Source organism: Cibotium barometz, chromosome 33, assembly GCF_041138505.1.
Source record: "Cibotium barometz isolate CiBa-2024 chromosome 33, ASM4113850v1, whole genome shotgun sequence".
Classification (NCBI taxonomy): Eukaryota; Viridiplantae; Streptophyta; class Polypodiopsida; order Cyatheales; family Cibotiaceae; genus Cibotium; species Cibotium barometz.
The window spans coordinates 15,552,261-15,624,349 of NC_141078.1; the positions used below are offsets into that span (position 1 = coordinate 15,552,261).

General features: G+C 42.5%; 2 protein-coding genes across 2 annotated transcripts; both read left to right on the forward strand.

Annotated features, from left to right (window-relative positions):
• Window positions 1–18,747: 18,747 nt before the first annotated feature.
• LOC147619339 (putative galacturonosyltransferase 10) lies at window positions 18,748–52,420 on the forward strand. The gene is made up of 4 exons (XM_086772965.1): window positions 18,748–19,188; window positions 20,528–20,717; window positions 21,182–21,255; window positions 50,903–52,420. Exons 2-4 carry the CDS (start codon window positions 20,642–20,644, stop codon window positions 52,358–52,360), a joined length of 1,608 nt encoding a protein of 535 aa, XP_086629091.1. The 5' UTR covers window positions 18,748–19,188; window positions 20,528–20,641; the 3' UTR covers window positions 52,361–52,420.
• On the forward strand, window positions 40,849–41,922 carry LOC147619340 (uncharacterized). The gene is made up of 3 exons (XM_086772966.1): window positions 40,849–40,989; window positions 41,095–41,256; window positions 41,362–41,922. The coding sequence occupies exons 1-3, from the start codon at window positions 40,879–40,881 to the stop codon at window positions 41,782–41,784; spliced, it is 696 nt and encodes a 231-aa protein (XP_086629092.1). The 5' UTR covers window positions 40,849–40,878; the 3' UTR covers window positions 41,785–41,922.
• Window positions 52,421–72,089: the final 19,669 nt, after the last annotated feature.

Sequence of the window (72,089 nt, forward strand, 5' to 3'; positions counted from 1 at the left end):
GCATGCTAGTGAGTGTGTGTAAGTGAAGTGAGGTGAGAGGAGGGACGAGGGACCGTAGTGCAACATGGCGGTGTGATAACGCTCGCGAGGGGAGACGCAGTGGAATTGCTTCTCAAGGAGTTGTAGGGCTTGGAGTCCTCAAGGGTTATGAACTCGGCCATTGGAAAGATCCTCACGCAGTTGCGGTTCACCAGCAGGTAATCTCTTTTTGGATGTGTTTCAAGGAGGGTTAGGGTGAGCCATAACACACACACACACACACACAAGAAAAAGAAAGAAAAAGAAAAAAGAAGGACCACGAGCTCCTACCAGTCATTATGACTGACACTCTTTTCAATGTTACAAAAAGCCTCCTCCGCTACATCAAACCCAAAAGTAGACGGGAATCCAACTGTCACTCATGCTAGTACCACAAGGTTACCACTGGAAAGAAATAAGAGCATCATGCAGCACTAAGCTTAGCTATCTTGGGCCATATGCACACAAGTTCCAAGGCTGCATGATCAGTAAACAAAATACAAACAGCTCACGGAAAGATTATGCTCCAGTACCACAGCCGAGAGTGCTTGCAAATATTAGAGGATAGAGAGGTCAAAAACAAGATGGAGAAAGTGGGCCCTTGGACGAATGGCAAAGATCCTCCCTCGCACTATCAACACAAACTTATATGCGGAGTATTTGAAATCATATGACAAAGCCACCAAGAGAGGTACAGTAAACAAAGTCAGATGGCACCACTAAGCATGTCCTCATCATAGAGGAGCTGATACTCAAGCTTTAAATGAGGTGATCCAAGTAAGAACTATGGAGATTGATCAAATGTTGGCTAGCCCACCAGCAGGTGCTTGAACATGTACATTAACAGCTAAGCAATAGCCTGAGCTTGGTAGTGGAGGGGCTGAAGCAGATTGCTAATGCACAGGCCACCACTGCAACAAGAAGGGCACAAGAAGAGGCTACAAGAAGATATGAGGAGCTGGCTGCTGCTAGAGAGGTACGAGAGGCTGCTATCTCTGACCTCCTTTCCACCAAAACGACTCAAGGATACAAGAACTGAAATGCCAGCTTGTCATGCAACAAAGGCCTCAAAGGATGGAAACAACTGATGAATTACGACTCCTCATCAAACATGCCTCGGAGATAGGTTCATTGTTGCAAGTAACTCCTCAGGCCCCTCCTCAAATACTAACATTATTTTTATCCACACTAATCCTCTCTCTCCTTCAATATGAGATTAACCTCATAGAAGACCTCAGTTTAGGAGACCTCACACTCATTCGTCAGAATACAAAAAGGGATGCCGACCCATCATCATAATGGGAATCCTTCGGGGGGATATAGTACTAACTGACCTAGCTAATATCTTTTTATATCCCTTACATCTCATAGTGCTCAACCTTCATAGTTGGTTTCAGGTGCTACAACAATACAGCTTAGATGACAGTGTTGATAAACTCGACCTGTTTATGTCTGATGATATCCAAATAACATTGGCCAACTATGAAGTTGTTGCAAGAAGCTATCAATGGGTCATTAGCCATGGGTGGATATCAATGGGTCATTAGCCACACGGGCGGATAGAGGTTTATAATACCCATCAACATCTAAATCTTTCATAATCCACCTTATATCATCCTTTTGTTATTATAAACTTTATAAAAATATCCATAAGCATTTGGAGTATATGCTCACTATTGTGGTTTATAATTTTGATAAACAACATATTGAATATCCTAATACAGCCACACAAAAGATATAACTAAACTCCAAGAATTCATGAAAACTAACAAGTCCACCCACCCGCCCCCAAGTTCAAGCAAGAGTCAAAAAGAGACACAAGGCTCCTCTATTTCAGCTACTTATCCCATGTTTTCTTCAATCGCAAGGAAATCACTAAACCCCTTTCCGAGTGTAGCTCCTACTAATAAATCTGAGGAGGCAAATTGCACATTCTCTTGCTTACCTTTTATCCCTGTTGATATTACCACTAAGGAGATGCCGGCACCCAACTTGTCTCCACCACGGTTGCTTGATGAGGTACGTAATATCTAACCTCAAGATGACATTAAAGCTTTTACTGACATAAATATCCTTGAGTCCTTGACAGCTAGTAGAAGAAGAGGGGTTTATCAGAGCAAGAAACCCACTTTTAAAGCCAAAACTCATGTTCAAGGTGTTGATGCAAATCACACCATTTGAACCCACTCAAAGTATAATGCCTGATGCTTGTTCTACGATGGAATCATGAAGGCAACCTTATGTGCCTTACCCTCTCCGTGCACCAATGCCAGATTTAGAAGAGCTGTTACCCATCGGGGGAGAAGGCACACTGTGGGAGACCGCCCGTGGCTAAGCACACAAAGCCGAAAAACCCCCACTTAGCCGACGTGTTGGAAATCCAGATTGCCACTTTCATGATTGGCTACTGTTTCCACAGGCGGCGCAAGGCACACCCAGTTCATACAAGGGGAGGCTATACATCCATCACCACAGATGATACCAATCCTCACATCAAGGATTTTGGTATACAACCGGATTGGCGAAAGGAATATCTGATGATCCCCGAATATAGTCATCAGTGCCAGTGCTCCCCCCGCAAACCCAATGAGAGGATCCACTCTACATGCCCATCAAGAGAAGGCTCACTCCACTCCAATTCCACGATGCAAAAAAGTGAAGAGATTCTCATGTCTGCAAAAAAGTGAAGAGATTCTCATGTCTGCTACAACTTTTCACACTTCTCGCCATCTACCTTCCCAGATATTACAAGCCAAAGACAGCAAATGCTATCGTGGATATGATCATGGTGCAAAATTCTTGATCCAGACATCATGGGCTGTTGTCAGATTCCTAAAGGTGATCATAGTCCTTATCGATCAACCAAGAGAAATGTATGATGGATTTGACATGAACAGAGGCCCCAATGAAAGAGGTATGATGTTGTATTATCATTGCCTACTAAGGTGTATGGCTATATGCACATCACATTTGAAGACATGGTGGACACCGGGTTCTGGACTTCACACTCAACATTTAGAAGAACCCTGCAAAAGCTTCAATCACGCCAGAATTTCTACAGACACGAGTTTGACGACCAGGTCTTTTGACCTCGATAAAAGGTTGTGAGAGGACAAAACCTACATCAGGTAGGGGGGTGTTAATCCTATTTTGGATTAACAAAGATGCTCCTCCAATTGAGGACATTAATAAGTGTCATGTAAAGGCACTATAAAAGTTGTATTGAGATACTGGCCACCCTAAGCCTTAGTTAGTAAGTTTTGGGCACCCAAGCGTGAATAAAGGCCAGTTGTATAAAAGGAAATTCTCATAATGAAATGATATAATCCCCCTTTGTGCTATGAGAACTCTTGTGCTTTGTAGAGAGAGAGAGGTAGCCCATAACACAAGCATTCCACAAAACACCCAATAGCAAGTATACATATAGTGTAAGTAGGAGTCCCACCTTCTACATGAGCCCATTAAATAATCTTCCTCACCACATAACCAAGTTTCAATTCAGTTCTCTCTTTTTAAATGAGAAACAAGGACCAAGGGAGGTATTCATATAATCAATCCCATGGGGCAAAAAATCCCAAACCTTGGAAACACAAGGATTTGTGTACTTATTCACTTATGTTCCTTGCCACGTGAATATGTAGAATACATGCTTAGGATAGTATTTGAAATGGGAAAAAATGTCAGAATTGGGAAAAACCAAGTACACTTGTTTTCGTAGAGAGATATGGTTTGGTGTGCAATTTTCTACTAGAACCACACATGTATGGAGTGTCTATTTTATTGAGACCTAGAGACATTAGCAATTTTTTTCTCCATTGTCACCATCACCAGGAACCATGACACAACTCATTGTTAGTACCGAGGAAACAAAGCAAGATGGACTTTGACACCATGACAACAACAGATGCTTCCTCTATGCCAAGGCAACCGTTAGTGTTGTCAGCCCCACTAGTCACTCCTAATAATCACCATAAGCTCTAGTCCCTAATGGCTATCGAAACCCCTTACAGAGAGGTATTGTATAGACCATCATAATTTCTATATTCACCTTACTTAAATTGGCTCCTCTAAGAATTGCACCAGTCAACCACACTAGTACAATAGTACTCAATGACTACACACAAAAATAGAAACTTAGGAACATGAGAGCTACGAGTCTTACGAATAGACAACCCATATGAGCAACAACAGTATGATCTATATGGGTATCCTGATCAAGGCTTCAGCCCATAGACTATGCCTCTCTATTCAAATCCACACTGTAATAAAGAGAGAGAGACCTCAACAATACGGTATGTAGGCCATTGATGTAATGCTTCCGAATGGAAAGCCCCACATCGTATTACAAAGTTTCCTCACAAGAACCTTACACCAAATCCCCCAAGTTCTTTAAGCACTCCAATCCCCCAAGTTCTTTAAGCACTCCAATCCCATGCCAAATCCCAATGTAATTCCTTTTGGAGGCACATGTTACAAGTGTGGATTTAACCATGCTTATAAGGAATTTCAAACAGAGTAGCAAATCTCCCTAGTGATAGAAGCATTAGTTATCACGTTAATGAGCCTTAACTTATTGAGTTTATAAAGGAGGACTTATTTATATAATCCCCCTACCACCACAAAGCTCTAAGCCAAGATTAGGGTAGTAATTAGGCTATCAATAAGCAAAAATTTTAAGCTTCCACTTCGAAGTAGGTCACTAAAACCCCAAACGATGCAGTAGCCCCTAAAAAGGCTAGTAAATCATAACTAGAGGTCTAAAGAAGAATACCTTAAAGAGCACACATAAGCGGTAGAATACCTTAAAGAGCACGCATAAGCGTTATGTTTTCAAGGACAATAATGTCATGACCATTGAAAGTGGTTCTTTGGATGAGAGCTTGAAGCTTCCTCCCTCGTGGGGTGGAGACCACGAGCGATTTGCCACTCAAACCTGCTTTTCCTAAAAGAAAAGAAGCCCATGGATCACGACAACCTTCCAAAGAAACTCAAGGAGTATCCTAACCCTATGTTGAAGAAAGAGTGAATGAAGCAAGCCTAAGAGCTTAGTACATGCTATATTAGAGCCTATTCTTGAGCAAGCTATCGAATACAAACCATTGACCTTGTCTGATCATATCATTGACCCTATTCTAGAGCCAATCATGGAACTAATAAGGAAACCTCATAGCTACCAAATGCCTTGACCAAAATCATAACCATTCTCAAGTGGTCTAGTTCTAGAGCCTTTGCCTGTGGAACCAATTCACCAAGACTCTGCATCACTAGATACAATGTGAAGGAGGACTCCATGGAAGGCGAAAGTTGGCCTTCCACACCATGAGTCATCATAGTCACACCACAATATTTCTTCAAGGTGATAGGCAGTGACTTTATTTCAACCCATTATAGCACCATCTCTTAGGGAAAATTTTGTGTGCATCCCTTATATGTTGCAAGTACACAAGCCTACCGTAGAGCTAGTATAAACCAAGTGAGTGTGAATATTTCTCCTCAAGGGACTAGCATTGTCCTCGAAAGTTGATAAGTTCTATTTTACAAGGAAATTCTCAACTTTGGAGAGACGTATCCGACTAGATCAATGGGAACCTACGAGTCCATAAACCTAAACTTGAGGAGGAGGAGGATGAGTGCCACATTGAGCACTCTCCTTCTATAACCAAGATAAAAAGATAGCCAAAAGTGTCCGTGAATAAGCTCGAACAGTACTTTAAAGCAATGAAATGAACGTCGTGTTACTCGTCGCATGTAAAAAAATGAATAACACTCTTTGCAATCTTGGATGGTGGTGCTGGTGTTAGCTTAATCACCAAGGATTGACAAGAGGCTTAGAAAAGCATTCACCACCACCACTAGTAGGCACCAACCTGATGGTCAAGATTATCAATGGAAACATAGCCAAACTTGTACGCATCCTACAAAATGCAAAGATTAAGACCTTCATACTAAGATGCAAAGATTAGGACCTTCATTCTAAGTTTTCACCATGCATTCGTAGCACATTCATGGTGTTGGATTTCTTGAGAGAAGATGTTCATATGCCATGATCCTTGAAAGACCTTCTTACATAAGAGAAGCAAGGTTGGTTCGTGATTGGAAAACCAAACACATTTACATATACACAAGTAACCATTCCTTGAAAACAAACTTGAAAATAGGGAAGACTCATCCCATGGGCAAGGCATTCTTGCTAATGAGTATGACATAACTATTCAAACTACTTCAATCAACACGTAAAAATTTTACAAGAAGTTGTTGGATAGTGAGGACGAGAACCAGGACTACGATTCTCTTCTAGATCCTAACACTAAGGATTGGATTTCTATCTTGGCAAACCATGGATACTCTTCCACAAAATCTTTGAACCATGACTACTACAAGCCTCTTCTAGAACTTGATGAATTTGGGAATTGGATTCATGTCTTGGTGGAAAACATGGATACTCTTCCACAAAATCTTGGAACAAGATTTATAAGACTAGACATGATGGAAATAACCTCCATGTTCATGTGCAACATCTCTTTTGGGAGCAGCCAATGACTTTGAACTAGGAGTAGCTAATGATTCATCTAGTGAGAGGACTCCTCTATAGGAAGGCTCCAACTTCTACATCGCCCACTATCACCCATCGTCAACAAAGAAGGAGAAAACCACATAGAAAGCCTAAGAAGTATCTTCTCCCTATGGAGATAGATCTTTATTGGCTTTGTTACATTGAGATTATGGATTCACATGAGGCCTTCAGGTCAAGACATTGCCTAATAAAGGTGATGAAGAGCCCACAAGCTATCCAAGTAAGCCAAGCTCTATTAAGCCACCAGACACAAGCTCCTCAAAGTCAAGGCTAAGACAGAGAAGGAAGTAAAACTCAAAAAGCTCACCAATTCTCAAGAGGTAGATTTGAGGCAAGTGTCTTAGCACTTTAAGCCCTACAACATTGGGGACAGAGTGGTACATGGCAAGAAGGCTCAAAGAAACCCAAGTGGAGTCCCTTTGCATGATGACAACCCCACAGAGGTCAAAGAAGTAAATCTCACTGTCCCTAGTGAACCTAAGCTAGTTCTTTATTGCCAAAGACCTCAAAGTAGGAGACTTGATGCCTTTCTTTAGGAATTTCAAGATGTTTTTGCTTAGAAATACTCACAAAAGTTCCTTCAAAATTCCTTCAAAAGTGGCGAAACACACCATCCCTCTCCACGAAGGTGCAAAACATCCCAAACAAAGAGCCCTACCAGGAAGATCCTAAAGATATTCATAAATGTCCTTTGTGTGCACTCAAAGTGAAAGGAGTATCTTGCTCATATTAGGCTTGTCTTTGAGAGATGTAGACTTTACTGTACCTCATTGAGCCTACTCAAATGCCAATTTTAGGTTAAATACAGTGTCATTATTGGACACATTGTCTCCAAGAACGGCATCTCCATAGACAAGAACAAGATCCACATGATCTTGGAGCTACCACCATCCATCAACTACAAGGGCATATAAAGACTCTCATGGGACACGTAGAGTATTATAGAGGATTTGTTTTCTTGTATGCCGTATATATGCCAAACCATTTTGTAAGCTACTGATTGTTTTTGAATGGACAGATTAATGCCAATGGGCATACCAGAAACTAAAGAAGGCATTTGCAAGTGCACCTATCTTGATATCCCCTAACTTAGATCTAATTTTCCATGTGTAGCACTTGCTATTAGATGTGTGTTTGCATAGTTAGAGGACCATAACATGGATTTCCTTGTGACCTTTGCTAGTCGTCAACTCAATAAAGTTGAACATAATTACACAACCACTCATAGAGAGGGGTTAGCCATGGTAAATGGCTACCAACTTTGTTTTCTTTGTCGGCCCACCATCAAGCATTACTTTACTTGGTGAATAAGACTTGCACCATGGGGTGCATCACTAGATAGTTGCTCGTTCTTTTGGTATTTAATTCTAGTATAACCGTGGGAAAGTGTTGCACAGCAATAACTCTCTGGTCTTTTGTTAGAATATAGTGGAGTTCATACTTAAAGTTACGATCATAGTATCAGTCTACAACTCATCGTGAGCCATTTTGCTAAATTTGATTGTATGTAAAAATAGACTACTTTGGAGAGGCCCATTTTAAGAAAAGTTTACTTTTTTATCAATTAGCTTTTAAGTATACATATGTTATTATTATATTATTTTTACTTTGATAGTTTATATTATTTTAATTTGAATAAAGATAATTATAATAATAATCAACCTTAAATTATTTATAACAATCATTTTTTACATGTGTATCTATCGACATCCAATGTTGGGTCTCATAAAATATATTCTTGTGTGACCACCACCAGCTCGCTTCCATTATCACATCCAATGATTTCCACTTACATCAACTATGCCAGTCAATTAATAAATTAATTGGCTAAAAATACAAGTAACCATACAAAACTTCATATCATCAAGAACGATGCAACCAATATTCCCAAGTATGTACGGATGCACCCGCGTATGTGTAAAGTAAGCTACGATATCAATTTAGAAAGGCATCCCAATCTAAACCTGTCTAGGAGAATTCATAACATAAAAACGAGGGAATATATAAAATATCCCAGAAATTCTTTTTCAAAATCCATAAATTCACAATATGGGAATATATCAAATATTTCTTGAATTCATCCTCATAAAAGGGATCCATGCATGTACATGTCGATCACCTTTCCATAATCTCAAATAGAGAACCCCCTCTATGAGTAAAAGATGATCTTCTACACGTGCTCCATTGTTCCACATTGAGGAATGGAGAGAAGACATTGCCCACTTTTTGGACAATGGTTTTCGAATTGACTATCCCATTAAGAAGGACAGAGCCAATAGATGCTTTATCAAGATGCCACTTTTTGGACAAGGGTTTCTAAATTAACTATCCCATTAAGAAGGACATACCCAGTAGATTCTTCATCAAGAAGAAGGCACCCCTATTAATTGATAGTAAGAATGCTTTTACAAGGATGCCACACCCCCCTATGAATTGATAGTGAGAATGCTTTACAAGAATGACAACGTCATGAGAAAATGCATACATGAAGATGACTTTGTCATCGTTCTTGAGTAAGACCATTTTAGCATAGGCAGGGGACACTTTGCTAGGGATTAGGGACCACAATAGCCCACAAAAGGGACTCCATGTTGGACTATGGTGGCCTACACCTTTGGAGTTGCAACTTAATTTGTAAAACACTATGGTGTCTACCAAAGGGTTTCCATAGTCCAGAAAAAGGATCGTATACACCTAGCCCTTTTAATATTTAGCATAGGCATGGGACACTTCGCCAGGGACACCATAGCCCACAAAAGGGACTCTAAGCTAGACTATGGTTGCCTACACCTTTGGAGATGCAACTAAATTTGTCAAACAATATGGTGACAATGTCAAAGGATTTCCATGGTCCAAGAAAAGGATCGTATACATCTAGCCTCTTTAATATTGAAGCAACCATTTAAAAAATGGGGTTTAGATTTTATGGGTTTCATTAGCCTAGCCATTTAAGGCAACCCATTGTGCTTCATCATAGTCGCCACCCAACTGATTACTTTACGAGGTGGACTAAGTCCAAAGCTACGCAAAATGTTGGCACAATATCTACCGCCAAGCGTGATTACTCATTTAAGCTGTCTACCAAAAATAGTGAGTGAGTGCAGTACATATTTTATAACAAAGTGGTAGAGTTCTTTACTGAAAAAAATCATTGTGGTGTACATAAAGTCAACACCTTACTACCCACATGTGAATGGCCAAGAACTGCATGGCCATTATCACCACGGCTAGTCAAGGTGTCTTGTCATGGGTAACCCCCCCTAACAATCAACACTCAACACTCCTTAGGTAACCCCTAACACTCAACACTCCTATTACCTTTAACATGCCCCTCAGATGCATAATGAAGATCCAAAACCTTACCGATAGAGATGAAGTCCACCTTCCTTAAATGTCAACCTCAACAGATCTTTGAGAAGGTGGTAAATAAGAAAGAGTGGGTACCTATGTGTACCCTAGCTATCCAAGGTAGGTATGACGCCAAAGAAAAAGACCTGACAGCCACCATTTGGTTGAAAGCCTACCTATTTGAGCACAAATTTGCCAAGCAAGACTGTCAAGGAAAGATTGGCACAGCAACCACTATTTGGTCCGAAGCCTACCTATGAGCATAATTCTACCAAGCGGGACCCTCAAACAAAGATGTTGTGCTCTCAACCTGAGCCTTGTTGGATCCCATTAATGTGCTAGAAGCATTAAAAGCATGAGGCTTCTATGAGGGGACCCTTCTTTATTTAGGTCCCAAAAATCTCATTAACTCCTTAAGCCAAAAAGAGCCAAGCAATGGCCCTAGCACCCAATGCCAACCTAGCAAGCAGTACTTTGATGGATCCCAACAAAGTTGCTAGAAGCTCAAGAAGGAAACCCCTATATTTGGGTGCCAAGGTTAAATACACGCATGCCCACAGTCTCTATAAATACCCACATAAGGAAGACAGAGGGTAGGTGGGGAGAATACATCCGATACTTGTGTTATGTTGAATCTAGGATAGAGGCCCAAAGCTATGCTTCTGCCAATGCCACCCCTAACTCCTATGTAGGAGTGTAATGCAATTGCTGCCTTGTCTCATGTGCCTATACCACCAGTCGATTGAGCCTATGGATGTTTTACCAAGTCCATGTTTGATGACTAAATCCATGTGGACATTTTACCAATTCCATGTGTGATGACTACCAAGTCCATGGACATTTTACCAATTCCATGTGTGATGACTACCAAGTCCATGTGTGATAACTACACCCCCATAAAAAATCCAAATAAAAGAAGAGCCACCCTTGTGCCAAGGCCACAAGCGAGTCACGCACACACTTCCTTGGCACTGTTAAAGTAACCCCAAGGCTCAAAGGGATCACCCTAGGGTCCCACAACACCCCTATGCTACATCGCAAACACCAACTCACTAACTAGAAGGTTAAAGTTCAAACAAGTGCATTAGCGAGGCCGGTGTCAGTGGCATTCAAGTTTTGTCATGGATGGGTAAGCGGTTTTTAGCACTTGCTCAATGAGTTGCACGATCCCCGACCTCCATTAAGCCCACCTTGAAGTATGATATGGCCACAAAGATCCTCGCTCTTATTCCCCTATATAGCCACAAAGTGCCTTGCCCTTATTGCCATCTACAACCACAAAGGCACTGCTAGCTCAATCACCTACACTAAGTCTCATAGTTAACAGCTGTCCAGGTATATTTTTGGATGGGGGACTATTAGGTTTTGGATTAGGAGGCTTGGAGTGGATAATAATGGTGGTTAACTTTGACAGATTAACATTGCAAGTACACTATGCAAGAGAGCTTAAACTAAAGATAATGTGATTAGTGTAATGACACAAGTATTAGCATAATCAAGCACACTAAGCAAGAGAGCTTAAACTAAAGATAATGTATTAGTGTAATGACACAAATAATAGGCATAATCAAGAGTACTTCTCATTATTACAAAGGGGCTTTTATATACATGATTACATAGCTGTTGGAGGAGCATCCACAAGTTCTACAAGTCGGGAATCAATTTCAGATGCCTGCCATTATCTCCTTAATCATCTCCTTGAATCTAGGCCAAAAGGTGGCTACCCTTTGTTCTTTTCATTAGGTGAATGTAACTACTAAAACCTCGGATTCCTTGCTTTTAACCTTTGAACTTTTGTTAACCTTTGCACACTCTAGATAATCATTTGCTACTTCTAATACTTCCCCTCAAATGATTATCCAACACTTATAGACATGTGTGGATTTAACAAGTACATGACCTTGATTTTATCCACTTAGCTTTAGACATGTTTGGATTTACCAAGCTCTTTTAGCATTGGTTTCACCTAGTCTATATGAGGATTACAAGAGAGTAGAGAGTTTTATTGAGTGGATTTGGTTTATGTAGGCCTTTTTGTTAAAAAGCCCAATCATCTTGGATGAGTTTGGTCTCATATTTATTATCTGCTTCTTCTTCTTCTTTGCTCACAAGATGTGTTGGAGTGTTTTCTTAAAAATGCAATCTTTGTCTTCATGGTTCATCTTGCCACAAAAGTTACATTTCCCTTTAAAGTAGCAATCTTTTTCTTAATGATTGTTTTTACCATAGTAGTTACATTTTTAACCGTTGGCTCTATTTGATGCTCCTCTTTGACTTTTGTTGTTGGTGTAAAATGCTCTTGTGTCAATATGTCCTCCAAAGTTGAGCCTTGCTTTAATCTTCTTGTCCTCCTAGAGTAGAGAACTCTCCACTCATTCCAGAGTTGGCTCTAGAATGTTCTTCAATGTGGCTACTATGTTGTTAAACTCCTCGAGCGTACTTTTGTGAAGTATGGCAATAGCATCATCATGTTGCAGATGCTTTAATGACACAAAACTAAGCCATTAAGCTCTTCATTTTGTTCAAATGAGATGTAAAAGGTTCTTCAACTTTCATTTGTAACTCATAGAATTGAACCTTAAGGCTTATCTTGGAATTTCACCCAAGAGCTTGTCGATATCATTCCATGTATCTAGAGAGCTTGTTGCACTAGTAACATGATGGATGCAGTTATCATCTAGACCAAGTTCAATGATAGCTAAAGCCTTATCATTTTTTATCATCCATAATGCTTTACGTTCTCTAATGTCAGGATTTTTAACATCACCACCCCCATTAACTATTCTTCATAATCCCTTAGTCATGAACAAAAACTTAACCTTCACCTGCCAATTATGGCAATTGTGTCTATCAAACTTCTCAACTTGAAGATTTGAATTGGATGCCATGATGAATGCAAAGGGAAGGTCTTAACACTTGTAAGTGTCAATGTCTAATCCCATTTACAATGATGTTGAATGGGGCTTAATTTACCTCTCTATAGAGATGCATCATGTGAGTATAAAGAAATTCAGAGAAACCAAGTGTTTTAGCATATTCATAGTAATGTGGTTTTGCCCTAGTTTTGGTGATAATCCTCTTAGTTGAGAATTTTACTTTGATTTGGAGGAATGATTTGAGATATCAAATGAAAGGGAAAATTTAATGTGATTAAAAAATTTGCTTTTTCAACCCTTGAATGTGAGGTTTGAACCCTCAATGGCCCAATTAAGCAAAGCTAATTAGTGATAATCCTTTATTAATGACAAATTACCCAAAACTGAGAAAATTCTTGGATCTATTTTATGCCTAGGAGAGTGCATTGGCAAGAGGGCTACATGTTTGTTATCTAATATAGAAGAACTCAAACAAATAGATTGGAGGTGGTATTTGTGTCTATGAGAGGCTCATGTGCATTGGCAAGAGGGCTATATGGTTGTTATCCAATAGAAGAACTCAAACAATTTGGAGCTAATCAGAGCACAAAGGGGGAAAAGTGAGCTTTGTTGATGGGCTTACTGATGGCCCTAATGGCTCTAATACCACTATTAGTTTTTGGATTAGGAGGCTTAGCGTGGATAATAATGGTGGTTAACCATGATGGATTAAGATTGTAAGAACACTAAGCAAGAGAGCTTAAATTAAAGATAATGTGATTAGTGTAATGACAGAAGTAATATGCATAATCAAGAGTACTTCTCATTAAAAGGGGCCTTTATATGCATGATTACATAGCTATTGGAGGAGCATCCACGAATTATACAAGTGGAGAATCAATTTCAAATGCCCACCATTCACTCCTCCTAAGCCAAAAGGTGGCTACCCTTTATTCTTTTCATTAGGTGAATGTAGCTAGTAAAACCTTGGATTTCCTTGCTTTAACCTTTGAACTTTTGCTGACCTTTGCACACTCTAGATAATCATTTTCTACAATGATAGCAAGTGCATGCCTAGCCCATGGTATGACCCATCACTTGGACCCTCCTCAAATTAGCAAGAACCTTATGTGGCCTCTTCTTCGACCACGCCACTCATTGATCCAAATAGCCTATGTTCCCAGTGCTCGATTATACCAAATCGCCTAAGCAAGAGTGGCCACCCACTAGTGTCATTGTAACATGCATTAGCATCTCACAATCTTGACTCCCTAAGAAAAGAGATGCAAGTAAATGTTGAGGAAAGTAGTAAAAAGAGTCAAAGAAAGCAATTGAGTTGAGAAATCTTTGAGATTAGAAGAGATGTCAAATAAATGTTGAGGAAAGTAGTAAAAAGAGTCAAAGAAAGTAATTGAGTTGGAGAAATCTTTTAGATTAGAAGAGATGTCAAGTAAATGTTGAGGAAAGTAGTAAAAAGAGTCAAAGAAAGAAATTGAGTTGGATAAATCTTTGAGAGATTAGAAGAGTACACACAAGCCCATTGCCTATGCATGCCACTTGCCATGGCCTTATGCACCTACAACTAACCTCAACCACCCTAGGTACGTCACTGGGATGTGCATAAGCCTGGCCCATGGTACAACTCATCGCATGGATAACAATCAGCCTTGCAGGTATCTCCAAAGAGCTTCAATGCATGCAATAGCTTTTGCCTTTGACTCCTATTTAACACAACCACACCTCACCATGGTCAATGTATCAGCCATGTAGATTCCCAAACTCTAAGAGTCAAGCTATGAGGTTTGGACAAAATATCATGTCGTGTGCTAAGAAGGTATAGAGAGCACTATCTACCCATGCAAATCATTTATTGGTGGTCATGGTGCTCATTTCTCCAATCAAAAAGCGTGGGCTATTCCTACCAAACCGCCTGAATTTTAAAGGGCCCAAGCCACTTCCATGATAGAGGAAGGCCTTACATGAAGAACTTCTACCTCATATCTATCTTCGCCTTGACAAGATGGGCTACCCAAAGGGCCAACATGCCCTGCATATCCGACTACAAATTGGTTTGCAATATACCACTTAACCTCACATGCCAACTTTATGGCATATTCTTGACCATCCACATCTCTCCAACCAGGCAGCTAGCTTCACCACACCAACCTAGGTGATGTGAGGACACGACCACCATTAGGAAGGGGGTATGCTAACCACTTTGTTGGTTAACATGGCTTTGCCCATCGTCCTATCATGGCTAACCACTTTGTTGGTTAACATGGATTTGCCCATCATCCTATCATTTCTCCATCTTACTCGCTCCAGCGGGGCACCTATCTTTTGTAAGACGGCCCTAGAACATGTAAAATGGCATTATCTTGAACTAAATGTCAAATCGGGGAAGTTTAGTGCTTCATGTATATACTTGCTTAAGACTAGTAAGACCAGACCATTTTTTGGTTTTGGTCACCTAGTGTGAAAACTAGTCACTTGTATATAAGTCAATTTTGACACTAAGCAATACATATTTATTCCCTTGTGAGATAGAATACTTGTGAGATCTTCTCTTCTATTCTCTTGCTTGCATTTATGGTATTGAATCTTGCTTACTTTGAGTGGATGTATGCTAGATAGGCTTGTTTGTAGGTTTCCCTCTTTCATTAGCTTCTTCCCTATCCACCTTTTGTGAGAGAGAACTACAGCGAAGGCTATCGCCTTCCTGCCTCCATCTAGGCAAGGGAACCTCTACCTTCACCCCCTTAACAAAAGAGCATTCCAATGTGACAATGGAGTGAGGATGCAATGAACGAGGTAGCACACCCACATCGACGAGTTGTATCATGGCTTGAAGGCAAGACCCAATGACACATGATTCAGCAAAGCTAAGGTAAACTCTTGACTTAAACAATGATATATATAGTAAATTGAGTCTTTACATCATTGTATTTATGTACAAGCATAATGTGGTATAAGAGTACAAGTAAAGTACATATTTTTATAGTTCTTATTGTGTTTAAGCTATAGAGGCACTTTTTATCCTATCAAGAAGAAGAGGAGGAGGAGGATGAGGATGATACAAAATAGAGCACAGAGAGAGAGAGAGAGAGAGAGAGAGAGAGAGAGAGAGAGAGAGAGAGAGAGAGAGAGAGAGGAACGAACTAGTTTTGAAAAAAAACAAGAATTAAAATGAGGATGAATCAAATTGACAATGACAAAGCCCCAAGGTATTATTGGAGAAATGTATGATATCCTTTGAGAACAAGGAGAACCATTTTTTAGATGTGCCATGGTAATTCGAGAAAAACATAAATAATAGATTGTGTAAACCTCAACAACAATGATGTGAGGAGAGTATGCTTAAGGAGGCAATGAATTGATGTATCTTGCTTTGTAAAATCTATATGATCACACAATGACTTTCGAAAAAGAGAAAGTCCTTGTAATGTTTGAACAACCCTAGACCCTCAGAAGTAACTTAAAGAAAGTAGATCTTTCTTGGCTAAGAGAATTGAATTAATCACTCCTCAAACATAAGTAGTTCATGCACCATAAATAGTAGGAGATTCAAATAACAAAAATGAAGCCTCCTTAAAGTACAACAAAAGCCTCCTTAAGGTACAAAATAATAAAAATGAAGCCTCCTTAAGGTATAAGAAAAGGAAGCCTCCTTAAGGTATAAGAAAAGGAAGCTTCCTTAAGGTACAACAAAAGGAAGCCTCCTTTTATTGTACCTTAATAATATGAACAATCATGAAAGATTTTTGATGTTTAAATACTATTCATGACAATCATCGTAAATTTATCATATTAATGATTGCATTATATAGTTTAGAGATAATAATGGTTAAATTATGGTTACACATGTTTGCTTCTTAGATATGTTGAGACCTATCGTCATGATCACTTATGTGGCTTTCTATCCATGTGCTTGAAATACCCCAAGGTTTGGGAAAGAAAGGGGGAGGGGTTTCTTTTGAAATTTGAATGATTTTGACATGATGATGAATTTAGGAATCACCACTTGAATGTGATTTCAAGACTGTTTCTCATGACTAAGGTAGACATCCATCAGTTTCCAAGCAGTAATATTATCTACTCTCCACTTCTTTATGTGATTTAGTGCATTGTGTTTTGCCATGTGTCGTGAAGATTATGCAATTCAATGCTTTGTGTTGTGAAGATTATGCTTTCGTTGTTGTTTATTCTTACACACCCATGGACCACATGGGAGCAATGATTTTGGGTGATTTGCCATATAAACTTAGCATTTTGCCTCACTTAGACTATAGTAGTACATTAAAATGGGATAAATTGCCTAGCGTGGGCCTTAATTTTCACACCCTTGACTACTTCTACATCAGTTTCCCATTGATTCCTTTATTGTCTAGTTTTTCACACCCTTGACTACTACTATGGGAGTTAGTTAGTTTCCCATTGATTCTCTTATTGTCTAGTTGAAAATAGTTTGCCTTGAATACAATTGAATTTGTCCCATGCTCAAAGTGTGGGACCATACATTTCCAAACATGGGCCTTGTGTTGAGACCACACTACTAGCTATTACATCACCTTTAGGTGGGGGGAGATTTGTAGATGGACATGAAATTTTGCTGATTTAACTTCCATCTTTAGATGGCCCATCCAGGTTCGTTAGTCCCTTGCTAATTGATTTGACAAACCACAAATAACAATAAGGGTGGCTTCATACAAGTGCACAACTAGCCTTCATCATTAATGTAGATGACAAATCTAGCGATCCACCTTGTGTTTGTGCTTGTAGTGGGCTCGATTGGAGTGCCCCTCTTTGTGAAGCCACCCTAAGTTAGCTTGACTTCTTCAAAAGCATCTATTGACTTCAGCAGGGGGATGTTGAATGAGGTGAGTTGCAAAGGTTGAACGCGTCTACCACGGAAGCATCCCACTTTTGTCAAAGGATTCTGGTGGAGGATCACGCAAAAGGCTGAAATATATAGGTCTAGACCACTTTTAGAAAAAGTGACATATCCTAGTGGAAGGCTACTTTCACTAGCTAATGACAAGGGTTTGATTCTTGCTAGGCTTGTCAATGTTCACCTTTTTTACATTGTGCCCGGTCTCATGAGGTTTTCATGCTCTCCTTCTTGGAGGTGGCATCCTCACCTTGCACAACTAATTAGTGCTTAACATGCATTGGGCTCGATGTGTTCATAAGATGTTGGCGTTGACCCTAACACAAGCTAGAAAAGCTGCACATTGCCAACATGCTCACAATCAAGGACTAAAAAATTAACCAATCAAGGATCGCACTAATGCCTAGTTTCCGATTTCCATCACATATGTAAGTAACCGTCACAGTAATTTGGGTGGCTTGTTAAATTTGATGTAAAATTACTATTTTTGCTTCTGCTTGGTAGACCTCCTCTATTTTTTTTGAGGATGTTCCCATGCATCGCTAGCCAATTCATGCATTGTATATCTCTACCATTGGCTTAACCCACTTGACATCCAGAAGCCTAATCGCACATCTCGGACCAAGGTTGGTTAGATTTAACACCAGGAAAAAAATGGGAAGGTATAACCGCTGCCCAATCTTTGGCGCCTTCATTAAATAGTGCGAATTAAGTGGATGCTCTACCAATTGCAAGATTGTAAAAAAAGTGTGCCAACAAGCGAACAAAATTAGAGAAGCCTTTTGAATATGGGAACAACTCCTTTCAGCTGTGAATCCAACACAAAGCGATGGCCATGGGACCTTGCTCTTATAAACACCAAATCGGTGAGGAGACTCACATCAATGATCGGTGGGTGAGGAGGACTCACCTTGAAGAAGCTGAACACAATTAAAAGAGAAATTCGTACGTGGAAGCGTGAGAGGAACGGCGTGATTTGAAAGGGGTGGGGGCTGTGTACGTGTGTGTGTGTGTGTGTGTGTGTGTGTGTGTGTGTGAAGTAAAGCTGCTGCAATGTTCCAAAATTTACCTCGCTTTCTCTCTTTTTGATAGCACATGAAATGAAATTCCTTATATTACCGTCTCGCCATCGGGGCTTCCTTTCAAGCAACCCTGATACATGAGCTGAAAGTAGGTGTTTCCCCACGGCCTGCGCACAGTTCTGCGAGGCAGAGATCGGAACCCGAGAAAAGAACGAAAGAAAGAGTGTGTTTGGGAAGATATCGCATACAGGAAGACGGACTTTTTTGTCTGCAACACAATGTTCAGTGAGGGTTTCGAAGGAAGCAGACATGCCCCCTTTCTGTGCTTGATTTTGACTCCAAATCAGACGCATGAAGGCTGTGGTTTTTATTGTGCTTTGAAGAAGCAATGGAAGCTTTCCTTGCGGCATTAGTTTGGTCATCTGCCTGCAACATTGGAGATCAGAAGAGATTCCTTACTCCCAGATTTTGCTATTTGAACTGGTAAGAAGTTCTAGTGGCAGCCTGTGAACCTAACGTAGCCATAGCCTGAATGTGGCGGCATGTAACTTTTGTATGGCATGCAACTTAAAAAACCGGGGTAGATATCCTGCTAATCAGGTGATGATGTTCTCTTCCTCTTCAAGCTCAATCCATTGGGCCATGGTTCGCCCGTAGACAACGAAGGAGCTTGGCGTCTATTGACTAAGGCGAGTGGGATTTGGCGTTCAAATCCATACCAACTTGGCTAGCAAGCTTAGAGACATGTATGGCATGCAACTTGACCTAGCCCTAGCCACACATGGCATGCAACTAAATCTAATCTAACCATACGTTTTTTGTACCTTAGCCTAGCCTGACCATACCCTGCAAGCTTTACTTAATCAGCTTGACCGCACCCTGTAAGATTTACTTAGTCAGCCTGACTGCACCCTGCAAAATTTTCTTGATTATAGCCTTTACGTGCCTCTTGGGCTATAGCCCATAGGTAACACCCATGCCTCCCAAGAAGGAGGTACTAGGTTTGAATCAACCGTAATGGCATTTAACTTCAGTACTACTTTCACACAGTCACATGAAAACGAAACTAGACGAAACGGTTCAAAACAACGTGAAACCTCTTGGCTGAAACAGTATTTTTCACAAAAGTCATACTTTAGGGTTTTTAATTTGGAAGGTTCCGCCCCCCCCCCCCCCCCCCCTAAACCTTAGGTTTGAAGCTTGCATACATATACGTATATATACATAGATGTAGATATACATATAGAAATTTTGACTAATTTCACTTCCAATTATCCCCAATTTATTGTTTAGCTTTTCAATTTCAAGTATTGTGCACCCAATTGTTGAAATCCTTCACTAGGAGCCCAATTTCTTGAATTTCCCCAATTTTTCACCTCCATTGCAAATCCCAGTCCCTCCTCCATCATGCGTTCTTGCAAATCCCATAAAAGACAAGTTTTGGAATGAAGTTATTTTGATATTTTTAAATCTCTTAAATGACATTTGGGTCGGTTCTCATGAGCAAGTATGGGACTTCCGGCACACAGTGTATGGTTTACAAATTTTGTGGAGAATGCGACTTGAATGTTTCTCTTTCGATGTTATAGACTTAAATGTGGCTTGTATCAGTTACTAGTTTGTTTATAAAACAAGTGTCACTTCGAAACCTCTTCGTTTCATCCATAGAGATGAAATGAAATGAAAAGAAACCTTTTAAAATGTCAAATCAGATGAAACATATGTTGTGACTATGGTTTCACAGTAAAAAGAAGAAGAAGTTGTAGCCTGCACCTCAAGTCAGATATCCTTAATTTGCTAACAACGTTTGTTGAATTTGCAGGAAGCTGAGTCAGAAGTGTCGTGAATTTCAACTAAACCCGCACAGAAGGGATAGTTGTATCCTTGGCAATGTCTCACTTCTGGTGTGTTTGAGGTGATCCAGTTCACTGTAAAAATGAGGCGCCGAAATGTCGATCCTTGGCATCAGCAGCGAAGGCGCTTCTCCCGGGGTTACATTGTGCTTGCTGCAGGTTGGCTTTCAGGAAATACTTGTTGATGTTTCTTGTTTACATAATGCACTGTTATTTTGGGAAGCCAGAAAATGTGATAGAAGTGGCTCCTTCCAGCCACAACAGCAGTTTGTTTTGTCATGGGGGTGGGGGTGAACAAATCTTTACCCACGATCAGCAAGAGCTGGAGTACTGGGAAATGTCCATGGGTGGGGAATAGTTTTCCAATGGCTTGCTCTTCCTCATGGATTGCAGCTATTTTGTCTCTTGTTGCATCGTCATGTGTGTAAAGGCCCAAGGGGGACTCTGGATATTGTGCTGAAAAACATGATTTTGATGTTTCTACGGCTGTTGAATGGGCAGGGGTTGGACTTTAGAGCCCTTTTTGGCTGAAATATATTGTGGATTTGACTTAACCAATGAGTTTTTGAATGTAACTGTATAAATGACTAGCTAAGGCACCATCCTTTCAAACACTGCTGCAGGTCTTATTGCACTTATGCTTTTGGCAATCTTTGCTCACTACCACCGTCGTTGTGCGTCTCTTACAACCAAGCAGGTGCAGCACTCTATTTGCAACTCTCTTTTTATTATAGCTTGTATAATGTGTTTCTCTAAAATGGCGGAAGGTCTGCAATATTTTAATCCTAGTGGACAACTTTGCTTGGGTAATGGCAGAAAAGTTGCATTGCTCTTTTCTTTTTTCATTCTATCTATAAGGAATAAAAACTTACCCTTAGTGTATAATTCGCTTGCAAAGCAAGGGATGAGAATGATTCAACATGCTGGGTTCTTTTTGTTGCTGTGATTTATTTGGCATTAAGTGTGGGCAATGGGGCTTGAGACTGGAGCTACTGCAATAGCTGTCTGCTGTCTTTTGCCTTAAAAATTAGGTGCTTTTAATCAAGTGCCTGCCAAGGGGTAGGTGTGCTGATACTAGTATTTCCCTTGGAAAGATCTAATTACTTTTTTCTCAAAGAACTTAGTGCCAAGTCACAACTGGCATAAGTAGTTTTTGATGTAGGAGTTACACCAATCCCATGTACGGAGTATGCCACGAACTCTGCATGTGAGAGGGATTAGGAATAGAAAAGACACGGCATAAGGGATGTAGGAGTTGCACTGATCCCTATGTATGGAGTATGCCATGAATTCTGCATGTGAGAGGGATTAGGAATAGAAAAGACACGACATAAGGGACCAATGAGCAGGTAACAAAATGCAAAATGAGTTGTTTCTGCAGAAACTTATGTGTATGGATCTAGTTCATGCCTTAAAATTTTCACCTTTCTTTCTGTCCATAGCAGCTATTTGGTTTGCAACTTGTGCTCACAAGTTCTCAGTCTCTGCCTTGTACTAGCTCTGCCCAAACTCTGGCATCTATCATACGGACATGCGACGAAAGTCAAGCCTAAATATGTCTTGGATTGTGCCACAATAATCATCCATTTTTCCATTAGCTCCCTCAAAGCTACTAATGACACCGCAATCTTGTGTTTTTCTCTTTTCATCAATTCTTTGTGTTCAAAAATGCTTGCCTTCACACCATATAGCATTGAACATAGTGCACTGGACCAAAATAGAAGCAATATTTGTGTAAGCAATGTACGTAAATATTAAAAGTAAATCACTTACAACTAATGCAAAACATTAGTTCTATGTACCTTTAACATGCATCCTCGCGCATACTCCCATTCTTTTGCCATGATATGCAGCCCCTCGTCGCTCTTTGCTCTCTCCATTTCCTGATGCAACCAATCAACATGGATATCATTTTGAAGTGTTGCTAGATGCTTAGGGTACGCCTTACGAGAGCCATGTTGCCTCCGAAGAAAGAGAGCTCTTTTTGCTTGCCTTTTTGTCTTTGCATCCTCATATCTTGTAACCCATCTGCTCATCACATCACTATTAAGGATGCAAGTGAAATTGAGATCATCAATCACTGTTCTGTCAATTACTTTACTCTGTCCTTTTCCTTGAGGCACAATGTGGTATGTGTGGCCAACTTTGACAGCCTACAAGTTGGCCCTCAAAGATCTATTTGTTTGCTCAATCACCTCCCGAGGTCCTCTAAGGGGGTCTCTGATCTCTTCAATCTACCATGAAGGCCAATAGAGAAGGTGAGTAAAGCGGAGTACTCATCCACGCCATGAATTGCCAGGGGCATACTAACACTCCCAGCTGCTGCAGATGAAGAGGGTCTGGTATCGGGGCCAGCCACTCTGGAGGGATGGAGAAGTCAATGTCGAGGCTAAGTCGGTCTTTGCCCCGGACCCCAATAAGGCCTCTCTCTTGAGCCTTTGGGGGCAGTTGTCTGAATGCAAGCCAATCTCCAAGTGACCTAGTGGGGCCCGTACTCAAGGCTCCCCACGATACGTGCGGGCGAGTCCCGAGCATGTGACCACTAGGCAGACGGACCATGGGATTCTAGATTAGAGGTTGCTGGAGCCGCTCCTTGGAGACTACTGGAGCTGATTGTTGCAGGGCCAGCTTGAGATGATCCCAAGCACACAAGAGATTGGCTGGCCATGTGTTCTCATCTTTGTGAAAATCCATCTCGTGCTCAAGGGCCAAGGGTCCCCCAGGGTCGGGATGCGAGCGGAGCTCCTAGCCAAAAGGAAGTCCTTCCAAGGCTCATTGCCCGGAAGAAGACCTCAAACAGTCAGCTTGCCCAACAGGGCACGCGATGGAGGGGTCGAGGATGCCCAAGTCCCCTTGGTGTTGTGGCTGGATGATCACTCTCAAGGCCACCTTGGCGGACAAGGACCATACGGTTTGTACATGAAAAAGCACTAGTTTGGTTCAAAAAGCAAAGAAAAGCAAAAAGTTAAACTGATTTGATCGTGAGCCAAGAGCGTCATTGGTAAGGGGATCGAGCCGAACCAACAAGCAAAAAGTAGCTCTAGGGCTAAAAAGAAAGGCCCCAAAGCTAGGAAAGCAAAGCACAAGAACTTTGGTAAAAGATTGGTCTTATTTGAAAAAAAGTACTATTGTAAAAAGTAAAAAAAAAGATGAAAGGAAAGTGAAGGCAAAGCAAAAGCATGATGAGCTTTTCTGGCAAAAAGCAAGGTTTCTTTGAGTATAAAAGACGCATGAACTGTCAAAAGTGCACAACGGAAAGCGTGAGACATAGGCACAGAGAGAAAGAAAACAAATCTGCATAAAGAAGAAGCAATGATACAATCAGCCCTGTGCAAGGGGTGGTCCCCGTAAGTGCGGGCATGATGAACAACTCCCATGAGGGAGGACCCAGGCCTGGAAGCCCTTGTCAAGGTATCTCCAAGTGAATAAGAGCATGGCCTTATATAGCTCCTTGTGGAGCTGGCCGATTGGCTCTAGAAAAAGACCCACGACTGGACAAAAAGAAACATGTGATAATGGGTGGCCAACCCTACAACCAAGGGCCTGAACATGAGGAATCCCAAAGCACAATCTGATGTCAATCATCTGCTCCAAACTACTGCTCCACTGGTACCTACTTGTACCCAATGAACTTGTACACCTACCATGCATCCTGTTCCCATCCTGCAACTGAGCAAGTACCTGTGAACCTCGACAATAGCTCTCGCCACCAAGTGACCTAGCCTGCCTTTGCATGAATGCCGATATCAACCTGTGCACCAAGCTCCCAAATCAATGCTCATCCTAGGGATGAAGACTCCTATGCCTGTACCCTGTAATCCAGAAGGCCATCTGCTTGGGGAATAGGAGTGGCTCAAGTAACCACATCCCCCTCTCAAGGTGAACAGCTTGAGAACCTAATCCAAGTGTGCACCCATGAGTCTGAAAACTCTGACAAAGCAAAGATTGGCCGAGCAAGGGCTCAAGGCCATGTGGGAAGGCACTAGTCCTGAAAAGAACACCTACCTCCACTGCCTCCAGAAGCGCAGATGAGATAATGCAAAAAACACTGCTGTAAACAGCCGGCAGCACGTGTACCAAGAAGAAGAGAGGGAAGAGGAAAGCACAGCACCTCCTCTGGGGGAAAACGCAGCCATAGGTATCTCCCCTGCTTGCTGCCCCATCTTTGCAGAAAACGCAGCCATAGGTATCTCCCCTGCTTGCTGCCCCATCTCTGCAGAAAACGCAGCCAAAGGTATCTCCCCTGCTTGCTGCCCCAACTCTGCAGAAAATGCAGCTATAGGTATCTCCCCTGCTTGCTGCCCCAGACCTGCAAAACGCAGCCAGTAGGGGCTGCCCTGTACCTCCTTCAGCCACCCTAGACAAGACCAAAACACTCCCTCCTCTGCAACCAGTAGTATCAGAAAACGCAGAAATCCTCCTCTCAGAAAAAATGCCTGGACACTTTCTGTAGAAGTGCCTCAACCCGGTGCTCTGATACCATGTCAAAAGTGCGCAGCGGAAAGCGTGAGACATAGGCACAGAGAGAGAAAGAAAACAAATCTGCATAAAGAAGAAGAAGCAATGATACAATCAGCCCTGTGCAAGGGGTGGTCCGTGTAAGTGCGGGCATGATGAGCAACTCCCCTGAGGGAGGACCCGGGCTTGGAAGCCGTTGTCAAGGTATCTCCAAGTGAATAAGAGCATGGCCTTATATAGCTCCTTGTGGAGCTGGCCGACTGGCTCTAGAAAAAGACCCACGACTGGACAAAAAGAAACATGTGATAATGGGTGGCCAACCCTACAACCAAGGGCCTGACATGAGGAAAAAATAAGGTGTTGCCCGGGATAAATCTGGGCACCCCTGATACACAACTTGGGCACACTACCAGGAGATGAATAATGCTAACATGAACCCCTCTTGAAGCACCATTGACTAGCTGTGAAGAACATCATTGAAGAGTGAAGTTTATTGTCATCATCAACGTTATCATCTCCGCCACCTGACGCAGCTGCTAACGTGCATCTGAGTGCCACCACCAATTGGAGCTGTCTGCCATTGTCCGTACTGTTGCTGCCACCAGGTGTGCACGGCCCCCAGCTGACCTGCCTACTGGACCGTGCGCTGTTATACAGCCTGACTGCTGCTTGTCTGCCATCCCTGCCGCGTGCGTCCACCTGGCTGCGCTGCCTGAACTGCATGTGCGCAGCCTGTTTGCGCCAGTTGTTGCCGCCGACCTGTTGTGTGCTGCTGTCTCAACCACCATCTGCTATGCGCCGTCGCCGTACATCTGATTGCACCAAAAGCTCTGTCGCCTACAGCCAACACCGCCACCTGACGCTGCCGCCACCAATTGGGTGTTCAGTGTGCTGCTTGATCATTGTTGTGTGCCGTCGTCGTATTGCTGACAGCATTGCCTTCGCCACCTGAACTGGTTGCTATTCAGCGCTGCCTGTGCTTATCTGCTATCGCTTGTGTGCCACCGTACAGCTACTGCACACCGTTGCCTGTCTAGTCGCCGCCGTGCACCGCCTACTGATCTGAACTATTGTTGCTGTGCTGCCAGGGACATATCCTGGTTCATACACTTCTGTACAGCTTGGTGGGATGTTTTTTCTCCAGTTTGGGCATCTGACTTTCAGTTGATCTTCATAAGCTTCATCGTCCACACTTGTCTCTTGTGCACCTCGTGTACAAGCTTGGGGTTTGTTGGACTTGTATTTGGATTTCGATTTGAATTGGTACTAGCTTGGTGAGAGATTCTTGTGGGTCATCCCCGTGGTGTCTCATGCCTTGACATTGACATCGACTCCAACTCCGACTTGGATTTCTTCATCTGCAAATTTGTTTGCTTTTGTATTTGTTGATGTATTGATCCTGGCTTGCGAGCCCGTGGATTGTTCTTGAATAAATTACTGAAAGGGGGTGAGGCCTGTTCCCCGCCCAGTGTCCCGTGCAAAGTTTCCTAAATCCTTTTGGGGATGCTCCTCTCTTCCTCACGGAAGCCAGCCAATTTGCTCTTTGCTACCTCTTGTAGTAAACTGTTGATCTCACTTAGGCATGCATCCAAGGTGCCTACAGCTGATCCTGAGAGAAAATCCAGCCCCTCCCATATTTGCTCTATCGTGGTACATATCTCGGAGTCCTGGATGAGGCTGTCAGGGATCCGAGTGCTCAAGTGTCTGTCCTGCCTCTAGGGGTCCTCCAGAGATAGAATGACCGGAGCATGATTGGAGAAAGTAGTGCCTACCAGAATAGCGATCATGTCCCCATGACCGCAAGCCCACTCATCCACATAGAATCTATCAAGTTTGGAAAGGTTGGGGCCGGTGCTCCTTCTGGCAAACCTCAAGAAGCACAGACTCCCGAGGATGCATCCAAACTCTGGTAAATGCCAAGGGTCCTACTGCTGAGAGCCAGGATAAGCTCCTCCCAAGCAGAAAACTCTGAGCCAGAAACTGTAGCCATGCCTCCTCCGAGTCTATCCTTTGCTGATTCTATCATGTTAAAGCCCCCACCCACACACCATTGTGGAAGGGATTGGCGATCTGTACTCTAGAAGGTGGCTCTGCTTGCAGCGGCAGTTTTCATGCACATTATATTCGTCAGTGTGTGGTACAAATATATAAACATGAAGATCAACACCTCGTTTGTATTTGTTTTAGAGAAACTATTCCTACAAGCTAGGTTTTCATCTTTTTAAAAGCAAGAAGATGGAGTACATGTCACATGCATGTGCCAAGACATCATGGGGACATGTCCACGATAGAACAGGCCAATTAGCTGTAATAGGATGCTTTGTGAACCCTCTTAGAAGGGACATGGTTGAGTGAGTGAGTGTGAGTATAGGTTACGGTTTGCACATCGGATAGATGTAAGCGCACACGGTTTGCACATTGGATAGATGTAAGTGCACACGGTTACGACTGTCCAGAGGCACATGGCTATGAGAATGATCAAAATGGGAACCAAAGAGAAACAAAGACTGGTGTTGGACATTGTTGGTTGCCGTTGGAAGTGTGGGGAGCTTGTGTCAGAGAAAATCAGCATGTAGCAGAAATGGGCAGGTTTGGGGCAGCTTTAGATCAGTTTTGGGTAGGCTGAGTGTGTGTAGACTAGCCTGGCCAAGGGGCCTAGGGTTGGGTGCCTTTTCAATGCAGTATGAACATGTCAAGTGACTCTTATCTCACTTTTCAAGGGCTTGCAAAGGGCTGGCCAACTTGTGCTAGCTGGAGCAGATTTTTCCTATAAATAGGCTCCGAGTTTCCTCATTCCTCCTCCTCGTCAGCCCTCAGCTCTCTCTTGAGCAAAATGGGGGACTAGAGAGGATCTCGAGAGAAGCTGAAATGCTGAAAAACAATTGGTGGCAGCTTATCCCTTCTGCATATGGACGGATCTGCATAGAAAGTGATCTACAAAATTGGATGGAGGTGTGTAGTGCTAAGAGCACAGTGAGGTTAAGAGTGAACATCAAGCACTTTCATTCTCATATCAACAAAGTAAATACTCCACAAGGGAGGGGGTGTCCTGGCCATTGGGACACTGCTGCATGTCAATTGTGGATGATTGCTCAGTTTTCTGCTGTCTGTGATCTAGACTTCAATTAAGTAGTGTGCAAGCTTACTTGACAACTTGTGAAGTTCAAATTAAATGATGATATTTCTTTGTATTTGTTAGCTAAAGTTAAAGACAAGGTCAAGGGAGGTAATTGCAGAGGACATGTGAGTCATGAAACATAGATCTTAAGGCTCCATTGTATCAATGTACCATATGATGATATGCCCATGAATATTAAGGCTCCATTGTAATTGCAGCGGACATGTGATTCATGAAACATAGAAGATCTTAAGTCTCCATCGTATCTATGTGCCATATGATGATATGCCCATGAATATTGCGCAGTGGCTTTGAGAGCAAAAGCTCAGAGATAAGATAAGGCGTATACTGATGGCAGGGAGAGCTTAGCTATTGTTTGTGTTTACTTGTTTTGAATATATTTCTTCTTTGAGAACTTTATAGTGCAAGTGTGTTTTTATACCTGCAGGCACACTTTCTTTTTCAGGATTTTGAAGGAGCTCTAGTTTGGAAACTAGGAGTTTTACTGTATCTTGCTAAGCATGATGAGTCATGACCAACTTGTTTGGAGATTTTCTTGCTAGGTTTTATGGCACCTCTCCTTTATTTTTGATACATAAATTGAGGTTGCACCTTCAAAGTAGGAAAGAGCCTTGGTTATGTGAGGGACATGGTGTAACTACACCAGCAAGGTGTGAACGTCCTTGGGCACCGTCTGAACAACATGCATGTCAACACTTAAAATGTAATAGTTACAATGCACAAAACAATTGAACGATATATCACTGCACAAGATAATCTGCAAGAGACAAGCATTGCACAGTACACCACCACTGGGGCCGGGAATGGGCCAATCTCCACCTCAATATTGAAGTATATTATTGGAGTATTGTAGTCTGTACAAAGTTCCAAGGGCTTGCCAGCCACATACTACAATGCAATGCAAATATGAAGGCAAGGTACCTAAACAAAAGTGTGTTGGAGTAGATTGTCGATGCTGGACTTGTCGAATGAGTCAAAGTAGCATGGCCACCAGTCTCATACACTTGGAGGGGATTGAATGCGAAACTGTTGTGTTCTGAGGGCATGCACAAATAGCTGCTCCTGTACTAGAGCTTGGTTCACACCCTTGCAGAACAAACACACGAACAGGTAGAAGTACACATAGGTACTAGTACGTGGTTTCCGATAGCAGGTACTCACAACTGGTACATCTGGTGCAGCAGGTACTACTGCAGGTACAGCAGGGTTTCCAGCAGGTGTACCTGCAGGTACTGTAGGGTTTCAGCATGTACTGCAAGTACAGAAGGGTTTCCAGCAGGTGTACTTGCAGGTACAGTAGGGTTTCAGCATGTACTGCAGGTACAGTAGAGTTTCCAGCCATTACTGCAGGTACAGTTTCCAGTAGGTGTACTTGCAGGTACAGTAAGGTTTCAGCTGATGTTACAGGTGGTACAGCACCTTTGAAAGCAGGTGCAGTTGGCAGCAAGTACAGGGTGGCCTGGCGAGTTATCTTTTTGGTGTCGATTTGCAGAGAGAGAGAGACCCAAGAGTGATGCGCCTTCCTTCCAACGTGAGAGTAAGACACTCGTGGGAGTGGTTGGTGGAAGGGGGGGGGGGGGTGGAGAGAGGTCCAACCCCCCCCCCTTTGACACATGGCAGTGCCCACCTTCATTAAAGGCGGGCACCTTTATAACATGCCCCCCTCCCCCCTCCCCCCATGGGTCTTAAATGACCTAGGAAGGTGCCCATGGTTTGGGCTGGTCACACCTTGGCCCTTGGGCCCCAGTGGGCGGTGCCCGCCTTTAATGAAGTGTGAACAGTAAAGGTCATTTAAGTGAATACTTACCGGCGGGCGTCCCCTGTCCATGAACTGGTCACGTCATAGCAGGCAACGGTCACACAAAAACAAGTCACGCGAAATCAGTTTCTACCTAGAACCTATAAATAGCAGGTCTTCCCGAGCACAGAATTGGCTCAGTGGGAAAGCCTAAACTGGGATTCATGATAAGGGTTGCACGTCTTGGCCACACTTTGGGTGACACAATGCTTGGCCTCCCATAGGTGACACGAGGCCTAGCCATAGTATGGGTGACATGAAGCTCCTTGGCCTCTTATACCTTGGCACGAAATAGAGGAAGACCACTTGGGCAGCCAAGTGGTGATATCCCCCTCGGCTTCTAAACAGTTGACCTCAATTGAAAAGTCTCCAGATACGCCTGAAGAAGCTGTGGGTAGTCTTTGAAGTAGTCTTCATCAACCCATTTTGTGTCGATATAGGCAAATAGTTCTTGAACTTCACAAGGTATCACTTGGAAAGCTTACAAGCAGGTAGCTTTCTCTCCTTGTGAAACACAATCTGCTTACGTTGAAGAACTTCCTCTACCTTATCAACCTCCTAACACTTTTCCCACAAGAATCATGTATCACATATACATTTACATCCAGTTTGGCACTGTTTTTGCCATGTACATCTCTTTCCTTTCTTGACCCATGCGGGGTGGAGGCTTGCTTGGAAGTCAGTGAAGCCATGTCCTTGTGCACAAAAGACTTTATCTTGCAAGACATAGCATTACCTCTCTCTATACGCGGGGGTTCTTTAACACAAAGTTCACCTATTTGGCCCTTCACCAAATCCCGAGTGCGCATAAGGTAGTTGAGAGCTACCTCACGAGGGTTCACACCCAGTTTTTGGCCATAGAGTCCATAGTATGTGCAATCATAGACTTGGCCTTTGTGGCCTCTGTGGGTTCTCATGAAACATCTTCAATTCTTCCTCGGCACATTCAACTGCCTCTCGAGACATTCCATCTCGGCCTTCAACACATTTGGGTCATCTTCATGCATCCCCTGTTGGCTACATGTGTTTGCTTCTCCACATAACCTATATGCATATGTCTATACGCAAAGCATCAGAAGCATGTGTACCACTTGGCTGGCCATGTGAACTATGCCCTTACCGACTCTATGCATGGTTGTCCATAGTGTATGACGAGCGACTGCTGAGAGCAAGAGAAGCACTCGTGGGAGAGGTTGGTGGAAGAGGGGGAAGGGGTCCAACCCCCCTTTGACACGTGGTAGTGTCCCACCTTTAATGAAGGTGGGTACCTTTATAAAATGCCCCCCTCCCAACCCCCCCCCCGCCCAATGAAAAGAGGGCAACATGGGGCTTAAATGGCCTAGGGAGCCCACAGTTTGGGCTGGTCACACCTTGGCCCTTGGGCGGTGCTTGGCTTTAATGAAGTGTGAATAGTAAAGGTTATAAAACCTTTACAAGAATAAACAAAGGTTTAAGTGAATACTTATCACCCATTCACATGCTACAAACCATGTCAAAATACGAGGCACTCTCCACAAAAGAAACAGCACCAAACCTCCTCTGAATCTCAAGCCACATCTGTCGAGCATTATTCCTTGTAGAAATAAATTGTGCATGTATGGCAAGAGTCATGCAATGAATGATGATGAGGTGTGCACGAGCATCCAAAACTCCCCGTAAAGCTGGATCCACCAAGATAGGTGTCATAACTGATGTCCAAACACCAACACCTTCGAGAAGCAACTAGGTATAAAAAGGCCAATTATGATAATTGGTGGTTGTAAGCTTCATGGAATCACTGATTTGGGGAGGAGTGTAGGATGGAACATGAGAGAAAGAAGGGGTGAGGTTTTGTGGGAGGGGAGAAACAAGAGAAGAAGTGGGGTTGTGAGAACCACCAAAGGGGTGGAGGGAGAGGGTACGAATGAAGTGGTAGCCTGTGAAGGAGGGGATAAGATTCCTTGGGAAGAGAAAAGAAGTCCAGAGAAGTTAGAATATTGATCTCCTGAAGCCATATCCTCCAAATGTAGAATCTTCCGCTTCAAATAGAGTTAGCTCCTCTAAAACTGAGCACAGTTAGTATGAGGATGAAGAAGAAGGAATGCAGGGTGGAAGGGTCGAAAAAAACCAGAAGAGGAGAAAAGAAATGGATCTCAAAGGTTTAATGGCACCACAGATGCTGAAAACACATCTCTGTGAAGAGAAACACATAAGAAAACGCAGCACCACTGAGAAAAAATGCAGCTTTTTGATGAAATATGCAGCTCCCAGATCTGAAAACGCAGGTCTTTATGTGCTGAAATTTGTAAACAACAGGTTCTTGAAAGAGAACGCAGGTCCTAGAGTAGTTCTAGGCTCTGATACCATGTGAGAAATCTGTGCTACTGTAAATCTGAAAACAGAGAATAAAACAACACATATATGTAGACATTAGATTGCAAATGATCAAGAACTTGAATATGAATGAAGGTACAACACGACGGAGGCCTGTGAGTGCTGGTATGTACAAGACGGGGCTGAAATCAGAGATGAAATGATGTGGTAATGAGGCACCTATTTAAATTAGGTCATTATGAGCTCGTCGGCCAAGCCTTACAAGCCGACTTTGACAAAAATCCATCAAATATAGAAAAATGCTAAAAAAGGCACCTAAAAATGGTGCGAAAACAGTAGATAAAATATGCAATGTAGGGCCTCATAAATGGACTTGATACAAGCATGCAGGGAGTCCATTTGGGGATGAACAATATTTCCAACATGTACGGAGCGAGGATCAAAGAACAAAGAAGGTGTGGACCGTGGAAGGATGCACTTCTCCTCCCGCTGGCCGCTCTATGAGGAGAAGGCTATCTCATACAAGGGATGGGGGAGGGAATAACCACACAGGTGGTCTGTAGTGCCAAGTGGGCTCACCGCCACTATTCGTGAGAAAAGGATCAGGTCGCCAGAGTCTCAGGAAGGCTTCCCTATGCTTCCACATACGGTCACAACCACCTTGAAGCTTCCCCCAATGGCCATGGAGGGTATGAATGATGTCGAGCAAGATGCCTCCAATGGACTCTGCAGGCGGAGCGTGGGTGCCTTTGATGGCTTTGCTGCATTGAGCTCTCCATATATGTCATGTGGCAATGTTGTTGCTACACATCTCCCATCTTCCGGTGACCAATAGATGGGGTTGGGAGTCGAGATTGGTACTGTTGAAATGCGAAGGTGAGAGACCTCAAGGGCTAGCTCCCCATCTTTCTCCTTATAATCCATGACAACCTCAGCCTCAGTGGTCCAAGCGACAGTGCCCCATGTAGTAGTACGGGAAGAGGCCCTGTCCAGAGTGAAGATGCGGAGAATCTATTGCCAGAATTGTTGAGACTTCGGGCAATCCCGCTGACAATGTCGTTGAGACTCTTGGGATGGCCACATCTTAGACATGCTGTTGGTCTACCACCAATGGCCAACCACGTAACTCCTAGAGTCCTATGTGCCAACAACCAAAAAAATAGGGTAATCTTTGGAGGTCGAAAATTGTCCCAAAGCCTCTCCCAAAAATCTGAGAGAGCGCGGTGAGAGGCCTTGAGATTGCCAGTGTCTTGTTGTTGCCGGAGTGCCCTTGACCTTGGGCATCTAGATCTTACGACCAAGCCGTGCGGTGTATGTGAAAAACGGGGTACTTGCAGTCTCCTCCCTGTCTGTAGGATCACACCAAGTCCACTCTCCTGGGTCCCACTAAAGGCGCGTGATGGGTTGGCTCTCCCAGATCTATAAACGCTAGTGTCTTTGCTTGGCCACCTTGGCCGGAGGTGGGTCGTGTCTTTGCTTGGCCACCTTGGCCGGAGGTGGGTCAATGTGCCACTCATGTGCATGGAATGCGATCATCCTCACCCTCTGTAACTTGAAGTTCTCGAAGGGGGGCTCTGATCTTTGTACTCTGCCATGAGTTCCAATCGAAAAAGTGAGCAAGGAGGAGCTCTCGTTCCCACCATGAACTGCCAGGAGAATATCGTGCTTGGTAAAAACTCCTAGCCATTGCAAGGAAATAGGGTCATGGATAGGTGTCAGCCACTCCAGAGGAATGGCAGAGTTGATGTCGAGACTGAGTCTCTCTGTGCACTAGATCCCATTCAGGCCTCTCTCTTGAGCCACTGGGGAAAGCTGTCTGAATGCAAGCCAATCTCCAAGGGACCTAGCCGGTCCGATGCTCAACGCTTCCTAGGATACATGAGGCCGAGCCCTGAGCTTGTGGCCAGTAGGTAAACAGATCAGGGGGTTCCAAATCAAGGGCTATCTGTCATGAGAATATATTTTAAGTCCTCTAGAAAAATATTATTTATCCCCTCTTGAGTAATTTGGGGACGCCTAGATTACTCTTGCGTCATGCCGGCTAGGTTAATATCGTGGGTGATACCACTATAAATATTAATACGTGCGGTATATGACGTATGTTTGAGGCCACCTATGATTATTTCAGTTAGGTTTGTATGGCAGGGTGATTCCTGGGGTACTTACGCCTGGTAGTCATGAGTTGGTGATGATTTGTGCCTGTTTAATATTTGTGAGATTAATTTAATAATTAATTGGGCTTATATTTTCAGGTGATGAAGACTATGGGAATTGAAGAGTTTACTTTGGAAGAAATGTCTTGGTTCATCACATTTCATTTTTGGCAAGCATAGTAGCTTGTAACCTTATTAAATGATTTTTCCATTTTGAACTTTAGGAAAGATACATTTATTTATGTGGAATTTATTAAAGCCTATGGCGTTACTCTAGTCCCAATTTGACACTCTATTTTTGTTAAAGAAGAGTGCCGTGCTCTCTAAAAAGCATATCTTGTATATTTTGGGGGCTATGGCCTAATTTTGGTGAAAAAGAAAGCTAATAAAGAAATACTCTTGTGTGGGAAGAGGCCACGTACAAGAGGGGGGAAGATTGCACCCAATATGGTCTATGAGCTAAGTATTTTTAATTTTGTTTAAGTGTTTAAATTTCAATTGATTTGATTTAGTTGAAGCTTACAAGCAATGGTTTTTATGATTGAATTAATTCTCTACTCTTCCACAATCAATTCCTAGAATAAGATTCCGGTTGCAGTGGTATCAGAGCTTGGGCTAGGAGATTTGTGGAGAAGGTAGGAAAGGGCTTCAACTTCTCAAAAATCAAGAAAGTGCAGGAATTTCAACAAAGCATTAGGCATTTGCTTACGCAACCTCTTATTTCAGATAGGCATATCAAATGGGCAGCTTTCATTCAAAGTTTCCAACCTATGATTCAATATCAACCTGGAAAAGAAAATGTTGTTGCCGATGCTTTGAGTCGAAGACCAAATATCAACAACATTTCCATTATTGAAAGTGAACCATTTGTACTTATGAAAGAAACTTACGAAGTTGATCCAGATTTTTCTCAAATATGGATCAAATTGCGTGAAAACAATTGGACACCTCAAGGAAGTTATTCTCATAATGATGGGTATCTTTTCTTTGAGAAAAGATTGTGTGTTACTCAACCTTATAGACAACTTGTCTTGGAAGAGATGCACCAACCACCATTTGTGGGACATAGAGGAGTTTCCGCAACACTTCAAGTAGTTTCTCGAGAATTCTATTGGCCTCATTTAAAGAATGATGTAGCTAAATTTGTAGCTGAATGTAACATTTGTCAAACAATTAAAAGCTACAAAGGCAAAGCTTTAGGATTGCTTATGCCTCTACCTATTCCTGATAGACCATGGGAACAAGTGTCTATGGACTTCATTACTGGCTTTCCTACTACTTCCAGTCTTCATGACATGATTTGGACAATAGTGGACAGATTTAGTAAGCAAGCCTGTTTCATTCCATGTAAAAAGACACTAACTTCTCAGCAAGCCGCAAACATATTTGTTAAGCAAATTTTTGTTCATCATGGACTACCCAAAGTGATAGTTTCTGATAGAGATTCTAAATTTTGTAGTCACTTTTGGGTTGCTCTATTCTCAAACTTAGGCACTAAGTTAGATTTTTCCACGGCTTTCCATCCGGAATCGAATGGACAGACCGAAGTCACAAATAGCACTATCTTAGATATGCTTAGAGCCTATGTTTCCCAGCAACCTAGTGCATGGGATAAGTACATACACCTACTCCAATTTGCTTATAATAATACTCCTCATATTGCTACTGGTCGAGCACCATTTGAGATTATCTATGGAAGAGCATTGCCTATTCCGGCTACTAGACTCTCTCATAAGATTGAAGCAGCCGACCAATATGTTAGAGACTTTGATCGCATTCTATTTGAAGTGCGTGATTGTATTGCAAAAGCTCAAGAGAAGTATACATCTCAAGCAAATAGGAAGCGCAAAGATTTTTCATTTCAAGAAGGTGATTATGTACTTTTGAGAATTGAAAAACGTCGATTAAAGAGTGTGGAAAAATTCCCTGTAGTGAAGCTAGCGCTTAGATATTATGGGCCATTTAAAATCCTTCAAAAGATTAATGATGTGGCCTATAGATTAGAGCTTCCATCTAATTGGAATATCCACAATTCTTTTCATATCCATCTCTTGAAACCTTTTCGAGGAACACTTCCTACTCACCCAACATATGAGGAACCACCTCTTATTGAAGGAGAGGAAGAAGTACTAGTTCCTGATGCTATCATTGACCAAGAGATAACAACAACAAGAATAGGTAATCAATACTTCAAGTATCTTTTGACTTTCAAGAATCATCCACAAGAAGATGCTAAATGGATGCCTGAGAAATTTTTTCGAGTTTACTCTGAAATTCTTCATTCTTTTCAAACCCAGCAAATCCGCAATTGAGGACAATTGCAAACTCAAGCAAGAGGGATGTCATGAGAATATATTTTAAGTCCTCTAGAAAAATATTATTTATCTCCTCTTGAGTAATTTGGGGACGCCTAGATTACTCTTGCGTCATGCCGGCTAGGTTAATATCGTGGGTGATACCACTATAAATATTAATACGTGCGGTATATGACGTATGTTTGAGGCCACCTATGATTATTTCAGTTAGGTTTGTATGGCAGGGTGATTCTTGGGGTACTTACGTCTGTAGTCATGAGTTGGTGATGATTTGTGTCTGTTTAATATTTGTGGGATTAATTTAATAATTAATTGGGCTTATATTTTCAGGTGATGAAGACTATGGGAATTGAAGAGTTTACTTTGGAAGAAATGTCTTGGTTCATCACATTTCATTTTTGGCAAGCATAGTAGCTTGTAACCTTATCAAATGATTTTTCCATTTTGAACTTTAGGAAAGATACATTTATTTATGTGGAATTTATTAAAGCCTATGGCTTTACCCTAGTCCCAATTTGACACTCTATTTTTGTTAAAGAAGAGTGTCGTGCTCTCTAAAAAGCACATCTTGTATATTTTGGGGGCTACGGCCTAATTTTGGTGAAAAAGAAAGCTAATAAAGAAATACTCCTGTGTGGGGAGAGGCCACGCACAAGAGGGGGGAAGATTGCACCCAATATGGTCTATGAGCTAAGTATTTTTAATTTTGTTTAAGTGTTTAAATTTCAATTGATTTGATTTAGTTAAAGCTTATAAGCAATGGTTTTTATGATTGAATTAATTCTCTACTCTTCCATAATCAATTCCTAGAATAAGATTCCGGTTGCACTATCGAAGACGCTCCTTAGAAGCTACCGGAACTATTTGCTGGAGGGCTAGCCTGAGGTGATCACAAGCTCGTAATAGGCTATTGCAAATATGTTCTCAAAAGCTGGGCTAAAGTCGTAGGTCCGCATCTCCGTGAAAATCCATCTGGTGTGTTGTGGACAACACTTTGGCTCGGACAAGCCTCCCATCCTTGCCCGCCCACGTAAAATTACGGATCAACTGTTGAATGTGACCAATGCAGGCTTGAGAGAAGGCCCAACAAGAAGTAATATACCACATGGTGGCAAGAAGAACTTGGTTCGTCTCACCACCACTCGATCGGCTAGTGAAAGCCTCGCTGAACTCTAGTATAGAAGCATTCTTCCGAATGCTCAGAAGAAGAGGGGCTAGTTGGTGCTCTAGGGAAATATCGATGCCCACTTGGCATCTCAGATAACGGACCGGAGTTTCTGTCAGGATCCAGCGGAAAGTCTCAACCTGACGCCAAGTCGGGGGGGTGAAGAGAACCCAAAAACCACATGACTTGTACTAGTTGATCTGTGCTCCTGATACGTGACAGAATATCTCAATCACCTTTGCAAATCTTTGAATATTCTCCACATCTCCAGATAAGTATGTTGTCGTGTCATTTGCGAACTCTGAGTCAAGCAGCTCCTCGAGTATGAATATGGCGGGGAGAACTTTGCTATTGTTTGTGTTTACTTTTTTTGGATATATTTCTTCTTTCAAAACTTCATAGTGTATTGGTTAAGATCATGGTAAATCTTAACTTCTTTAATCTTTGAAGTACCCGGGAAGGGCATCTTCTCTGCATGGAATGTTGAGATTTATCCTTTGCACTCTTTTTTTTTTGTTTGTTTTGTTTGTTTTGTTTTTGTTTTGGGGCACCGAAAAGCGGAGTGGTTCGGACTCATGCATTAAAACAAAGGTCTTCATCTTTGGTTGTAGACAGGGCCTGTTTTGGCTTCTTAGGTTTCTCTTGCGAAGCACCTTTATATTCTTTAAAATTGTTCTTTCTCTTTTTAAAAGTGTCATTTCCTTGATCTGATTTTTCATGATCCTTGTGCAAACTGGAGCCATTTTTCTTCAGACTTGGAAGTAGCATGAAAAATGTGAGCATGCGTAATTGCATCTTCCAAAGTTTGAGGAGACTCTGATTGCACATGGCAATGGTACTTTGGGTCTAAACCCCACCCATAGTAAACCCCCTTACCTTCTGGCAATCATCTATGCCTTTTAAGCTTAAGGATGCACTCCTTACAAAGCTCCGTTGGGATAAATGACGGAGTATTTTGCTACAACGTTGGGTGGCAAAGCCACCAACTGGTACGCCCAGTACGGTCTAGATCACTTGCAGACATTTGAAGAGCTGAAGAAGGCTTTCCTAAAAAGATTCAGGAAAGACAAGACCAAGAAGAAGAAGGACAAGAGCAACAAACCTCGAAATTTGATTCCGAAAAAGATACCTCAGAGTCAGAATCTAGTCAGGAGTCGGATGTCGAGGCACGGAAGCCCTGGAAAAAGAAAGGTAGGAAGCAGGCAGAGAAAGTTTAGGAAGAACTAAGGGCTGCCCTAGCCAAGATTGTTGGAGGACATGTAGGATCCGGACTCAGACTAGATGTTTGGTGCACGAGGTGTAACAATCAAGGACACACGAAAGAGGAGTGCCAGTTAAGAGGCACACAGTAAGTGTGCACCATCTGTGGAAGGGACAATCACTCTGCAGAGACATGTTACTATAACACGCAGAATAGGAACCCAAGGGTAGTGGAAAGGCAGCAACAGCAAGCCTCCGTCATCAACCAGGTTGCCACAGGACCTCAAATCAATAGACCATATGGAAGAGAAGGTGGAAGATTTGGGAGAGGTGGAAGATTCGGTCCAAGGGGAGCCTGCTTTTATTGCAATGGTCTAGGGCACAGATAGAATGATTGCTCCATATTCAACGCCATCAACAGGAACTGCAAGAGGCAAGGCCACAAAGGGAGGCAAACCCAGTAGGAAATGATGTGGTTGTTAATATGATAAAAGTGGATAGTGAGGCAAGGAAAGAACAAGAGGAGCCATCAAGAGTTATGGTTGTGACAAGATCTCAAGGACTTGTAAAAATGCAGACATGTAGAAATGCCGAGTAGGAATTGGAAAGGAAACTAGAGCAGTGGGCAGGGCAGCAAAAGGTTCGAGAACAGATCACCAAGTTAGTGCAAAGTGCACAAGGAATGGTGAGGACAATGCAGGAAAGCCTGCCCCTGGGAGAGTATCTTGTAAAAAATTTGGACAGGAAAAACACGATCAAGTAAAAGGAAGAGATTAGTGCAAGAAAGAAGCCGATGCCAAACCACCAATTGGGGCCAAGTACAACCAAGAGCAGCAGAAGCGTTCGAATAGAAGAAAAGGAAAGAAATCTGGAGGGAATCCAGACAGGAATACTGACAAGAGGAAGTCAGGGACAGGAAAGAGAAGAAAAGGAGAAAGAAAGAAGGATGTATAGACGTCAAGGCACGCTAGCTGATGAGGAGAAAAGCAGTAAGGAATATGACTTGTGGGAGGACCATAGCAAGATGAAATTGAACATCACGTTAGATCAAATGCTGAATCTGTGAGGGCATAGGCCGGTTTACACTAGTAAGTGGCCGCCACCGAAATGTGAATGTATCTTGAATTCTAAGCAAATTCTGAAGTGACCATAGTGGTCAAAGATGGTCAGGAGACCAGAAGGAATGCAGATGACATCATCCCTAAAATCTAGGGAACTGCTATTTTGGGCAGTGTCGGAATTGAAAAGTGTTCGCGTCAGTTTGTGCGGAATGTCAAGGGGACCAAAAGCTAGCAAAGGACTGTTGTGAGTATGAACCAGTCAGGAGATTTTTAGCTTGGAAGATTGCATGTAGAAAAAGGCTTAAAAATGTACCAAGTGTCAAATTTATGTGCATTTTCCACATTGGGAAGGGGGAAGCGTGGGATTTTGGGCTGAATGAGGCTCATTTGCAGCCATGATGGTGGATTGTTGCAGGTTAAGAGCTATTGTGGTGCACTCCCTTGCCCTGCAACTCATGTATTGAGGGTCGAGCTTGCTCCCCACAGTCTCTCTCTCTCTCTCTCTCTTGCAGACTATGGTAATGCTCTCATCAGATAAAATCAGGTACAGTTGTGTGAATTTCATGCTTATATGTAGAGGCTAGTTGCCTCCTTGAACAGGAACCGGTGTAGTTAGTTCCTACACCAAAGCAGGGACGGAAGAGGAGGTCGCCAGAGCTATGGAAGGATGTTCTCAGAGGAGGAGCAACTTCAGATTGATAGAGAGTTCACCACTTACATGAGTGGTATTGGTGCTTCATTTGCGAGACCTGTGTCATTGAGGAAGGAAGCCATGAAATTCCCTTTGACATGGTGGCACTCTTATGGAACTCTTCGTGTTCTATCTCAGGTAACTTGTAATTAATCTCTAAAGTATACTCTTCGGAAATGAAGATTGATGTTTTAGCATTGAAAGATTTACAAATTTGCTCGCATTGCACTCATTTTTGCACAGGATTGCTCAGCTGGAGCATGTGAGCGGAATTGGAGCTCATACTCCCTTATACACACTAAGATTCGGAATCGCCTTAGTACTTCTCAATTAGAGAAGTTGGTGTATTGCAGAGCTAACATGAGGCTCGTGCGAAGCTACCATGCTTTGGGGTCACCGAAGCAGGTATACATTGAAATTTGGACTCAATAAGAACTTAGAAGTAGAAATTTTTTTGTAGTTCAATGGATGTCCATTGTCCAATATGCAATTTGTGGCATGTTTAAACAGGTTGATCCAACACTACTCAAAATGGTAGATGAACCCAGCCCGGAGCTTGTGGATCGGCAGATTAGAGATGAGCAAGAGGAGATTTTGAGAGCTTTACATAGAGAGCTTGAGAGCGTGGATCGTTGTGTGACCCGCTCACGTGCACGATCTCTCAGCATTCCTCTACGCCCGGCAGCTCCAGATCCAGGCTCTGCGAGACGAGAGAGCATTCGCAGGGGAAAGCTTCCAGTTCGTCGCACCCAGCAGAGGCGTGCAAATGAGGCTGTCGAACTCATTCACACTCAGATTCCCGAGGCACATGATGAGGATGCACTGGAGCTTGTTGCTACTGAGCCAGAGTTCGATGAAGAGGGCAATGGTATCAATGATGGAGGCATGCTCTCTTCAGAAGACTCATCATCTTCATCTGATGATGAGATTTGAGACTCTTGCGTCTAGACTCTAGAGTCTAGACAACTGTGTAGTGTTTCATTGTTTTGCTTTTTGCACTTGTGGACCAGGACATGTGCTGGCAGCTGTAGACATGATATTTGTACTCTCTTTTATTATCTATGACTTTCATGGTTCTTGCTTATATCACTATGACTGTTAACATGAGGTATTGTGTAATGGGCTTGGTAACTGATAATTGATTTAAACTTTAAGTAATGAGGTTCAGTCTCTTTATTTTAAGTATTTTGGTTGCTATGTCTACAAAATATTCAGGTTTCTAGGACTGTTTACAAATGGTACGTACTGTTTACGTACCTTAAAATTTGTTCCGTACAAAAGTACGTTCCGTACGTATTGATAGCGTACCGTACACTACGTACCTTACCACCTTGGCCATTAATAACCTTGTGAATAGTGCGCATTGCATTGATGATTAGGTAGCGAGGAGGATCTGGGGCAATCATGAGAATATGAAGCAATTATGGTCACCTTGGGAGAAGGTGCAGACAACGGCCGAGTGCTTCTCCATCGAAAGCATAGTCACAGGGGACGGACCCTTGGAATGGGGAGACGTCGTCCCGGGAACACTTTGGGACGGGGACAGATGGACATCCCTCACAAGGGATGGCGTTTCGGGGACGGATCCAGGAGGGGACGACTGCATGGGAACGCCCCAGGTTACCATTTGGGCAACGGCCCCACACACACACACACACACACACACACTCCCTCTCACACTTCAAGCTTAAGCTTCACACACACACACACACACACACACACACACATACACTCTCTCTCTCTCTCTCTCTCTCTCTCCCTCAAGTGGCAAGCGTCAAGGGCCAAGGTCTCAAGTTTCAAGCTCTCGCACAAGCAATCTCGAGCCTCTCAAGACTCAGTGCTCACACACACTCTCTCAAGCTACACACACACACACACACCCACCCACCCTCACACTCAAGTTCTTTCCCTCTCTCTCTCTCTCAAGCTATCAAGTGACAAGGAGGCATTCATCATCCATGGCATCCTCCTCACGTGGCAACAGCACTTCAAGTTCCCGTAGAAGGACGACAGGATGGACATGGTGGGATGAGGTCAATCACACCCCATCCCCTCATGGAGGCGGTGCACTTATCCCGTATAAGCGAGTGGGTGGCGCCGACAAAGTAATTTTTAAATGCTGTTCCTACCCTCGTCCCTGTTCCCTACATACAGCCGTCCCTCGTCCCGTTTTCGTCCCTGTCCCTCGTTACCGTCCCCCGTCCCTTGTGACTTTGATCGAAAGCCTAGTTTCCAAATCACATTTTAAAAATTCTTTGTGCACGCTTGATTGTCCCTTTGTTAAACTCTGTTTTCTTCACCTTCTCATGCTCACCCCTTGCATTCTCGAAACAAGAGCCATGGTGCTTGAGTTCGAGCCTCTGTCCTCCACTGTATACAAGGAAGTGGATAGGCATGCCGAATGGCTGGAGAGGATGGGGCTAAAGGAGTTCGCTGAGCTGCCCTAGGAGGAGCCACAACAAAATCACAAGGCGCGCAGTAGCTATTGAAGTCCAACACCATCACGCTTCCATCAGGGGATAAAAGGGTGTTCAATCTCCTATACGTGGCAAAGGTCTTCAAACTACCGGCTGAAAGAGGAGGAGAGATCAAGCCAACCATTCAAAATTATAGGAACTCTAGATGAGGATAGGGTGAAGCGTATGCGCTTCGTGTTGGAGATGATCAACCTCACCCACAAGCCATATTGCATGTCCAAGAAGGCCTTTGGATTGGTAAAGGCAGCGGAGGGAAGGGCAAAGGTGGCGTGGGCGGAGGTGCTTTATAATAACCTAAAAGATCAGATCGGGAAGGTCACCCGCCCAAACACCAAGACAGAGATCGGGACCTACTTAATAGAACTCTTCAAAGCATAACCAGGAGCGACGAAGGAGGAGGAGAGGCAAAAGGAGGCGGCAAGCATCAAGAAAGATGCAGGGTGAAGGATACCCAAAAAATGTCCCAACCATTAGGCTATGTCTTGGGCACTTCTGAGAGCCTGTAGGGCTGCAAAATCAGCTCTAAATCTATCCCTAAGTCTGTCCATATATTTGCTAATGAGAATATACATGTCTACAAGCATCAGGATTAACGGATGCACATGACATCCCCTCCTATTAAGTTTGGAGCACTAGGGTAATCCATACACCTTTGCTCCAATTCCGTTCCGGTCCAATTGAAGACTCCACTTCATAACCATTGGCTTGATTCCCAAGATCTTTGACTTGGTCTTCTTTGGCTTGGTTGCTAGATCTTTTGAATCACATGTAGTCTCTTCCTCCTCCTCGCAAGATTCGGATGGCTTTTTTGGAAGCTCCTCGAAATTGTTGGGCCGACCACATCCTCCTCCAAATAGGATTTCGAGAGATCCATGTCCTTGGGAACTATCAGGTTGACCTCATCCTCCTCCAAATAGGATGTGGAAAGCTCCACTTGCTCGATTTGTGGTTTTGGTTTTGGTTTGGCTTTTTGCTCTAGCTTTGGCTCTGGTTCTGGCACGTGCATCCTAGGTAATGGAACCACCTCAGAAACACCTTTTTTTGTGATCACGTCTCCTGAAAACTCTTGCATTAGAAGCTCTCGTTTTGTTGCGTCGATAGGGTTTTTCAGGTACGAGAAGACGGCAGTAGTGCATGGTCACATGCTAGACTCAGTCGGCAAGGAGGAGTGGCATGCATGCTTTGTGTGTCTCCGTGATGCAAGAAAGGCAGTGGAGGTGTGGACGAGACTAGACCTCATACTCATGTGAACCATATCTTAGGTAGGCCCCAAGCTTAAGCTCTTTTTATAAACCATGAAAAATAAGGAAAGCCTCATGAGGTGCATGCCGAAAAGAAGTGGTGGTGGCCATCGTGGGGAAGTGAAGAGCCGTCACCTTCCACTAAGGGAGGGGAGTGGAGTTGAGAGAGGTGGATTGCATGTGTATTTTTTGTTCAGTGGGCGACATGCTAGAGTTTGCCACAGAGGGGTAGGTTGAGCCTGATTTTTGCAAGGCAATTGGGGAGATCGCTAGGATATAGCCATGGGGGCAAGGTGGTCATCATGAGCATGGAGGCGAAATTTTATATATATGTGTACCACTGAGAGAGGTGGAGCAGGAGGGAACATTAATCATGTTGAAGGGATTTTATGAAAACTAAGAGTTATTTGGTGTACTTGGGTGGATGGGTCATGTGCTATTGTGATTTGGGTCATGTGTGCACATGACTACCTTCAGTTTATGCGCTTTGTGGAGGCCTTGGAGCCAGTGTGGCATATGAGAGTTGTTAGGCATGGATGTGATAGTTATGCCAGGGCTATACATTATGTGCTTCAGTGAGAAGCCAAGTCCATGAAGAGAAAGAAGCAGTGTGGGAAGCATAGGGCAGCAACAGAGGTGATGCATGACAAGAGAGGTCTTTTGCGAACAGGTTGATTCATTCAGGGATGCCAAGAGAAGTGATGAAGAAGATGTAGTCATCGAGGGGGGTAGCATGAATTCCTCCACTTGCATGACATCCAAGGATATGGAGGATACAGTGGGGAGCTTTGGATCCGAGGTTTCCGGAGAGTCATCATCCAAAGCAGTAATGATATGTTGATTGAACATGATTTTGAGGATCTTGATGAGGTGAGTGGTTGTTTGAAGCTTTTCCTAGGGAGGAGAAAGCAGATGTGGTCAGTGATGTATGCTTGGAAAGAAGGGATGTCATTGTGGAATCTATGTGTGATAGCCAGTTTGTAAGTGGATGCGTGGGTTTTGAAGAAGAGTTGTGTGGTATTAATGGCTTGTTTGATGAGGATGGTAACATCAGCAATGGTGGTGAGTCCATGCTTGGAATGGGATCTAGGGTAGAGGTAGGGCCAGAGGAGCCTTGTGTGTGTCTGTAGGAAGACATGGAGATGGAAAGCCAAGTGATGTCAGATTGCTCATCAGGGAGTGGTAACCATGAGATTAGTGAGAAAGATAGTGAGGAGATGCATCTGGAGGCTATGTATATGGATTCGTACACATGTTATGAGGATGTTGATACAAGTGTCCTAGGCTCCTAGATGACCAAGACACAGATGAGGAGTTATATATACTTTTGGATGGTATAGTGTCAGAAGAGTCTCCTGGGATTATGAGCCATCAGTCTTCACAGGTTGATGCTGTTTGTATGCATTTGGGCAAGATAATGTCTGACGAAAGTATGGTAGAATAGGTGCAAAGTGTTGGTGATGTGAGCGATGCTAAGCTTAATGCGATCTTGGATGATGCTCTGATGGATTTTGCATGTGTTGATATGGATGCCAAGCAGGTATATGTTTCTTGTGTTTGCCAGAAAGGTGATCTGGATGATGGTCATGAGGTATTGGGTCTTGATGAGATAGAGCAAGATATGTATGTGGGGCCACATGTGCAGGGAAATGAACCAGAGGTTGATGAAGACTTGATTGCTATTTTAGATGATGCACTGGAGGGGTTTGTGAGCCCTAGTAGTCTTTACACTATGTGCCTGGAGAGTGCTGGGAATGCAGTAATGGAATGTGTGCATGAAGAGCTTGTGGAAGATAATGTGCAGAGCAATCTGGTTTATTGTTTTTTGGATGATGTGCCACGCGATCTAATGCCTTAAGTGATTGGTTTGATGGAGAAAACCAAGTTGGCACGCATGCTCTGGAGGATTAGGTGCTCACGGACGAGAACCTTCTGCGAGTAGTGAAGTGTATGCGCCGTTTGATCCAGGAGGGCTGGAGAATGTGGTACAGATGCATGGCTTGCACCCTCGTTTTGTGTTTGATCTAGGTGAAGGATCACATTGAGGCAAATGATGGTACGAATAAGCTAGTAGGAGCTTGAGCTAGGTGGAGTGTTTGAATAAGGTTTTGCTAGAATAAGTGGTTGAGCATGAATGCTCTAACCAAGGGGAGGTTAGGCAAACTATGATAGGATTTTTCAGGTACGAGAAGACGGCAATAGTGCATGGTCACATGCTAGACTTAGCCAGCAAGGAGTGGCATGCATGCTTTGTGTGTCTCCGTGATGCATGAAAGGCAGTGGAGGTGTGGACAAGACTAGACCTCATACTCATGTGAACCATATCTTATGTAGGCCCCAAGCTTAAGCTCTTTTTATAAACCATGAAAATAAAGGAGAGCCTCATGAGGTGCATGCAGAAAAGAAGTGGTGTCCATCGTGGGGGAGTGAAGAACCGTCACCTTCCACTAAGGGAGGGGAGTGCAGTTGAGAGAGGTGGATTGCATGTGTATTTTTTGTTCGGTGGGGGACATTCTAGAGTTTGCCAGAGGGGCAGGTTGAGCCTGATTTTTGCAGGGCAATCGGGGAGATCGCCAGGATATGGCCATGGGGGCAAGGTGAAATGAGCATGGAGGCGAAATTTTATATATATGTGCACCACTGAGAGAGGTGGAGGAGGAGGAAACATTAGTCATGATGAATGGATTTTATGAAAACTAAGAGAGTTGTTTGGTGTCCTTGGGTGGATGGGTCATGTGCTGTTGTGATTTGGGCATGTGTGGTTTTTTCTTGGCACCTCATGTGAAGTGAGGTGAGATGGATTGGATCATGTGTTTATGGGATTCAGGCTGGGTGCATATGGCATGGGTGTTGGTGCTTGAGTGTCACCTCCTCCTCGCTATGGTGAGATGGATTGGATCATGTGTTTATGGGATTCAGGCTGGGTGCATATGGCATGGGTGTTGGTGCTTGAGTGTCACCTCCTCCTCGCTATGGTGTGTTGGGACGGGCTATAGAGGCAGATTCCCCTGACGCATCAGCGTCAATGCTCTCAGTCTTGGGATGCTTCACAACCCTAGGTGATTCCTCCTTGGCCTTTGTTGATGCTACCATGAAGTGTGTCCATTTTTCCTTCGGTTGTGCCAAACTTTGTATGTTCAAAAGCTAGGCTTGGAGTGTCTCTTTGTGAAGCTTTACTTGATGTGCTTCTTTCTTGTGTTGCCAACGATCGTCTTCTATGAGTTGTTACTTATACTTGGCCATGATTTGTTCCTACTAGGCTTGTTCCTTTTTGAATTGTTCTTGTTCCCTTTTGTATCGTTCTTCATCTTTCCGTTTCTGACGACTTTGCATAGTCTCATACTCATGTTGTAAATGTCGTAACTCTTCTTTCCAAGCATCATTGCTCTACATCGAGGTGAGGTTTTGGTGGAGGGAGTAACAGGAAGAAGTCTTTTCTTACCTAGGTTAGACCTAGGCTAAGTCTTTTGCAGATTCTCCCCTACATGCAACCTATGCTACATGCAAAAATGAGTTGAAACCCAAAAATGGAAATCCTAATTTAGTTTTTCCACTTTCCACACTAAATCTAGGGCTAAAAACATTGTTGCTAGGGTTGAACTCATGTAAAACAAGAAAACCCTAATTTCGGTCTGTAAACCCTGATTTCAGAAACCCTAATTTAGCGTGCACAAAACGTAAGGACGACCTAAGCTTTGATACCAATGTAACATGCGTTGTGGAAGTGTTCTTGATTAACACTAAGAAAAGAAGATTAATGCTAATCCTATGTTTAACAAAGACAAAGAAGAGAAGGGGAGATAGACCTAATCTACTATATATTGCCTAATGATTCTATTTATAGGGAAAAGGTATGAATTCGTAATCAAGTCAGTTTTGCCTATTTTTCCCCACAAAACATTGTCTAGAAAGTCATATTTTGTGTCAACACTATGCCTAAAAGGTGTCCCAACCAGTGGGGGCTGTCTTGGGCACTTCTGGGAGCATGTAGGGCTGCAAAATCCACTATAAATCTGCCCATATATTTGCTAATGAGAATATCATGTCTATGGATCTGATTGTGGACACCGATCCTTTGCCAAACAAGACATGGTGAACGAGATGGAACACTCAATTTGAATTGACTAAGAGCACTGCTGTCCTCAACTACATGGCCTTCTAATGGTGGGCTACGATCCCTAGTGCACTGGGTAGCGGCTGAAGATATTTTACCTCCTTTCTTTGGCAGCCCGTTTGTATTGATGCAAGCTGATTTACTGCTGCAATTAGTAGGGACTGCTGTAAGGGGAAGATATCTTTGTAAAGACAGTGCCCCACTATGCAAAGGGCGGGCCTCTCGTTGTAACAGCTGAAAGTGCCATATGGAGAGGTTTTGGCCTTGGAAGAAGTTGATTTTCAGCAAGTTTTTTTTGGGTCTTCTTGTGCTCTGAATGGTTGTGCATTGCTCAAGGTAATTGCTCATTTTAATTTAGGAATGTAGGAATGTATTCCGTATTTAGGGCGCCTGCCGAGTTTGGGTATTTTGCACAAATCATGAGCTTTATTTTGTGGCATCTCTCTTGAAAATTGTGGGGGATTGACATAATTGTTGAGGCATTTGGTTATGTTTGATGTTGTCTGATCTTTTCTATGTTTATTTGTGATCATACTTAGCAGTAAATGCCTTTTGCACAGGAGACACGGCTGTGCCAATTGAGAGCATTGGGATGTTTCTATGAAGTTATATATTAATCGTTCTTCAGTTGAGTCCAGCCCCTAGGTTGTATGAGCAGGGTCTAATAATGAAAGATTTGTACACAAGTATATCCCTAAGTATTGCTCAAAAAACTCAACATGACTTCTCGAGTAGAAAAATAAAAACTATGCAAATGGAGAGGAAATCAAGGATGGAAAAGTGAGAGAAGAAAAGTTTGGGGGATCAGGATCAACATCTGTGATGACAGAGGTGGTTGCAATCTGCAAACACATTGCTAACTGGTTATCATGAATGGGGAAAGAGAAATTGATGCGCTCCACAAGGTGATAGACTACAAAATTGTTTATTGGAGGATCGGTGCTATGAGTGCTGAGTGTGAAGATCTGGAGAGGAGGGGACCTCATTACAGGCCCCAGCCAGAAATGATGGTTTTTAGTGAAGATAGTGTTGCAACATAATGAACGCATGGTTCACTCAAAACATTAAGTTTAAGGGTGTTTGGTGTGCCCGCCAGATGATGATATGCCCATGAATTTTGCGCAGTGGCTTTGAGATCAAAAGCTCAAGGATAAAATCGGGTGTTTATTGATGGCAGAAAGAAAAACTGTGCTATTGTTTGTGCTTTGCCTGGTGTTTTTGAATATTTTGTTGTTTTGATAAATCCATTGTGTATGAAATTCTGAACGTCAAGACATCACAACAGGATACATGCAGCATAGCATTATGCAGGAATGAAATATCTGGATACTGAAGAAACATATCTTTGACAAAACAATCCTCATTAGATCATGGCATCGTGGTTTGCATACTGCAGCAAGCAAATAGCCTATTCAACCATAATAAGATTAAGAAAAGTTACAGCACCAATATACTGTTCGTCCGTTTCTTTTTGGTGAATCCCTCTGTTTCAAGAAAAAGTTTTCCTTTGAAAAACCCAAAGAGAAAATTAGTTGTGGGAATCCCCTTTACTGAAGATTTCAAGGGTTTACATCACACAAGGATGTGTGGCCAAATGCAGTTAGGGCATTTCCTGCAACCTTCTTTGTTTTATGGCTCTTATCTTCTGCTACAGGAATCAACTCTGACACTGCGCAGTGCGTGGCGTGGCATAGCAGAAGCCCTTTGTCATTGTCTGAGTTGCTTTTACCACATCTGGATCCACAAACAATGGCCCACACACATCCATATCACAGGTCCTCAACATATCAAGGAGGGCTAAGAGAAACTGAAAGTTCAAGACCATTTCGCAGACTTCAAGATTAGGGACATCATAATAAGATTAAGGTGGAGCCCTGCTTCTTTTACCTCCTCAAATGTGGTGAGAGGACACTTGTAAGCATGCTCCCGGAATGACCAATTCAACTCCCAAGTTTGTCTAAGTTTGTCTGGGATCTAGGAATAGCCTTAGCTTCTCATGACAAGGCCATTTTGTGTGATCTGTCTAAAGTCATCAAAAGTGCTTAAGAGTCCTTCCATCCTACGAATGCCATTTAGCAGATCACTTCTGAGCCAACACAAATGTTCTCTTTTCAATACTCGTGTAATTATGTGTTTGTTGCTGGAATGCAGCAATATGGCTTTTTGTATTTTCAATTTTTGATGTCAATAACAGCTCCTTTACTCTATTGTGCATACAGCTTCTCACTGCAAATTCGGGTGGTCAAGATACTGCAGAAACAATGAATTTGACAGAAGAGATGCTTAGTGCAGGTTCTGTAACTCGGCAGCTTGGGGACCAGATGACATTGGCAAAGGCTTATGTGGTGATGGCAAAAGAAAATAATAATCTTGAATTTGCATGGGAGCTTAGTGTACAAATCCGGGCATGCCAGGACCTCCTCTCGAAGTCTGCAACTCGAGGCTACACTTTGACCCTAGAAGAAGCTGAACCAGTAATGCGGGAGCTTTCGCTTTTACTCTATCAGGCTAAGGAACTTCATTATGACAGTGCCACGATGATCATGAAGCTTAAAGCTCAAATTCAAGATTTGGAGGAAAAGGTAAATGCAGCCATGATACAGAGCACCACGTTTGGTCAGCTTGCAGCTGAGGCTGTTCCAAAGGGTTTGTACTGCTTAGGAAGCAGGTTGACAATGGAATGGGCATCAGATCCAGATCTACGGAGTCTCATTGCAAGGCAAACACACTCTGTTAAGCTGACAGACAACAATCTGTACCACTTCTGCATTTTTTCTGATAATGTATTGGCAACATCTGTGGTAGTGAACTCCACCGTTTGTAATGCAGACCACCCAGAGCAGCTTGTCTTTCACCTGGTCACCGACAAAGTGAACTTTGGGGCTATGCAGGCATGGTTTGGAATGAACAAATACAAGGGGGCAAGTGTGGAAGTGCAAGATATTGATAGCTTCACATGGCTAAATGCTTCTTATGTGCCTGTGCTCAAGCAGTTACAGGATGCAGAGACTCAGAGTTACTACTTTAAGGGGACTTCAGATTCTAAAAGTGCAGTGAAATTCCGCAACCCGAAATATTTGTCAATGCTGAACCACCTTCGTTTCTACATTCCTGAGGTCTATCCTGCATTGAAGAAGGTGGTTTTTCTTGATGACGATGTGGTTGTCCAAAAGGATTTGACAGGATTATTTTCCATAAATCTCAATGGGAATGTTAATGGGGCTGTGGAGACATGTCTAGAGACATTCCACAGATACCACAAGTACCTTAATTTCTCTCACCCAAAGATTCGGGCGACCTTTGACCCTGATGCTTGTGGCTGGGCATTTGGGATGAACGTTTTCGATCTTGTGGCTTGGAGGAAGGCGAATGTTACCAGCAGATATCACTACTGGCAAGAGCAGAACGTGGATAGAACACTCTGGAAGCTTGGCACATTGCCGCCTGGCCTTCTAACTTTCTATGGCTTGACAGAGCCTTTGGACCGTGAATGGCATATATTGGGCTTGGGTTATGATCCTAATGTTGATCCAGAAGTGATTGAAGTAGGGGCCGTAGTGCACTACAATGGAAACATGAAGCCATGGCTAAAGCTGGCCATGAGTAGGTACAAGCACATATGGGAGAAATATGTGAACTACTCTCATTTTTTGGTGCAGCAATGCAATGTCCATTGAATTTTAGGTTGTTGAAGCTTTGCAGCCATTTGGTTATGACACAAATTCTTTCATTTGGCCAATAAACATGCTATAGGAAATTTTTGTATGTCAACCTAGTCCTTGCACAGCTGTGTGGTGAGGCCAACAGTGCAGCTCCTTTTTGTGAAGGTGCTGCCATTTTATATCATTTTAACAGGGCTCATTAGGTGAGTGGGTGAATACAATGATGGACTTTTAGATATAATTATACTCGAACCAGGAGTCCAGTGATCGGTAGATGGGGCTGGAACTGGCACTCTCGAAATGCGAAGATGGGAGACATCCCCCACCTTCCTCCTCATAATCCATGACAACCTCGGCCTCAGTGGCCCAAGCGACAGTGCCCTATGTAATAGTATGGGAAGAGGCCTTGTCCATAGTGAAGACGCGGAGAATCCCTTGCCAAACTTGTTGAGCCTTTGGGAAATCTCATAGACAATGCAGCTGAGACTCTTGGGGATGGCCACATCTTGGACATGGTGTTGGTCTACCTCCACGTGCCAACCGCCGAACTCCTATGTGCCAACAGCCACAAAAAGAGTGATCTTTCGAGGTCGAAAACTATCCTAGAGCCTCTTCCGGATGTTTGAAAGTACAATGAGAGGCCTTGAGATTGCTAGGGTCCTATTGTTGTGAGTGCCCTCGACCTCGGGCATCTGGATCCTATGGTCAAACCGTGTGGCGTATGCAAAAAAAATGGGGTACTCAAGTCTCCTCGTTTGCAAGATCACGTGAAGTCCACTCTTGCGGGTCCCACTAGAGGTGTGTGATGGGCCGGCTCTCCCAAATCCATAAACACCAAGAGTCTTTCCTTGGCCACCTTGGCCATGGGTGGGTCAATATGCCACTCATGTGCATGGAATCTGATCACCCTCACTCTTTGTAACGTGCATCCTTTGAAGTCCTCCAAGGGGGGCTCTAATCTCAATAATGTGCCATGAGGTCCAATCGAAAAGCTGAGCAATGCGGAGATCTCATCCGCGTCATGAGCTACCAGAAGAATATCATGCTTGGTGAACACTCCTAGCCACTGCGGGAGAATAGGGTCAGGGAACAGGGTCATCCATGAAAAGATGCAGGGGGGAAGAGAGCTTGAGCTCTTGCAAGCGCACACACACACACACTCACAAAACCCTAATAGAGAACACACAAGGTGAGAGGCTGAAAATCTTCTTCTTCTCTCTACTCAACACTCAACACACCATATACAAGAATAAGAGTACACACAATATGAAAGGTACTCAACCAAATACATACACGGGTTCTCTATAGTGTGAATCCGACTAAATGAGCTGGCGCTATAACTATGCCAGTCTCTAGAATGGCTGTCACACAGCTTGTCATCCTACTGGCCGCATATCACCCAAGATCTGACCAACCATGCCAGTGGTGTAAGTGTGGGGCCTATCCCCTAGGCGGGTCATCAGTGTCCACCGCCTCACTAGAGCTCGATATCTCAACACTCCCCCTCGAGCTCAACTCCATCTCATGTACACCAAGCGAAGCCCTGAATCTGCGGAGCTTCTCTGTACCCAATGCTTTGGTGAAGATGTCAGCTACCTGATCCTCTGTGCTGACATAAACAAGGTCAAGGTCTCCTGCCAAGACCTTCTCTCTGACGAAGTGGTAGTGGACCTCTATGTGCTTCGTACGAGCATGAAAGACTGGGTTCCTAGCCAACTGTATACTGCTAATGTTGTCACAGAAAATGACAACTTGTCTATCCACTGATAGACCCAAATCTGCAAGTAGCTTCCTCAACCAAGCTACCTCACATGCTGCCATAGCAGCTCCTCTGTACTCGGCCTCTGTACTCGATAGAGCAACCGTAGGCTGCTTCTTGCTGCTCCAAGTCACAGCAGCACTCCCCAAAGAAAACATGAATCCACTGGTAGATCTTCTATCTGAGATACTACCGGCCCAATCGGCATCTGTGTACCCATGTACACATATCTCTGTCCCAGTCTCATAGAATAGTCCACAGTGTAAAGTAGACTTCACATACCTCACTATGCGTCTCACTGCATCCAAATGCGGTTTCCGTGGAACCTGCATAAACTGACTCACCAACCCAACAGCATAGCTCAAATCTGGTCTGGTGATCGTCATGTAGATCAAACTTCCTACTATGCATCTGTACATAGTAGGATCCTCCAAGATCTCTCCTGAATCTGCACTCAAGTTGCCATTCTGATCCAATGGCACAGAAATAGGCTTACAGCCTGTCATACCATACTTGGACAACATGTCCAAGCCATACTGTCTCTGCAGTAATCCAATACCATGTGGTGACCTAATCATCTCAATGCCCAAGAAATATCTGAGCTCCCCCAGATCCTTCATCTCAAACTTCTGTCTAAGCAAGATCTTTACATCAAAGATCTCTGCATCATGGTCCCCCGTAATGATCAAGTCATCTACATAGATGACAACAAGTACAACCCCTCTATCACCATGTCTCACATACAATGAGAAATCTGCATTGGCTACATGAAAGCCAATAGTGACAAGATATTCAGAAATCTTGTCAGACCATGCTCTTGGTGCTTGCTTTAAGCCATACAAGGCTTTCTTCAACCTGCAAACATGCTCGGGGTGACCCACATCCTCATAACCAGGTGGCTGCAACATATACACCTCTTCTTGCAAATCCCCATGCAAGAATGCATTCTTTACATCCATCTGATGTAAAGACCATTGCTTTGACGCAGCCACTGCTATCACAACTCTCACCGTTGCCATCTTGGCAACTGGGTTGAAAGTTTCCTCATAATCAATCCCATATGTCTGCGCATATCCTTTGGCTACCAATCTAGCCTTGTACCTGTTTATGCTTCCATCACTGTTATGTTTAACTTTATACACCCACTTGCATCCAATGGCTTTCTTGCCTTCAGGCAATTGCACTAAATCCCAAGTTTCATTTCCATATAGTGCATCCATCTCCTCATCCATAGCTTTCTCCCAACACACATTTCCAATAGTCTCATCAATGCATGTGGGCTCAACAACCTGCACAACCTTTGCCATATATGCATAGTGATGTGCCACATAACCATCATATGTAAATCTCTGCACAGGATTTTTCACTCTCCCAGATCTTCGCAGCTTTTCATTCATGGCTTCCATAGCCTTCTTTACACCAGGTGTTCTCATAGCTGGAATCCCAAGCTCCTGATCAAGGCTCATATCTGAGCCACTAGACTCTCCATCAACATGAGAATGCCCTGCAAAAATGTCAGGCATACCAAGGGGCTCAACCACTTTCTCTTTTCCTTTACGTGATGTAGTAATCACATTTGCAGGACTGGTATTATGACGCAGCCTGCCACTCCATGGTCTATCAACAGACACACTAGATGAGGACTCTCCTGGTCCACTTAAAGACTGTGATTGCTGACCTGCATTCTGTGCAACCACACTTCCACTCACATCAGCCCCCAACAGCTTCTTTTTTAGCAGCATACCAGCTGCTCATCTCATCAAAGACAACATCCCTGCTTACCCTCAACTCACGTGTAGCAGGGTTATAACACCTGTATCCCTTTTGCTCAAGGGAATATCCAATAAACACACATTTTTTAGCTTTCGGATCCAGCTTAGTTCTCAGCTCATCTGGCACATGCACATATGCAATGCATCCAAAGACTTTCAGATGAGACAAATCTGGTTTTCTGCCAGTAAACCTCTCCTCTGGAGTTACATCATGTATGGCTGCAGTTGGAGTCCTGTTCATGATGTATACTGCTGTAGAAACAGCCTCAGCCCAATAGCAATGCGGCATATTCTTCTCTTCCATCAATGCTCGCGCAATCTCAGCAATGTGCCTGTTTTTTCGCTCAGCAACTCCATTTTGCTGCGGAGTATATCTGCATGTGAACTGTCTCCGAATACCATTCTTCTTTAAGAATTCAGAGAACTCATTGGAGAAGTACTCTCCCCCTCCATCTGACCTTAGGCACTTTACATATTTCTCTGTTTGCTTTTCAACCAAAACTCTGAAATTCTGAAAGTGAGTGAACACCTCACTCTTCTCCTTCATGAAATATACCCACACTTTTCTTGTGCGGTCATCAATGAAAGTGACATAGTACCTGCAGCCTCCCATAGACACGGTCTTCGTAGGACCCCATACATCTGAATGCACAACATCTAGTGCATTTCTGCTCACATATCTGTTATATGGAAACACATGCTTTGTTTGCTTCCCAAATTGGCATGCTTCACATATTTTCTGCATACCTTCCACTTTAAATTTTGGCAGCCCTGTCACAATTCCTTTTGTCTGCATAGACTGCACATTCACATGACCAATCCTTTTATGCCATATGTCTGTGTCTGCAACAACTCCTGAACCATTTGCAAACATTGCAGCACTCATTTCAGGCATGTCTACATCCAACGTAAACATTCTGCCCACTCTGTTGCCTTTTGCAACCAACCTGCACTTGTCTTTAAAATCTTCAACATAACATCCATCAGGGTTAAACCGAACCTGCAAACCCTGCTCAATCATCTGGCCAACTGAAACCAGATTCTTTGTTATGTTCGGTACATGAAGTACATCTGCAAGGTACTTCACTTTGCCATCCTGCATAGACAATGGCACATCTCCAATGTGGGCAATTGGATGAGCAGTGTCATCCCCTGTTTCCACAAAACCTGGTCTTTCCGGGTTTTTCATCTCCTTGAACCACTCCCCATGACTCGTCATGTGGTTCGAAGCGCCTGAATCCACATACCATACATTATCTTTTTGTGCTGCATCAACATTTTCAGACATGGCATTCACAACATGCTGCATAACAAACAACCTTTCATTATCCTCATTATTTCTGCTTGAGGATGCATAGTTGTTTTGCTGCACTTTCCCATTTTGCATGTCAGCCTGCTTCTTATAACATTCTGCCTGCACATGTCCAGTCTTACCACAATAATAACATTCACGTGCATCATTGTACTGCCTTTGCCAATTTCCACGTCCTCTTTGACTCCCCCTGCCTCTGAATTTGCCTTTTCCACCTGCGTGTTGTTGTTGTTGTTGATTCTAGGACTGTTGTTGTTGCTGTTGCTGCTGACCATAATTCTGATTACCTGTTCGGCCACCTCCTTGACCGCGTCCACGGCCTCCTCTACCTCGTCCTCTTCCTGAACTCGTGTAGAAGGCCTGTTGCTCTGAACTGTTTTTGCTTTGTGAAGACTGTTGGTCTTCACCCAAGTTCTTCTCTTCGATAATCAGCATAGACACCAAATCTGTAAAGTTGGGAATGTTTTCCCGAGTCTGAATAGACGTCTTAAACGCCTTGTATTGTGGCCCGAGACCACGTAGACAAACTTCCACCTTGTCATCATCATCTACTGACACACCAATAGATGCAAGGGATTCCACAATACCCTTTATCTTCAACGCATAGTCATTCACAGACATGCTCTTTTTCTCCACAGTATGAAGTTCATTCTTCAACTGTATCTTACGTGCCTTGGTATTTGTTTCATAAAGCTTTACCAAGGTGTCCCACGCCTCCTTGGGGGACTTGGCATCCTGAATGTGCCCAATCATGGTGTCCTGTATACTAATGGATAGCCAATACATAACCTTCCTGGCTCCTTGGTTCCAGTCTTTAAACTCTTTCACATCTGTAGCAGTAGGATTTATGTTCGGTATCTCCGGTGCCTCTTCATGTTCACCTTCTATGTAGTCCCAATAGCCTTTTCCCATCAGGAAATTAGTCAACCTGAACCTCCAAGCATGGAAGTTATTCTTATCCATCTTCTCAGCCACAATCTGTGTTATAGTTGCCCTATAGCTTCACTCCCGCGAAGAAAGCTCCTCAATCGGAGATCGTTTGCCGGTGCCTCCCGTAGAGCTCTCGACAAGGGTGTAGTCACCAACACAATAGGGAAGAGTAGTTGAAGCTCTTATCCTCGTACCGCTTCCTGTGGTTCTCTTGCTTGCAGCTTAGCCCTTAGCACGAACCAGGCTCTGATACCATGAAAAGATGCAGGGGGAAGAGAGCTTGAGCTCTTGCAAGCACACACACACACACTCACAAAACCCTAATAGAGAACACACAAGGTGAGAGGCTGAAAATCTTCTTCTTCTCTCTACTCAACACTCAACACACCATATACAAGAATAAGAGTACACACAATATGAAAGGTACTCAACCAAATACATACACGGGTTCTCTATAGTGTGAACCCGACTAAATGAGCTGGCGCTATAACTATGCCAGTCTCTAGAATGGCTGTCACACAGCCTGTCATCCCACTGGCCGCATATCACCCAAGATCTGACCAACCATGCCAGTGGTGTAAGTGTGGGGCCTATCCCCCAGGCGGGTCATCAGTGTCCACCGCCTCACTAGAGCTCGATATCTCAACAATCCACTCTCGAGGAATGGCAGAGTCCATGTCGAGGTTGATTTTGTCCTTGCCTCGGATCCCAATTAGGTCTAGTAATTCTCCGCCAGAGTTCTTCGACGGACTTACCCTCGAGCTTGAGGTTTTGAGCTTGCTTGGTACTAATGGTCCCAACTTAGCGTCCCATACCACTTGGCGGAACCACCGTCCTTGCAACTCCATGGCCATGAGGTCTTGCATGCCCATGGTGGCCCTCCTCTCTATAGGTCAGCCACTCCCGAGGAATGGCAAAGTCCATGTTGAGGTTGATTTTGTCCCTGCCTCAGATCCCAATCAGGTCTAGTAATTCCCCACGAGAGTCCTCCGACAGACTTACCCTCGAGCTTGAGGTCTTGAGCTTGCTTGGTACTAATGGCCCCAACTTAGCGTCCCATACCACTTGGCGGAACCACCGTCCTTGCAACTCCATGGCCATGAGGTCTTGCATGCCCATGGTGGCCCTCCTCTCTACCATGTGAATACCTCAATAACTCATAAATTTCCCCAAGGTCACGTATATAGCAATAACCTACTTTATTTATAAGCTATTATTGGCCTTTCTTTTATTTATAAGCTTTCCTACTTTATTTATAAGCTTTTAGCCATTATTAGTCTTAGGCTATTAAATATAAGCTCTTAGCCAATCTAGACTAGTGCCCTTATTAGTCCACGTGTGGACCCTTTGGTCTCCACCCCTAACCCTAACCCTAACCAAGGTCAAGCCCACATTCCTAGCCCTAACCCTAGGCTTGTTGGTTACAACACTTGCAATCCTCTGTGCAAAAACTCTTCTCAAAAGCCCTCTATTATACTTAGATTGAGACATAAATAATGGGGTCGAGGGAACCTAGACATGGTGGTATCATGATTACCTAAACACATGCAATGAGCAGAGTATCAAATGCAGACACTCAGTGTGCCCATATAATTCTGTCTACATATTGAGTAGTAGATTCTCTTTGTGGGTAGAAATGCGTGTTTACATAGCGACTCTTTTTTTTAAAAAAAAGTTTACCTTTTCTAATATGGCTATATACTTAGTTTGTCGATGGTCATGTTTACTTATTTTTTTGTACCCCAGAGTCATGCTCTGGAGTAATGATGTAGCTTGTAATCGGCTACGTAGGGCTCGACTGAACATGGAGCTCGATTGTCACAGAGCGATCGGCGAGTGACTGGGGTTTAGGGGTGAGGCGCTTGGATCAAAGGACTACGGGCGGTTGGGCAAGTCTGGGCAAGCAAGCCACTACATAAGCTCAGTGATGTTCATTCTTATCCACATTTCTCTACGGCTGGGTAGCGAACAATAGCCCTCCTCTCCTCCCTCATCTTGGTGTCAATGCAACATTGGTATAAGAGTTGCATTCGAATAGGCTATTCTCTCTCTCCCTCACCACTCCATGCATGTTCTTGCTCCAAAAACTAGATAAGAATTCTGTGGAACGACTCAAATCTCAACTTTTTTTTCTCTTGGTTATGTGGATAAGGTTTACAAAGAAAAAGGAGCGCTTCTCTTCTATTGACTATTGTAACCTTGCCACACATCTAGTAACAAGAATCACACATCCGCAATAGCAAGCGTGCGCAACCAAGGTAAGGTCTAGTTGTTATCGTCACAGCCAACCACGAGGTCAAGTCTTGGACGGCAGCAAGCATTGGACACCATGTGGTGAATGTTGTGGAGGAGCCCGCCAGTGCACTGGGTAGCACGTCAGAGCCGATAACATAACACGATGGTGTGAGTCCGACGGTGCTCTCTCCGAGCATACGGGTCTCTTTGGGTCGTGGGCAACTAACAACGACAAGCGACAACAGGCTTAAAGCTGCAGTTGCAGCTGGGCTAGACCACTCCACACCTTATTGTCACAGCCCAAGGAAAGTGAAGTAGCTAACCAGCACCACGACAACAAGAAAGACCACGCCTCTCGCAACAAAGTGAAGCATCCGGCCATGATACGATGCAACCGACGAGAGAGAACTGTGGCGCAAGCAACTGCTTCCACGTGGGTGGATAACATTTACACAAGCGGTGTGAGCGCTTGTGTGTGTGTTGCACAACCAGAGAGAAGGCACTTCCTTGTGTGCATAGCCATGACAGCTATTTGGTGTTAGCTTCTATGCTCTTACCCATACGGGCATCCGGGGAGATATGAGCGAGCTCGAGGTATTTTTGATGAAGTTCGAAGCGCCATCTTCTTCGAGTTCCCATTGACGGCAACACAGTGCGCCATGGGCTGACACTCCAGGACATATCGGGTAGTTGGTTCCATTTGTGCACTTCGTAAAGTTTTTTTGCATTGTTTTTACAATTTTCATTTATTAAAAAAAATGTCTTCGAGCGAGGATAGCATACTCGCCTCAAGAAATTGGGGGGTATTTCTCTAGTATAATCACCTATTTTTGTCCTTTCACAGGCCCAGCTTGCTCGCATGCGGCAAGCTGTCCTTGCATGCTCGGTCGAGGTCGTGCATCCTTCGTCCACCTTACGACTTGGCATGCAGGAGCCAAGTGGTGTAGGAGACATGTCCCTGACCTTGTCCTTGTTTGTAGACAACCCCATGATTCTGTCCGCAAATTTGAACACAACCCATTGATAGTCGACTAGTCCGTACACAGACTGACCATACATTGTTGGATCTGGGCGCACAGATGATGACCTCCTGAATGAGGATGAGTTTGGTGATGCAGATCCCGATGCTCGATTTGAGGTTGACATCTGAGAGCAAAAAGTTGCACGTGAGTCCATTTTGAAGCTTTTTGCCAAGACCCAAATCTTAAAACAAAATCATAATGAAATTTTGACCATCCACAGGAGTTTGTACCACTGTTTAGACTCACGACTCACGATTGGCCATTGCTATTGCTAGTGTTGCATCTCCTATGCCTGTGTAGAGAAGAGTAAAGTTTACCTCTTCTTAAGCAGGAGGTTGGGACTCATGACTGACCACTCTTATTGCTAGTGTTGCATCTCCTACGCTCGTGTAGAGAAGAGTAAAGTTTACTTCTTCTCAGTAGGAGGTTGGGACTTCCACAGGCCAAGCAGTCTGTAGAGTCTGCCAAGCAGTCTGTAGAGTCTGCCAAGTAGTCTGTAGCGTCTGTTGGGAATCTTCAATGATCTCAAAGCACCGAGCTTTGAGAGAGAGGAAAAGGAACACAACAAAGATGTAGTCAATATTTAAATCGTGGATGAGTTTGGCTGGTAGTACCACGCCCTCGTATTTGGGTAGAGTTCGAGACATCATTATGCAAAGAGTTTTTACCAGTTAAAGAGCTTTAGAGGTCTTAGCGTGAGTGGGACAAATGCTATATGCGTGGCATTTCACTCACCCAATTTATCTCAAACTATCGAGAAATAATGCTGAAGTTAAAGGGAATCGATGCATTTCAAACTCTTCGTGGGTACATGCGAGGTCTCAACCTAGATCATGAGAGTTATGTACAGCCTAAGGAGCCTAAGGATTTCGACGAGGCAATAAAATATGCTGAGATATTCGATGGTGTATCTCACAGGTCAAAATTTGGTTGTAGGTAGATGAGAAATGAGAGTGGGGGGGTACAAAATTTAAAAGAAAATTCTTTCAGAGTGGCAAGGGGCATGGTTAAGGTGAGCAAGGGGGACGTTGGTCTAAAAAACCACGAAAAAATAGAGATAAAAACCGTACAAAACTCTAAAAACAACAGCAATATGAGAAAGCAAAGAAAGAAAATATGTGCTTTCATTGCTTTGAGGTAGGGCATAGGAAGGCGGCTTGTCCCAAGCTGGGTGCTAAAGCTGAAGGTAGTTCTAGCGATGCCAAGAAGGATGGTAAATCCTCTCAGCAAGTTCAGATGGTGAAAGTGTTACCTCTTTGATCTGCAAAGTTTAGAGAGGTGTCAGTTTGCCATACAAACAACACCCATGCCTGTTGTGTTTCACACGCTATGTGGTAGGCATCTTTCGGGCCACATAATATGGTTCATTTATATGGTAGGATTGGTGGCCGTAGAATCACCATTATGATCGACGATGGAGCCATGCATAACTTTCTTAACTACTCAGTAGTCCAAAAGTTGAAGCTGCTTGAGACCAAGAGTGACCATAAGTACACAGTTTCCTTGGCTAATGGTTATGACAAAACTGTTTGGGCCACGATGGATTTGGGAGTGCCACTTGCTATGCAGGGCTACGAGGCTATGCTTGATTTCCAGGTCATGCATTTAGCTAGGGCATTGTAGGGAGTGGTTGTATAATTTATGTCGTACCCTACATCGTTTAGGTACCACGATAATAGCCTAGAGTTCATGCACAAGTAGGGTGGATGCATTACTTTGTGTTGTGAGCATGGTGTTGGCTATGCCTTTGATATTGTCCATGGAGTTGTGCCACGCCTACGAGCTTATGAGATTCAGCAGGTATACATTCGTAACCTTTTGCATAATTTTTTTTTTTGTAGATGAAATAGAAGTGAATAATGTTTTCGTAGATGAAACAATAAATGTAAATGGCCTTGGACGAGACCCTTGCTTTGTAAACCATGTTTTGTCTACATGTGAGAAAAACTTGAAAAAGTCCAAGGTTGAAAATAAGACAGTAAATAATGAGAGGGTTTTGGGATGTTTTTCTTGAAGATTTGTTGGATGGTGTCCCACCATCAAGGGAGGTACCATTCCATTGATGTATTACTAGGTTTCAAGCCTATAAGCAAGCTTGCTTATAGACTTAGCCACTCCAAAGCACAGGACATGGATCGGCAATTGGTCGATTATGCAAGAAAAGGTTTCATAAAACCTAGTTCATCGCCATGGGCTTTGCCTGTTCTTTTGGTAAAAAAGAAAGATGGTTCTACCCGTATGTGCATAGATTACCGTGCTCTTAATCAGATTACAATTAAGAACAAGTATTCAATGCTTCACATTAACAAGTTGTTTGACCAACTCAATGCTACACACTATTTTTCTAAAATTGCCCTTAGGTCAGTAGGTCAAGATCAAGGAAACATGATGTTCCCAAGACCGTGTTTAGAACTCTATTTGGGCATTATGAGTTTTTGGTCATGCCATTTGGTTTGACTAACGTGCTAGCGACATTTATGACAATGATGGACGATGTTTTACATCCATGCTTAGAAAAATTCGTAGTAGTTTTCCTAGATGACATACTTGTTTACAATAAGTTGAGAAAAGAACACATAGAGCATTTACGTTTTATGTTCAAATTACTTAGAAAGAATAGGTTATTTGCAAAGGAAAGAAAATGAGAATTCTTTGCTAAGAAAATTCATTATCTAGGCTATATTATATCAGCTGAGGGAACGTGGATGGATTTCGAGAAAGTGAATGCTATTCTCAAATGGCCGCAATTAAAAACCTTAGAAGAACAACAAAATTTTGAGGTTTGTCAGGGTTTTACCAACAATATGTAAAAGACTATAGGAAGATTACATTCCTATTGAGAGATTAGCTGAGAACTAAACGCAGAACTATCTATTGGGAGGATTTACAGCAAATAGATTGTAATTGCAAATAGATTGTAATTGCAATTGCAGCTACCTTGAATATAGTGGACCCTAATGAACCATTTGTTGTAGAATCATATGCTAGCGGGGAAAGAGAGTTACTTGCAGTAGTTTATGCTCTTGAAAAGTGGCAACATTATTTATATGGTGCTACTTTTGAGGTTTGTACGGACCGTGAAAGCTTGAAATGGCTTTCAAGTCAAAATGAGTTGAAAGGTAGAAAAGCAAGGTGGGTGAAGATCCTAGAAGAGTTTGACATTCAACTTCATTACCAAAGAAGTAAATTTAACGTAGTAGTAGATGCGATGTGCCGCATGCCAATGGTGAATGAGCTGAGCTTTACCACATTCAAGAATAAGTTCTTGGATTCACTCCGTGGTTTGTGTGAGCATGATCCATCTTATTTAGAGGTTTGTCTTGTGCACTTGCCATTAGCCATTGCCTTCCTTGCCAGAGAGGAGTGCTAATCCAGAGAGATTAGCTGAGGTTTTGCAAGGAGAAGAGGGAGCTCTAGTCTGGAGAGACTAGACGAGTCCCTTGGGTTATGTACTGAGACGAAGAGCTTGAGGGCGGACCCTTCACTACCATTTGACATTGTTTCAAATAGGGGTGATAAAATTTGTCTGAGGGGGAAAGGTTTAGAAACTTCTCTATCGACAATGGGTACTTGCTTTACAAAGGTAGAGTTTGTGTACCATCTATTGTTTGGTGACTTTCATGCCAAATTCTTATTGAAAGTCACGATAGTCCAAGTGCTAGTCACCCTTGGGTATAAGAGACCTATAAACTAGTTAGAAGACAATTCTATTGGCCTAGTTTGTTTAAGGACATCCAAGACTTCGTGTTGAAATGCAAGACGTTCCAGGTCAAGAAGCATGAGCATCTCAAAGTAGGAGGCTTTCTCCATCCATTGGATATTCCCAAAGGAAAATGGGATAGTATTTCCATGGATTTTAGCACTAGGTTACCTAAAACAAGTCGAGGATATGATTTGGTTTGGGTAGTGGTAGATAGGTTGACTAAAATGGTCAAGTTTATTCCTACTAGAAAGGAGGTAAAAGTTTATGAGCTAGCTAAATTGTTTATCGAGCATCTCTACAAGCTATATGGCCTGCCCACCGCATATATAGTTTCTGATAGGAAGTTTGATAGCCACTTTTGGAGGGAAGTCTTCAAAAAGTTGGATACTACTCTGAGTATGAGTAACGGCCGACCACATGTAGTTTGATGGTCAGACATCAAGAGTTAATCAAGTGCTAGAAGACATGCATCGAGTGTATGTCAGTAAAAAGCAATCAAATTAGGAGGAGTATCTGCCATTGTTGGAATTTTCTTATAATAGTTCAAAACATTCAATGATTGGATTTAGCCCATTTATGTTGATATATGGTTTCCATCCAAGATCTCTTGTAACCATAGGACCGGAGAAGAAGAAAACTCAATTTGTCAAGGATTTCCTTGAGGACATGCAAGATATGCTAAAAGCAACAAGAGATAGCATTCGTAGTGCATAAGATCATGCAAAAACATATGTTGACAAGAGCCGCATAGAAGTGACCTTTGAAGAGGGTGAATTTGTTTTCTTGAAAGTTCGTGCAAAATCGGAGGCTCTCAAGACAAGAAAGTATCAAAAGCTTTCTCCTAGATATTGCGGTTCGTTTAAAATCCTTAAGAAGATTGGTAGCGTAGCATAAAAACTTAAGTTGCTAATACGAAAAAGAGTGGATCATCAGGAAAACGTAGTTGCTCCTGACTTTTTGGTGGAACTTATTGAACCACTGTCTTTTCCACATGAACCCGAGAGGATTCTTGGATTTAGGGATCGGAACATGAGGCATATTGTGTACCGAGAGGAACTTGTCAAGTGAGACGATGCTTACCAAAAACTATATTCAGTTTGTTTTCATGGACTAAAACTCTTCTTGAGGTGGAGATACTGTCATGTAGCTTGTAACCGACTACGTAGGGCTCGACTACACATGGAGCTCAATCACTAGAGAGAAAACAACGAGAGTGTTCAGGGTTTAGGGGTGAGGCACCCAGGTTGGAGGACCGTGGGTGGTCAGGCAAAGTATGGGCAGGCATGCCACTACATACGGCCAACAAATTTGGATTCTTATCCACATTCCTCTACGGTTGGGTGTGGTGAACAAGAGCCCTCTCCTCCTTCACCTTGGTGTCTTTCTAATAGGCAATGGAACAAAAACCTCTAGAAATTCGTGAAGATATACATGGCAACTCCATAGTTGCATTCCGTACCCATACTCATCCAATGCGTACCTTAAGTACTTTTTGTACCACTCCATACGTACCATACCTCGTATGGATCAGATCTTCGTGCCAAATATGAGGTTCAATGTACAACACTTATTTGGCTCATTTTATAATTATTTTAGTAAATGGTCATCGCTCAGTAGTTAATAGATTAGTTTTCAATTCAGTATTACCATTGCCTTTTATGCTATTTTTGTATGGATGCTAGATATTTCTTATTTTATATACATACACACACACACACACACACACACACACACACACACATATACATATACATATACATATACATATACATATACACACACACACATATATATATATATATATATATATATATATATATATGTATGTATACACATATATATACATACATACATACATATACATACATACATACATACATACATACATACATACATATATATATATATATATATATATATATATACATATACATATACATATACATATATATACATATATATATATACCTATATATATATATATATATATATATATATATATATATATATATATACATATACATATACATATACATATAGATATATATACAATATACATACATACATACATACATGTGTGTGTGTATATATATATAGTAAAAAACGTGAACGTACTTAAAGTACTTATCTGGATGTGTACTTTACGTACTCGTACCATACCGCACCGTACCTAAAGTACTCAACCACTATGGGCAACTCCATGCGTATCCTCTCAAGACCAGTTTGAGACTATTTTACATATACATAAGTAACAGGGACTATTGCATATACCATACATGCAACCTATGTACAACCTTTTATGCCTTAAAAAATTACACATTTTTCACCATATAGCATTCCCAAAATGCCCCCCCCCCCTCATTTAAGATAGATTGTCTACATAGTTTTCTCACGAAAACAATGCTAAAAAATAGTTCCAAAACAATCCGAAACATCATAGTTTCATGGTTGGAACGAATTTCATCACCAAAATTGTCAGATACATATCACTTGACATGATTAACATCATTATATCCCAAAAGAAAGTCATTCTTCATAAAGAATGATACATATACAAAAAATAATTTATCGATTGCCTTGATGAAGCAATTTCAAATAACCATTGCCCAAGGTTATTCATTAGCCTTGTCCTTCTTAGTGTTTTTTGGCTATTTGGAAATCCCATGATCTTTGTTGCCACATCTAAAACACTTTCCATCATGTATGTATTCAGTCAAGGGGAAAATATTGTGGTTTTGGACACTCCAAAACCACAACATTTCCCCCCCCCCCCCACTCAGTAGGCTGATTCATCCTCTACATATCTGGCATATTTGGGCTCAATATGAGATAGTGGTCCATCTTTTTTGTGCTAAAAAATAGGCTTAAGCTTTCCCTTGTTATGACATGAAATCGGCTTATTTGAGGGTCACTTCATATGCAAATTTTGGTACCATCACTAAATGTGTCAAATCTTGAATCGTTTGATTCGGGTACACTTTCACTTTCATTAGGATTTGTTGAATAATGGTATGCAACCTTGATTCAAATTTCCTCTTCTTCTCATTTGTTAGAAATTTGTATAAATGGTGTTACTTGGAGAAGACTTTGCAATGCATGAGGAAAATGACTCCCCCTCATCGTGGGGAAGACAACCAATCCCACTCTTTCACACATCCTTACAAAGTTTTGTGGCAAGAACTAAGTGTAAAATTGTGTTTTAAATTCAGCCCATGTGCAGACAAAGCTACTAGCCATGGTTTTGTCAAGCCATTACCAACGTGTCTTTCAAGTGTATCCCCGCATGACTAAGCATAGACTTTTTCAATAATTTCTCATTGAAAAAGGCATTCTCAAACAATGTATAAAAGTAAGTGCCTTTGTAATATCCATCTTCATCTTGCCATTGAAGTCCTCAAACTTCACATCCTTATCCCTAGACTTGAACTCTCAAAACTTCTTTAAGTGGTATGGCTCCCTTCGTGTATGTGCATACTCATCATGATGGTGATGTCACTGAGAGTCATGATGCCTCTTCTATCGATCTCGGGTCACATTATTAGAACAAGCGGCACCCTCCACATGAGATCGAATGTGATGTGATGGCATGTAGCGGGAATGTGTAGAAGAGTCCCCAATCCTTCTCCTTGTGTACCACAATTGTTAGCTAAATGAGGTGGGGTTTTGAAGGACATCTTTCCCTCAACATCTGCAACCACATCACTCCTCTCCCTTCCTCGTGTACCAAAATGGTTCAGCCAAACGAGGTGGGTTTTAAAAGGACATCTTTCCCTCAACATCTGCAACCACATCACTCCTATTCGTCAAGTAAGCGCTCAACACCTATCTATGCTGTTATTGTTTCAAAAAAAATTTCGATTGCAATCTCTCGAGGATTCTCAACACCTGTCTCTGATGTTATTGTTTCAAAAAAGATTTCTTCATTAACAACTTTGGCTTTCATAGTTAGCCAACACCCTTTGTACATCTACTCGGTCATCCCTTCTAGCCTTTAGCTCTTCCACTTGATGCCTTAAGGCATTCACACACACATATATATATATATGCACATCACTCTGAGAAAGTGTACCTCATCTATTGTGATGCATTCACTCTAAGAGTGTTCTCCACACTGTATGGAGAGTCATAATGCTCAAATCAAGTTACAAGTAAATATTCTAAGCCTTTAAAATGATTCCCAACAACAAAGGAAAAATCCATGATCTGATATCAATGTTATGGGTAGGCATGTGTTTTGAGAATCATATGAACCATAAATAAGGTTAATATGATTCTAAGTCTTAAAATGATTCCCAACAAAGGGAAAATCTATGCTTTGATACAGGTAGGCACATTTTTTCAAAATCATATTAATCGTAATAAGGTTTAAGGCATAAAAACACAACATAACATAACCACAAATAGAATATACATAGTAAACCACACTAGGGGTTGGAAGATTTGAAACACCCCCTATTAATGAAAATGAAAATTATTGAAATGGTATTTTTGTGATGTGTTTCAGTTATCATGGATGTTCATTTTTTATTATTTACTGCATAGTTAGTGACTTACTGCCGCACGCTGGTTGCATTGTGTTAGATAGATAGTCACTGGATATAATATTTAGCATGTGCTTTTGATAGCAGATCAGTGGCAAGGCCAGTGCACATTTTTGGCGACATTATATTTATGTAGCAGATTTATGGCCATAATTATTTTATAGCCAAATGGCGGCCAAGCACATTTGTTGATATAGTTACTTACCCTTAGTAGGTTCATGGACCAATTTATTTAAAGTTGCAAGATTCATGCATAGACGCTTAGACTTTAAGGCTCAAAGTGCAGTGTAAAAACTATTTTTGACTCACAAGTAATGCAAAAAGATATCTAAATACACTTGCTTGATTATTTTATAGCCAAATGGTGGCCAAGAACATTTGTTCATATGGTTTATTTACCCTTAGTAGGTTCATGGACCAATCTATTTAAAGTTGCAAGGTTCATGCATAGATGCTTAGACTTTAAGGCCCAAAGTGAAGTGTAAAAACTATTTTTGACTCACAAGCAATGTAAAAAGATATCTAAATACACTTTCTTGAAAGCATGAGCTGTCAAAAGAAAGTGGGGGATATTTAATTGATTTTGTGTCTTGCATGTTCTTCTTCTTTGTGTATTCTAGCAAGTTGGATATATTTTTATGCTATGGATTTGAACAAGCAATTAGAGAGAGAGAGAGAGAGAGAGAGAGAGAGAGAGAGAGAGAGAGATGGGGATTATTTTAATTATTTTTTTATGTAAGAGAACCATCACCCTCTTGCAACAATGGTATCAAAGCCAAGGACAACTCCAAATCTTGAATTGGTGAAGGACCAATGGATAACGAGGTGAAGAAATTGAAGGCAGAAGAGCCAAATTAAAGGTTTTAATCAAGCCTTGAAAGCTAGATACATTGGTTATTGTCCAAAGGTCCATTTATGGTTTGACAAATCCACTTAAAAATTTAATTCACAAATCCACTGAAAAATTTAAAATCGTCTTTCTTTACACTAATCCTCTTCTTAATCGAGCACCATAGATGCGTTTTGCAATCATAGGAGGATTCAAATATGCTAAAACATGATTAAAAGCTTTAATTTCACTCTACACTAATCCGAAACCATCTTTCTCTACACTAATATAAAACCATCTTTCTCTACACTAATCCAAAACCATCTTTCTCTACACTAATCCTCTTCTTAATTGAGCACCATAGATGTGTTTTGCGTGCAAAGGAGACTTCAAATATGCTAAAACATGATCAAAAGCTTCAATTTCACTCTCTCCAACAATTAATGGCTATAGGATGATCCCAAATAGGCTCCCTTCTTCTCCATGAATTCATTTTTAGTAGGAAATAGGCCACATTGTAGTGAATTGCTACTCCAAGTTACCACTTCCAAAGAAACTAACTGCCACAATCCACTAGATCGAAGAAGAAGTTGGTGAGGCTAATTGTGATATTGCTTAAAATTGAACCGAGGATACTCTTTATGAGATGAGGTTTCCCCATTCTTTCCATTCATTATTGCGCATGAAAGGATCCATCAATGGTAGTCAAATCTCTCTGTCTACATATAAAATCAAATCTTCATTTTAAGGAACTCGTTACAATGGTACACGTAAAGTTAAAAGTCTTCAACAAATTCAGATAGGGCCATACAAAGAGCATCATAATTTCTTGTTTGCACCATTGTATTCCATGGATATTATTCTTAGCATGCCATTCCGTCACCAACACAATCCTAGCATTGACTATCACATTCACTCTGCAATTCACATATAATGGTACATTGATTTCTCTTTCTAGTGATTATTCACTTGAACTATTTCCATTGATTACACACACTCAAGCAAAAAGGGCACTTCGGACAAAAAACAATGCATACATGATTTATGTGTGACAGAGGTAGATAAAGTCAATCAAATGCTCATTGCACACTAGCAATGCTTTCTTGATTCTTTTCATGATTGTTTTGCTAAAATTACTATCCACCTGACTTACCTCCCTCTCACCGTGAGGATCACAAAATAGTACTCATACTAGGTAGTCAACCACCACATTGTGCACCTTATATAGCTAAAATCCTTTACAACAAGAAGAAATTCATTCTCAAATTAAGGAATTGCTAGATAAGGGTTTAATTAGACCTAGTAGTTCACCATATTTGGAGCCCCTATCTTGCTAGTCCAAAATAAAAACAAGACCTATCGAATGTGTGTAGATTACTGTACATTATATAAAGTGATCGCCGTAATAAAAATTGTTACTCTATTCCTAGAGTGACGATTTGCTTGACAAGATAAAATGTGCTAGTGTCTTTAGTAAAATAGATTTAAAATCACAATTAAAGAGAATGTGGGGTAGAGAGAGAGCTTGAGTTCCTTGCAAGCAAACACACACACACACACACAAGAGAGAGAGAGAGAGAGAGAGAGAGAGAGAGAGAGAGATGGATGGTTGAATTTTCTTCTATCTTCTTCTCTTCTCTA

Coding starts and splice junctions, on each gene's coding strand:
- LOC147619340 (XM_086772966.1), top strand. CDS start 40,879: ATGAGTGGTATTGGTGCTTCATTTGCGAGACCTGTGTCATTGAGGAAG. Junction 40,990..41,094: donor CTCTTCGTGTTCTATCTCAG/GTAACTTGTAAT, acceptor ATTTTTGCACAG/GATTGCTCAGCTGGAGCATG. Junction 41,257..41,361: donor CTTTGGGGTCACCGAAGCAG/GTATACATTGAA, acceptor ATGTTTAAACAG/GTTGATCCAACACTACTCAA.
- LOC147619339 (XM_086772965.1), top strand. CDS start 20,642: ATGAGGCGCCGAAATGTCGATCCTTGGCATCAGCAGCGAAGGCGCTTC. Junction 20,718..21,181: donor TTACATTGTGCTTGCTGCAG/GTTGGCTTTCAG, acceptor ACACTGCTGCAG/GTCTTATTGCACTTATGCTT. Junction 21,256..50,902: donor CGTCTCTTACAACCAAGCAG/GTGCAGCACTCT, acceptor TTGTGCATACAG/CTTCTCACTGCAAATTCGGG.